General features: G+C 37.0%; 6 protein-coding genes, 1 long non-coding RNA gene and 2 other non-coding genes across 59 annotated transcripts in view; 5 read left to right on the top strand and 4 right to left on the bottom strand.

The window, feature by feature from the left end:
* Window positions 1–6,183: 6,183 nt before the first annotated feature.
* LOC138907119 (uncharacterized) lies at window positions 6,184–10,367 on the bottom strand. The gene is made up of 2 exons (XM_070197320.1): window positions 10,248–10,367; window positions 6,184–6,756 (listed from the first exon to the last, which is right to left on the bottom strand). Exons 1-2 carry the CDS (start codon window positions 10,365–10,367, stop codon window positions 6,184–6,186), a joined length of 693 nt encoding a protein of 230 aa, XP_070053421.1.
* Window positions 10,368–20,564: 10,197 nt separating this feature from the next.
* Window positions 20,565–24,535, top strand: LOC104106130 (RNA polymerase sigma factor sigD, chloroplastic). The gene is made up of 5 exons (XM_009614616.4): window positions 20,565–21,021; window positions 22,364–22,594; window positions 22,688–22,828; window positions 23,204–23,404; window positions 24,158–24,535. The coding sequence occupies exons 1-5, from the start codon at window positions 20,626–20,628 to the stop codon at window positions 24,437–24,439; spliced, it is 1,251 nt and encodes a 416-aa protein (XP_009612911.1). The 5' UTR covers window positions 20,565–20,625; the 3' UTR covers window positions 24,440–24,535.
* Window positions 24,536–24,796: 261 nt separating this feature from the next.
* On the top strand, window positions 24,797–24,868 carry TRNAG-UCC (transfer RNA glycine (anticodon UCC)). Its single transcript has one exon. It is a non-coding gene; the product is annotated as a tRNA-Gly (tRNA).
* A 3,732-nt stretch (window positions 24,869–28,600) lies between these two features.
* Window positions 28,601–40,572, top strand: LOC104106128 (uncharacterized). Of its 50 annotated transcripts, none has more exons than XR_011411438.1 (7): window positions 29,121–29,258; window positions 29,408–29,455; window positions 30,565–30,719; window positions 38,929–38,970; window positions 39,654–39,839; window positions 39,931–40,024; window positions 40,262–40,572. XR_011411438.1 is itself a non-coding variant. In XM_070186957.1 (6 exons), the coding sequence occupies exons 1-6, from the start codon at window positions 29,104–29,106 to the stop codon at window positions 40,302–40,304; spliced, it is 348 nt and encodes a 115-aa protein (XP_070043058.1). In that variant the 5' UTR covers window positions 28,609–29,103; the 3' UTR covers window positions 40,305–40,572. The 50 variants fall into 50 exon arrangements, 1 of the variants encoding a protein (XP_070043058.1); XR_011411436.1 differs by lacking the exon at window positions 39,654–39,839 and adding an exon at window positions 37,538–37,614 and having other exon boundaries at window positions 29,345–29,455; window positions 30,654–30,719; XR_011411435.1 differs by lacking the exon at window positions 39,654–39,839 and adding an exon at window positions 37,538–37,614 and having other exon boundaries at window positions 29,345–29,455; window positions 30,654–30,719; window positions 39,921–40,024.
* Window positions 40,573–41,669: 1,097 nt separating this feature from the next.
* Window positions 41,670–50,498, bottom strand: LOC104106127 (uncharacterized). The gene is made up of 5 exons (XM_009614605.4): window positions 50,092–50,498; window positions 49,622–49,699; window positions 48,675–48,774; window positions 42,535–42,677; window positions 41,670–41,938 (listed from the first exon to the last, which is right to left on the bottom strand). The coding sequence occupies exons 1-5, from the start codon at window positions 50,389–50,391 to the stop codon at window positions 41,732–41,734; spliced, it is 828 nt and encodes a 275-aa protein (XP_009612900.1). The 5' UTR covers window positions 50,392–50,498; the 3' UTR covers window positions 41,670–41,731.
* LOC138900305 (uncharacterized) lies at window positions 46,345–48,668 on the bottom strand. The gene is made up of 2 exons (XR_011411439.1): window positions 48,105–48,668; window positions 46,345–47,709 (listed from the first exon to the last, which is right to left on the bottom strand). It is a non-coding gene; the product is annotated as an uncharacterized lncRNA (long non-coding RNA).
* Window positions 50,499–51,909: 1,411 nt separating the features above from the next.
* TRNAG-UCC (transfer RNA glycine (anticodon UCC)) lies at window positions 51,910–51,981 on the top strand. The gene has a single exon. It is a non-coding gene; the product is annotated as a tRNA-Gly (tRNA).
* Window positions 51,982–52,537: 556 nt separating this feature from the next.
* Window positions 52,538–56,730, bottom strand: LOC104106126 (uncharacterized). 2 transcript variants are annotated; one of them, XM_009614603.4, is made up of 5 exons: window positions 56,198–56,730; window positions 55,658–55,735; window positions 54,557–54,656; window positions 53,661–53,803; window positions 52,538–52,835 (listed from the first exon to the last, which is right to left on the bottom strand). In XM_009614603.4, exons 1-5 carry the CDS (start codon window positions 56,501–56,503, stop codon window positions 52,629–52,631), a joined length of 834 nt encoding a protein of 277 aa, XP_009612898.1. In that variant the 5' UTR covers window positions 56,504–56,730; the 3' UTR covers window positions 52,538–52,628. The 2 variants fall into 2 exon arrangements, with proteins under 2 accessions (XP_009612898.1, XP_009612899.1); XM_009614604.4 differs by having other exon boundaries at window positions 52,816–53,249; window positions 56,198–56,658.
* Window positions 56,731–64,713: 7,983 nt separating this feature from the next.
* The window catches only part of LOC104106125 (U3 small nucleolar RNA-associated protein 21 homolog), a 6,948-nt gene continuing 6,753 nt past the window's right edge, over window positions 64,714–64,908 (top strand). Inside the window, exon 1 of the mRNA XM_009614602.4 lies at window positions 64,714–64,908. This exon is cut by the window's right edge and continues 148 nt beyond it. The gene's annotated coding sequence lies outside the window, so the exon portion shown is untranslated.

Raw genomic sequence — 64,908 nt, 5'->3', positions numbered from 1 at the left:
TCAAAACCTTTCTGAGGATTAAACCAAACAAGATAAAAAGACCACCAATGGTATATTAGAAAATTACGAAGAAAAGAGAAATCAAGAGAGAACAATAAGTATAACACAAAATAGAAACTGAAAATCAGTAAGAAAAATGTTTTTCCTTGTGCGGTTCTCAAGTACAATTGTAGATGTATGTCATCACCCACCACATCATCATGACACATAGGTGTCATTTGACATATATTAATAACATGTAAAAACTTACATATGAAATAGACTAGTACATGTGAAAAGGTTCTAGAGAAATATGGAAATTTTTCATGAAATACCTTAGAACCCTATAAATTGCTAGGAAAGTCCTTAAAATATGCTAGTTATCTAGAATATTCTAGAGAACGGACTTACTTGTAAATAATAAGGGTCTTGTGTAATAATTATTATTTACTCACTGGCCCCTATAAAACTAGTATATAAAAGGGGTTATTTATTTGTAATTCACCAAGTAAACAATTCAAGTTCTCTCTAATACAAAAGGTTCTTTTGGCAAATTTTCTTTGTCTTTCTTATCTAACATTCCCTTAGCGATCTTGAGTGTAATATTTTAGGCTGACTTGGCATAGCAAAATAGTGATCGAATTGTGCAAGATCGTGAGTAAGTTGTCAAGTGTCGCGTATGCGCTTAGTTCAAGACTAAGGATGTGACATGCACACCCTTTAAACTTGCCCAATTTTTTTTATTTAGACACTTGAATTATCCTATGTTCCTGTTGAACACTAAACTCAAGCTTTAATATGCCTATTAGACACGCACTGCTGACATGGCAGTGTGCGTGAACCTCACCTCAAAAAAGAGCGTGAATGGCCAAAGTTTTTATTTTTAATCTTTTTGTCTCTTTTCCTTCATCTTCTCTCTTCCCTTGACAAACATTTCCACCACCAAATCTCCGCCAGTCTGCCATTACCGCATCACGTGATGCAAAAAGGGAAGCATACCATTAAGCAAATCTCCTAATTCAATAGCATAAAAACCAAATATCTAGATTATTTTATTCTCTTCCTCTCTCATTGTTAATTTTGGATATACTTGCTTGTCGCTGATGTAAGTCCGGCAATGTTACTACCATTACAAAAAGGAGTAGTAGTTTGACATTGTTAAATCTGGATAGATTCAATGCTTATTTATATCTACATTGAATTTTTCCTTTTGGAGTTTTAAGGCACAAATTGTTTATCCGTAAAACGGTACAGTTGAATTTATACGTGGTTTCTAGACAAGTGAATTAGTTTGATCATGAAATAATTTTTAAAAAATGCATTATACTTAGTCTTGAAATGAAAATAAAATCACAAAAAACAATGATTCGGGGACAGGGCTTCCCGACACAATAGTGATGAAACCAAGGAACAAGAAAGTAAAATTGTATAAAGCTTTTTATTGATTATAGCGTAAGTTTGCCAGAAAAATCATGTCATTTACAATGATAACAAAGCTCACTATTTGTAGTTGCACCTAAGGAACAAGATTCTAGGATCATGCCTTTCTTTAATGTCCATTAAATGCTACCGGGCGGAGGGTATTTATTGCATCTTTATGAGCGTTATTCTTTCCGGTGACAAACGGGACAATTGCCTTCGGTTTTAGCTATCCCCCGCCTTAGGTTCCATGTGTCCCTCTTTTGGACATCCATGTAGCATAGCATATTTTATCATATACCAATAATCCCTCTGCTATCCGGTGACATAACTTTGTGTTACCGGAAAGTTGGCAGAAGCACTCTTTTTGGCAGGAATTACTATGATTCCTTATAAAAAGCTTCTGACGGTTGATTAGACGCACGCCTCTCCGCATTTAATGTCCCGAACACACGTCATCCCACGATTCAACATAACTTTTATCGGTTATTGAGGTAATCATGGCCACGAATTTAGCCGCATAAACCTTTACTTATACGCATCAATCTCTTTCATTCATACTCCATAACTCTCCAAACTCTCTAAAACTCTTTTTATTCAACTTGCATCATGTTGTTCAACCTTTCTTCAACTCTCTTCAAACGAAAAAGCTTTTTCTTCTTCCATATAATGGCTTCTTCTTCAAAGAATACCAGTTCTTCAAAGAACAAGAACAAAGCCGGGGACTCTACTCCTCCAACAGTGGACACCATCATCCCTAGAAGTCTTATTACAACAAAAGACTTCGAAGAGAAATTTTCCTTTGTTAGCTCTCGTACATGGACTGTTAGTAGGTATCCTTCTTCCATCCGTTCTTCCAGCATTCCTGTTGTGAAGGAAGACTGTTGTACCGGGACCTAGCCATTTTTGCTCCCGACCTGACGGAGCGAGTAACCTTACCCAAGAAGGGATTTATGTACTTCTATACGTATCCCTTCACTTTGGGGACATTTTCTCTAAGTGGAGAGCTTGACTCTGTTATTGAAGAGTTTTGCCTCCGTTATCAAGTGTGTATGGCACAGGTAAGTCCCTCTGTGTGGAGGACGATTGCTTGCCTTTGGTGCCTGCGCCAGGAAATGGGAGAGGAGCTAACTTTAGCTCATGTGATGAACCTTTATTCCCCCAAGATCTTCCGTAGGGGATGATCAACTTCAGGAAGCGGGGCCATCATGCGCTGCTATCTAGCATAGATGATGATAACGATCGTGGGTGGATGGAACGGTTTATTTCAGTTGCCACTAGTGACATCATCCCGGCCTCGGCTTATTCATTCCCAGAACTATAGAACTGGACTCATGAGTATATAGTATGTTTCTTTCCATGTTAAATATCCCTCCATCGTCATTATTAACTCCCTTATATTTCCTACCTCAGCGGCTCGGTAGGTTACCCCTAGGGTTGAGGGCCTGAACCAATGGGTTCATAAGATTTGGACGTTACCACACCCGAAACGCGCTTGTGGAAAGATATATCTCGAAAATACGGGTGAAAGCCCCAAAATCATGGTAAGTTTAACTCGTTATGTCCTTACCTTTTCTTATGAGAAAATTATCTCACTCCTTCCTTCTGTTGAATTTAGGTCCACCCAAGGTTAAGTTATTATCCCCAAGGAGGACATTTTGGCTGACGCTGCTACAAAAAGCCTTTTAACATACATGCATCTTCAGGCCTGCTTTTGTGCAAGTGCTTCTTCTCGGAGTCCCCGGCCAGAGAACAAACAACCAAAAATAAGGCGTTCCTCTACTGCCGGAGGGAAAAATTAGAGAGAAAAGAATGATGCCTCCGAGTCGTCTTCGGAAGTCATAGTGACGAGCCCTCCGCCCGGACCGATCATTAATACTGTGATGATTGACGATGATGGAAAAGCTAGCGAGGAATGAGCTTCTCTACATAGAAGACGATGACCTTCCTCAACTCAACAAACCGCTCAATCTATTGAGCTAGTTACACCAGCTGAGGACGATGTCTCGACGCTCTGGGGAGTATGAAATGGTGGAAAATGCTAACTCCCGCTTCCGTGTCCCAGTCGCTGCGCCCGATATTTTGGGGCTGAGTACCGGGTCCCTTCTGTCCTCGGCTCACGAGCAACCAATAACCAGCATTGCGTTTGTCGCAGCTGCTTCTCACCCTTCAACTCCATCAGCTTCATCTCCATCTTCACCAATACCAGCAACTGCTACATCATTTCCACCTTCATCAACTCTTCCAGCAGCAACTGCTACATCATCTCTACCGGTCGCATCTGCCCGAGAAGAGGGTGTCCTTCTCCCCAATCCCTAGTTCATGAGAATTTGGGGCAAAACTATGCTCCCCCTCAAAAGATCCACAAAGAAGGAGGAGTGTTACTCTTTCGGTCTCCAACGGATGCAATTTGCTATCCTGGCCGGTGGAACTTGCTAACTATCTGAAGACAAAGGCTTCAGAGAAAGATTAGGAAAAGGTACATGCTATATCGGGAGAGTTCTTGTTGAACAATGCCAGGCACAACGCCGCAACGGTACATTCCTTATTTCCTTTGTTATTTCTTTTGCTTTTGCATGAAAATATCCTGAGTTTGCCTTTCTTACTTTGTAGGCCAACTTTCTTGCTTCCGAGGGCCTCCAAAGGTTGAATCGGGAAAAGGAAGAACTTACCTCCGCACGGGATCAACTTTCGGCCGAGCGGGAGCAAACTGTTGCTCGCCTCTCAGAATTGGAAGCCAAAGTTGCTGAGGCCATTGTATTGGAGACTCGTTTGTAGAAAAGCGAGCAAGAAGTGGTAACCCTTAGCCAAGAGATTGGCCTGCTGATGGTTAAATTTGACGAAGCCGGGGCCAAATGGGATGAAGTCCATAATGACGTTCTTGCTGCAACCGACCGCGATGTTGCCTCCGCTGAAAGATTGACCAACTTAGATGCAACCTTGAACTCCAAAACTGAAGAGCTTGCTGCTGCGGGGGGTGAAACAACCCCAGTTGGAGGAGAGTCTTTCTTGGTGGACGAAATCTTCTCTCCTTTTAGAATTCTTTCTCCCACACAACTATCGAGCATAATAGGCTTTTTAGCTCAACTACCCGTGACCTTGATGTTAGCCTCATATCCATTACATCCGCCCGGGAAAACCTTTATGTCGAGGTAACCCAACTCAAAGAACAACTTAAAGGTCGAGCAGCTTACCTCGATATTGAGAAAACTTACGTTATGTGTAGCATGAAGAGAAAAACCTTGGAAGAGGCCAAAGCTGGTATCATTGACTTTGATGTCAAAATTGCTAAGGTCCGTGAGCTTGAGTTAGGTGCTAAAAGTGGTCTCCCGGCAGAGCCTGATGCTTCCGGTTCTTTCGGTTTCGATTTTGAATCTTCGGGAATTGAATAGGAAACGGAAGGCGAAGATGTTGAAGGCCAAACTGATGAGGGACAAAATATTGAGCCGTCGGCGGATCTACCCACTTCCCCTAGGGGCGCAGACACTTTTCTTCCTCTGGGTTCCGGAGATGTAGCAGTTTAGATTTTCTTTTCTTTTTCCAACTTTTGTATCTGTGCCATTTTGGCACGTTATTGTAAACAAAAACAACCTTATGCACAAGTATTGTTTGAGTCTTTCTTTCATTTGAATATTTATGCAAGTTTGAATCTTTGCATTCTCTTCTTTTTGCTTAAGAGTTTTGCGCAAGTTTTACTATTTGCATCTTATTATGTGAAGCCTTGGGTGTATTTTTTCCCAAAAGCATTTTGATTCCGGGTATAAGTTCTACCGAAATAAACCCTTTAACATGAGGGTTTTCATAAGAGAGGGCCCTCTTATGTTTACGGTGCTCTTAAAGAGGACATCTCTTGTTCATTACAACACTAGCATTTGAAGTACTTGTTTAATTTTCAAATGATAAAATCAACTCATCGATCAGACAAGAAACAAGATGAAAAATAAAAGGACTTTAGTTTATTCCTTCCGTTTTCAAAAAGTACATGAGTGTTTGTTATGTCAAAGAGAAATTGTTATTTCTTGTGGCTAATTTGTACAACTTGTTTCTACGGGGCTAACCGCGCCGTCCCCGGTCCCGATGACACAATTATGTTCTCGAATTTCGTGTTACGGTCAACGTGGAAGCCATTGCTGCTGCATTCTCATATCACCCCCCCAGTGTAAAGATGCGAAGAATGTGAATTGGAACACTGGAATCTTGCACCTTCGAGGATCCTACTAATGAATTGCTAGACAATCTTCCACTCGGTAACAAACTTCGCTTCCCCTTAGGAATTTATGCTATCGAGCAAAAGACTATCTAACAATCCTTTAGTGGTTTGCACTTATAAACGGTCGGGTTACCTTTGCTTTATAGCAAACTTATTTTCCATGTAGGAATTGTGCTATAGAGCCAAAGGTTATCTAACCGCCCCGGAGTGGTTCTTTGCTTGTGTGCCTTGCTATTAAATGTTTTATTGTTGCCATTGAAACTTTCTTCGTAGTATGCTTTCAGTTACTACCTCGTTAAAAACCTTGCCAGAAATACCCAATTGCGACAAAAACTAAATGAAGGAAAAAAAAGTGCAGCGCATACTTCCAGTACAAACGATGTTTGTCAGCAATAATATCTCTTGAGGTATGCCACATTCCAATTGCTTGAAAAATTTTCTCCATTCTGATTCTCTAACTCATAGGAAACTTTCCCGGTGACAGCCAAAACCCGGTAGGGGCCTTCCCAAGTTGTGCCTAACTTCCGTGCGTTGAGTTCCCAGGTGTTTTGAGTTACTTTCCTTAAAACCAAATCTCATACTTTAAAGTAACGAATATTGGACCTTCGATTGTAATATCTTTCCATTCTCGTCTTTTGTATCGTCATCCTTATATATGCTAAGTCACTGCGCTCATCGAGTAACTCCAAGTTGACCAGCATCGCTTCATTGTTAGCTTCTTTGCATGCCTGAACATACCTTAAGGTAGGCTCCCCAACTTCCACCGAAATTAAGGCTTCTGCTCCGTACACAAGGGAAAAGGGAGTTTCCCCTTTGCTCGATTCGACCGTCGTTCTAGATGCCCATAAAACTTCGGGCAGTTCCTCAGGCCATTTACCTTTAGTCGCTTCCAACATTTTCTTGAGGTTTTGTATAATCACTTTGTTCATTGACCTCGCTTGACCATTTGTGTTTGGATGATAGGGTGAAGATGTGATCCTCTTTATTTTAAAATCTTCAAGGAACTTTGTGATCTTTGCGCCGATAAATTGAGTCACATTCTCGCATGCTATCTGTTTTGGTATTTCAAACCTGCAGATTATGTTTTCCCACAAGAAATCCACCACTTTGCATTCGCCGATCTTCTGATAAGGACCTGCTTCTACCCACTAATAAAAATAATCAGTTAAAATAAAAAGAAATCTTACCTTACCGGGAGTCGTCGGCAGCGGTCTGACGATGTCCATCCCCCACTTCATGAATGGCCAAGGAGACATGACCGAATGTAGTGGTTCCGCCGGTTGATGTACTAGCGGTGCATATCGTTGGCACTTATCGCATTTTTGTACGAAAACTTTGGTGTCTTGTTCCATGCGAGGCCAATAATATACTGCCCTTACCAGTTTTAACACTAAGGAATTTGCGCCCCAATAGTTTCCGCATATCCCTTCGTGGACCTCTCGCATAACATAATTTAGTCCAGCGGGTATTGGAAAGATTTTGTCACACCCCGAACTCGGGGAGCGCGACCGGCTCTCAACCGAGTGAACCTGGTCAAGCAAGCATGTTAGATAATTTCTACCCAAACTCACTTATGAATAAAGATAATACATATTTTCGTTAATTATACAATAAAGAGATCGTGTATACAATAAAGAGATCGTGTATACAATACCAATTCATTACCATTAGTTACTTCATTTTAAAGTCTCAAATTTCACATACTTTCATAGTTTAAAGAGGAAGATGTAACACACATACAACATTACTATCTTGACTTTTCCATTACTAATACAACCCACACCATGTCTACGAAGCCTCGAATAGATACAAAATAGTACTTTTATAGTGCCGGCAACAAGTCCCAAGCTATACCTCAAACACAATACACAAGGAACAAAAGATATGACCCCGAAATGAAGTGGGGCTCACCAAGTAAGTTGGGAAGAAGGTGTACTACTATCACTAATCAATGTCTCTTGCTGTGGAACCACCTGCATCCATTGAAGATGCAGCGCCCCCGAAAAAAGGGATGTTAGTACATATGGAATAGTACTAGTATGAATGACAAAACACCCTTTCAATATAACGATTAATAATACAAGCAAGAACAATCATAATATTAGTGGAAGCCTTAATCAACATCAAATCTCAAGTCAGGACCAAGACAATGTTCAAATAAATTTCATATTTTAAGTTAGGAGATATTTAGTACCAATATTCCACCGTTCATAATACCAATACCACTATACTTTTAGCACAGAGTCCGATCACGACCCGATCGGCTAGGCCGTCTCATCCGAGACTTCAACCACAATCACGATTTCAATTATAATTTCCAGCACAATCACCACCATGTGTGCGGCATGGCGTCCGATCACGACCCGATCGGCTAGGCCGTCTCACCACAATGATGTGTGGATCGACATCATCATTTTCTAACAATAATCTTGTTTCATACTTCTTTCACATCTTTTCATTTCATTGGCACTATTGGCCACAATTACAAAATCATTCATGGCACATCGACCATATTTAGTATGTCATGCTCACCTTTCTCACTTTCAAACATCATCATCATCATCAACAACAACAACAACAAGGCATTTCAAATCAAGGTTTTTAGTACACATGTGAGCAATTAAGAGTCTTAGGCACATAGAGATCTTTCACAAAATTTGGCATGATAGCCTTCGTTTGGACTTGACTTGAAGTCGAAACATTTTTAATGCACAATCCATACTTTGAACACATTCTCAAATGATAACATAACTTGATAAAAGCATTTGGGATACATATTGAACATATATCTTTCAACACAAGCTTATTTGGAATAGCCAATTTTATAATGAACAACTCGGAACTTGCATAGATTATATGAATACTGTGGGATTCAATTTTAAGAGAGGAGTTTAGCCAACATACCTCGCTATGAGCTGTCCTTAAACTACTACAATGTTTCGGAAATCATAGCAATCCCAATATATTTAGAAACATACAAATTGGATCATAATTAGGAAGATATTCGTGGTTTCAACTCATTTGAGTATTTTATCAAACACTAGGTGCAAATTTGGCTACAAGGTTCTACTACAAGATTTCCTTCATTCCACAACCCAATCTTTATTTATCTGAGCTCAACAATCCTCCCACAAACCTTATTGGTACACGCATGTATACATAATACTTTCACACCCAAGGATCATACTCCCAATCACCCATATTTTACCCCAAATTCAAAATTGAAGAATTGGAAAAATAAATTCTTACCTCTTTGAAGCCCTAGTAAGATCCTTGTGAAATCTTCAAGCCTTGAGCAAGAATTGATGAACAAATGGATAGGTCTTATCTTTCTCTCTCTAAGATACTATGACCTCTCTCTAAAAATATCAGATGAAATCCTTAAAAACGACCCTCAACGCCTTTTTATAAAAATAGGATCGAGTAAAATTTCCAAAATTTAAACTTGCTGAAACGTGTTGCGATCGCAGACCGTGCCGCATAATCGATATGCGGCCCGCATAATGGCCGCAAAAATGATGCCCCAAAACTAGGCTCGTCTGACCCAGTCTGCGATAGTTTTGCGGTCCGCAGACCTGTTTTGCGACCGCAGACTGGACCACATAATCATATTCCAGATTTCCTCATGCCAAGTGTGCGACTGAAATGCGGTCCACGAAGTGCATATGCGATCGCATAATGGACCTTCAAATTCAACAATCTCTCTGCTTCAATTCGTGGCACATCTGCGGTCCGCAAATCAATTATGCGACCGCATAATGAACCGCAGAAATGCCATACACTTCTGAAGATTTTCTTCAACTCCCCAACGCACTGTTCAACCCAACACGTAAGCCTACCTCGGCACCGCGGAATCTTAAATTCCTTTACAAAATTTTACGGGGCCTTATATTCTCCCCCACTTAGGATCATTCGTCCTCGAATGAGGGTCAAAATCCGTCATTAACATTCAATGTGACTTAGCTGTTATAACACACACCAGCAATTCCAAATTTTTGACCAACACCCTAAATTTCCAAAAAATTTGTCAGAGTTCCCCTGTAACTGGGCCTATCCACCTGTAAGAGAATTCCAGAAACCAATCCTAACAACATATACATAATCTGATGATGCAATATAACATAAAAACAACACCAAACGTGGCCTCATAAGCAATATATTACCATAAAAAGAACACCCTTAGCACAAGCTGTACAAATGATACGTAATTCATAGGGAAAAATTTCATAGAATGATTACATAGCTATTCAAACAAATAAGGTTAATTCTTCTTCATTTCTTCCTCGACCTCCCAGTTGGCCTCTTCAACCTGTTGGTTTCGCCATAACACTTTCACGGAGGTAATTTCTTTATTTCTCAACTTTTGAACTTGTCGGTCAATAATAGAAGGTGGAATCTCTTCATAAGTCAATTCCCTATTAACCTCAATAGTCTCAACCAGAACAATGAGTGTCGGGTCTTCAACTACTTTCTTCAACATAGATACATAAAATACCGGGTGCACTAATGACATCTCAGGTGGTGGCTCAAGCTTGTACACCACCTCACTAATCCTTTGAATGATTCTGTACGGTCCGATATACCTTGGACTCAATTTCCCTTTCTTACCAGATCACACTACACCCTTCATGGGGAAAACCTTCAAGAATATCCATTCATCTTCTTTGAACTCCAAATCTTTACGATGAACATCCGAATAGGACTTTTGATGACTCTGAGCAATTTTGAACCGCTCCTTAATGATCTTAGCCTTCTTCATAGTTCGATGCACGAGGTCCGGTCCTATCAACTCTGCTTCCCCAATCTCAAACCACCCAATGGGAGATCTACATCTCCTACCATATAAAACCTCGAACGGTGCCATCTGAAGCCTAGCATTATAACTATTGTTGTAGGCAAATTATATGAGTGTCAAATGATCATCCCAACCACCTTTAAAGTAAAGAACACAAGCGCGCAACATATCCTCAAGCGTATGTATAGTCCGCTCTACCTGTCCGCCGGTCTTTGGATGAAAGATTGTACTAAGATTCACCTGAGTACCCAAACCTTGCTGAAATCTCTTCAAAAAGTTAGCCGCGAACTGTACCCCCCAATCAAAAATGATAGAAACTGGAGTGCCATGCAACCTGATTATTTCTTTGATATACAACTGAGCATACTATTCTGCTGTGTCGGTAGCCTTAACTGACAAAAAGTGTGCTGCTTTTGTGAGCCGACCTACAATCACCCAAATCGAGTCAAACTTATAAGGAGTGCGAGGTAGTCCTACCACAAAGTCTATATTAATTATTTTCCATTTTCACATTGGAATTTCTATGTTTTGTGCCAACCTACCGGGCCTTTGGTGTTCGGCCTTTACTTGCTGACAATTTGGACATCTCGCCACAAAATCCGCTACATTTCTATTCATATCATTCCACCAATAGAATTCCTTAAGATCATGATACATTTTCGTAGACTCCGGGTGCACGGAATCCTCAAACACGTAAGCCTACCTCAGCACCACGAAATCTTAAATTCCTTTACAAAATTTTATGGGGCCTTACAGATTTATCCTGCCCTTACCAAACATCGGGCCAGTGGGCATTGGAAATATTTTATGTACAATTATCTTCCTTTAAAGCTATACCGTGTTGCTATGACACGCAATGCCCAAGATGCCTCAGAATCTTCAGGCAATTTTACGAGCTCGAGATAATCGATGATCTCATTCCTCCAGCCCTAGACCAAATTAGTAGTATTTACCTCGTAATAACTATTTGCATCCGGGACTGAGTGCATAAGTTGTACTACCATCCCAAACTCTGATCCCTTCATTTTCGTCGACGATCCGAGGTTAGCCAGTGCATCCACTTCTGCATTTCTTCCCTCGAGATGTGAGTAATCGACCACTCCCGAAATTGATCTAGTAGAGCCTGGACCTTTACCACGTATTGTTGCATGCGCTCTTCTTTGGTTTCGAAGATCCTGTCTACCTGATTTACCACCAGCTGTGAGTCGCACTTGATTTCTATGACCTCAGAATTTAGTCCTCGGGCCAGTTCGAGTCTTGCAATCAAAGCTTCATACTCTGCTTTATTGTTAGTTAAAGGAATAGTTCTGATGGCTTGACTTAGGGTTTCTCCCGAAGGCATAGTTAATACTATGCCAAGGTCGGGCCCTTTTACGATGGAGGCTCCATCTATAAATAAGGTCCAAACTCCCTATGTTGATTCTGACACCATGATTGTCTCTTTGGTTGCTAGAGACAACAATCCCGGACTTAAATCGGCCACAAAGTCAGTCAAGACTTGTGACTTAATAACAGTCTTTGGTTTATATTTTATGTCGAATTTACTCATTTCGACGACCATTTGGCCAGCCTACCCGAGATTTCGGGTTTGTGAAGGATATTATACAAGGTAAATGTGGTCACCACAACTATTGGGTGACATTTGAAGTAGGGCCTCAGCTTCCGAGCGACGACTACGAGAGCTAAGGCAAGCTTCTCCAAGTGCGGGTAGCGAGTTTCTGCTCCCGTTAAAATTTTACTAATATAATAAATGAGAGATTGCGTACCTTCATCCTCTCGGACCAAAACTGCACTTACCACTACTTCCAAGGCTGCGAGGTATACCAACAATGTTTCGCCTTCCTTTGGTTTCGAAAGTAATGTAGGGCTTAACAAGTACCTTTTCAATGTTCTTAGAGCCTACTGGCATTCCGGGGTCCATTCAAAGTTGTTTTTCCTTTTGAGCAGTGCGAAGAAATGATGACATTTCTCTGATGACCGAGAAATGAATCTGCTCAAAGTGGCCAATCTACTCATGAGCCTTTGGACTTCCTTCACGCTTGACAGCTGGTCCGGGATGTCTTCAATGGCCTTGATCTTATCGAGGTTTACCTCAAACCCCCTTTGTGATACCAGAAATCCCAGGAACTTACCGGAGCTGACCCCGAACGAGCACTTCTCGGGGTTAAGCTTCATGTTATGCTTCCTGTCAAAAGTTTCTTGCAGATGCTTAAGGTGATCACTTGTATTCAAAGATTAAAAAGCATATCGTCTATATAAACTTCCATAGTTTTCCCTATTTGTTTTTCAAACATCTTATTTACGAGCTGCTGATAAGTGGCTCTGACGTTCTTCAACCCGAAGGGCATCACATTATAGTAATATATGCCGAAATTTATTATAAACGGAATCTTTTCCTGATCCTCCGGGTTCATATTAATTTGGTTGTACCCGGGATAAGCATCAAGAAAACTCATTAACTCGTGCCCGTCTATCGCATCAATCATTTGATCGATGTTTAGCAGTGAGAACAAGTCTTTTGGGCACGCCTTATTCAAGTCCTTATAGTTCCACACACACGCAAAATTTATTGTTCTTCTTAGGAACTACTACTATATTAGCTAGCCATTTTAGATACTTTATCTCTCGGATCGAACCGATATCGAGTAAACGAGTTACCTCTTCTTTGACGAATTTATTCTTGGCCTTCGCAATAGGGCATTTCTTTTGTCTTACCGGAGTGTTGTTGGGATCCAAACTCAGCTTGTGTACGGACACCTCCGTTGGGATACCTGTCATGTCTACATGCGACCAAGCAAAAAAATCAACATTAAGTTTAAGAATTTCAATAAAGCCAGACCTAAGCTTGCAGTCTTTTCCCCAAGTGGAATTTTCTTACTAGGAACTCTTCAAACAATGCAACTCGAGCTCTTCCACCGTGGATTTTGTTACATCCGTCTCTTCTGGTACCTGGAAATACCTTGGCACCTGATAAGATTCCGACGCTTCTACCCCCGAGCTAACTTTATTTGATTCGGGAGCGGGCGCCGGTTCCTGTAGTTGCTATGCCGCGTGTTTCTTCCCTTTGCTAATGGAGATCGATATCACATTCATCTCCCTTGCCTCCTGTTGGTCTCCCCTTATCTCTTTAATTCCTTCGGGTGTTGGAAATTTCAGCAACCGATGATACGTTGACGGTATATCTCTCATCTCGTGCAACCATGGTCTTCCCAAAACAATATTATATCCCATGTCACCATCCACCACTTCAAAAAGAGTCATTTTCATCACCACTTAAGCGTTCGTGGGCAACAAAATCTCTTCTCGGGTTGTCATGCTAGCAAGGTTGAATCTGGCGAGGAGTTTTGTGGACAGAATGATAATTCCGGTGAGTTTAGCTTCCTCCAATACTCTCCATTGTATGATGTTGGCTGAGCTTCCTGGATCCACTAGAACACGTTTGATTTTAAAGTCTAGCACATTTGAAGAAATTACCAATGCGTCGTTGTGCGGTAGCAACAATCCGTCTGCATCTTCCGCCATGAAAAGTGATGTCGTCTTCAGCAACTTCCTGGAGTCTCTTGCTATGGGTTATCAATACTTTCATCTTTTTTACTGCCGAGAAGGTGACCCTGTTGATTTCATTCCCCCTCCCCCCCCCCATATCATGTTGATCGTCTGGCACAAAGGATATTCTCCTGCTTTCTAGGGTTCCGCGTTATCCCGGTTATGACCATAGATGTTCTTGGCCCAGTCGCTTAAGAATTCTCTATGGTGTCCATTCTTCAACAATGTCGCCACTTCTTCCCAGAGATGTCAGCAATCCCCAGTCCGGTGGCCATTCATCCCGTGGTATTCACACCACAAGTTGGGATCCCTTTGGTTGGAATCGGATCTCATCGATTTCGGGAACCGTGCTTCTTTGATATTTCTCATAGCTGACACCAACACTACTACACTAACGTTGAAATTGTTTCTGACAACCTGGGGTAGGAAGGATCCTGCGTACCTGATGCTTCTTTATCCTGCAATGATCTATTGTTCTGATCGCGATCAGTCCTTCTATCGGTGGCAAACTTGTCCGCTGACCGAAAGCCTTCAGTCCATTCGTAGGGCAGAAACCGACCCCTTGAAGATCATATGTCCGAGTCGAAATCGTATTTTGATTTTTCTATGTTCTTCTCCCATCCTTTTTTCGACGACGAGAAGCCAACCTGATCATTTTGGATGCTTATCTTCAATTCGTACTGGGTGTGAACATCCGCCCAAGTCGTTGCTTGAAATTCAAGCAAGTTTTCCTTCAGTTTCCGATAAGCATTTGAACTTCTAGGATTCAAAACCTTGGTGAATGCTTCAGCCGCATATTCATCCGGAATAGCTGGGAGCAACATTCTCTCCTTTTGGAATCGGGTAAGGAACTCTCGCAGCAACTCGGATTCTCTTTGTGCAATTCTGAATATGTCGGTCTTTCGGGCATGCACTTTTCTAGCCCCAGCATGAGCCTTAATAAAAGAATCTGCGAGCATCTCAAAGGAATCTATAGAATGCTCGGGCAGCAGCGAATGCCACGTCAAGGCTCCCCTCGTGAGAGTCTCCCCGAATTTCTTCACCAAAACAGATTCGATCTCGTGAGGAGCTAAATCATTCCCCTTCACTGTTATTGTATAGGTGGTAATATGCTCATGAGGGTCTGAAGTTCCGTCATACTTTGGCACGTCAGGTATTTTAAATTGCTTCAGGATTAATTCTGATGTCGCGCTTGGTTTGTACGACAGCTGAGCATACTTCTTTGATTCCGGACCTTTCAGCACCGGTGGTGCATCCGACATTTGGTCCATGCGGGCATTCACTTCCCTCATAAACCGTAAGTGTTCATTCTTGAAGGGATCATTTTCGTTATTGGGGTCGAATCCTCCCCCCCCCCTCCCAATATCTCTATTGGAGCCAACCTCTCCCCTCGGGGTGTTATTGTCAACCCTCTGCGTTGTTTGATTCGCGGGAGCACCAGGAGGAATTGGACCTCGTCTATTCGCATTATTTGAAGCCCCCGTTAGCGCCTGTTTTAAATCCATCATAGACTTATCCTACCGTGTGAGGTGGCCTATAATTATCGCTTGTTGTTATTGTAGGACCCTTACCGCATCAACAATATGCTCCTCTTCAGCATCATCGGAAGTTGCCTCCTGAACATGTCGTGGGTATCGCCTGTCGTGGACCGAAGTGGCATCGTTTCCCTCATTGTGGGTGTCACTGACTGAATCCTTGATATGAGGCTGGTCCCCTTGAATCTTAGGATTGTGTGTGTTGTTAACACCATTATCTGTCATTTTTATGATTTTTTTTCTAAGATAATTAATCAAAACACGTTAGTAAAAAAAATAAGGATCAACTTAATTACACGGTTGTCTAGGCCCTAAAGTGGGCGCCAAACTGTTTACCAGTAAAACGGTACAGTTGAATTTATACGTGATTTCTAAATAAATGAATTAATTTGATCATGAAATAATGGAATAATAAAATAAATGCACAATACTTAGCCTTGAAATGAATATAAAATCACGAAAAATAATGATTTGGGGACAGGGCTAACAGGCACAACAGTGATGAAGTCAAGGAACAAGAAAGTAAAATTGTATAAAGATTTTTATTTCTTATAGTGTAAGTTTGCTAGAAAAATCCGGTCATTTACAATGATAATAAAACTCACTATTTATAGTTTCACCTAGGGAACAAGGTCCTAGGATCATGCCCTTCTTTAATGTCAATTATGAGGGCCATTGAAAAAGGTGTAACAGTAAGAGCAAATGACAAATTCTCTGTAACGGGCAACACACTAAATGCTGTGGAATATTCTTCATTAAATGCTACCGGACGGAGTGTATTTATTGTATTTTTTTGAGCGATATTCTTTCTGGTGACAGACGGGATAATTGCCTACGGTTTTAGCTATCCCCTGCCCTAGATTCCACGTGTCCCTCTTTTGGACGGCCACGTAGCATAGCATATTTTACCCTATACACAAATCTTTTACTTCCATTATAAAAATCTCTGGCAACGCTAAGCTTAATTTACTAGGGATTTTGACTGAGAAAATAGTATTTTCGATGTTATGATTCCTAGTCTGAATGGATTCCTCATCATTAATGGCTGTAGCTATTAATAGAGAGGTTCCTTAGTTTGACTTGCTTTTCCAATGGGGAGAATTCTTGGATTGTCTTAAAGTGAGGGAAGGCAGCAGTTAGTCTAAGATGAGAAAGAGATCACCAGTGAGGTTTTCGATGGTCGGAGGTGGTCTCAGGCGTGGGTAGATAGTGGCGCCAGCAAGGGGGGAGGGGGGGATTCCGGAAAACGTAACTGAAGAAGAAGTTTTTTCTTTAAAAGAGAAATATACGTGTCACCTATTGATTGGTCATTTTTTAAAATTACGAGGCATTTGAGATTCACACACCTTGTTCTTGTAAGAGGTTATTAATTAAGTATTTAATAGACACATTTTAAATAAACATTAGATGTTCAATAGGAATATGGGTTAATTCAAGTGTTTAAATGAAAAAATCGCACAAGTTTAAGGGATTGCATATGTATTTGACCAAAAAATAAATTTAAAAGGTAGTTAATTGTTTTTGGATAATTTAATTCAGAATAATTTTTCACTATGAGATGTTACTTAAAGTTAATAGTAACAATAGTAAAAGATAACAAATTATCACACTACTTTGTTCGAAAGATGTAGTCAAGATTCAAAAATTCGTGAAAATGAGCTAATATTTCTTTTAGGCAAAATACTAGTTACGAAAATGGGGAAAAGGCAAATTATGTTGAAAAAGCAAATAATGTAGGGGGGGGGGGATTAGGGGTGTCAATGGTTCGGTTCGGACGATTATTTTAAAATTTGTACCATACCAATTTTTTGGTTATTCTATTATGTATAACAAAAATTAGATTTTTCAAAATCGTCCCAATCATGTCGGTTTCTCTTCGGTATTGGTACGACTCGGTTAATTTTCGATATTTTTTTTAAATGGCATGTAAAAGTCACTAGTAGAGTAGTAGAATGCAATAACATACATACGTAATTTTATAATAGACATCTTTACTGTTTAAAGGGTGATGAATTAAGAAAACATGAAAATGGCCAGAGTATAGGTCCATCAACTCTTCTATAACAACGTAAAAGAAACTAAATAAATACAGTGAAAATATAAATCACACGAGTGATTTTAACCAAGTTTGGGCTCAAGAATAAAGTCTATAGAAAATTAAATATTCAAAAAGATAAATCTAAATCATACGAAATGAAACATATTCAATAAATTATAGTTTGCTACTCATAATTGCTAGAATACCTTGTGTCTTGGTAGTGAATATGCTAGAAATAACTTAGTTTCAATAGGAGCAACATAATAGGTCTCATAATTAGGATTTTGAGTTTAATTACTTGTTATCTTGTAACCGTTTTCATAATTTCAAGGCCCAAGAAAAAATTGAATGCTTTATTATTTTTAAACTTACTATATAAAATAGTATATTTTTCACACGTAAATTTATTCGGGACGGTTCAATATTTTTTTGGTTTATTTTTATAAAATAAAAAACTTATCCTATTATCGGTACAATTCTACATTTATATAAAAGCCAACGGTTGGTTTATTTAGAAAAACCTGAAAATTGGTTTGGTCAATTTAGTCGATTTTTAAATATCCATTGACACCTCTAGAAAATATAATAATTGATGTAAGACAAAACATTACAAGACAAAAAGTGTAGTTGTACTTTTTTTAAAATAAAAATTTGGCATTTTATTCATCTCCAAGAAAAAAGGAGTATTGCAATTTGAGTTGAGAGGTTGAGCTATTCCCCGAAAGATAGACAAAGATATTCTTAGTACAATCGAAATGAGGTAAATTTGCATTTCATTAACACTAAAAAATATTTAAAACAAGAGATAAAAAAGTTTTATTTCAGAAGCAGATCTAGAATTTCTAATACATCGGTACACTACTAAAAAAAAGGAGGAAAAAAAAGAATTATGTGGGAATTGATACATATCCCTCTTGATAAATAATTTAACTTTCAACCAAGTGTACCATTCAATCTTCTTAGATTATGAATGACAGCAGTTAATATTATACAAATTTTTAAAAATATGTATATGAATTATGAAATATCTAATTTTGCGAATAGATCATGTGCTCACGTGCCATAAAATTTTGCATCTAAACCCGCCACTCCTACTCAATGAGGCTCAAAATATGCTCCTACTCAATGAGGCTCAAAATATGGGTATACTCACAGTTCTATGTCGTATAGTTAGCTTCTTAAAAGTATGGTTTTGTGTTGGACACTTCATTATTACGTCAAACAAAGTTGATAGATAAAGTGCAAAAACTTTACAACTTTATAAAGTAATTAGTTGTAAGCTGTAAAACATATGTTATTACTTTAAGAAGTAATCCATAGCTTATCATAGTCCTTTTGAAAGGTAATTCAATGCAACGTGACTTTTTTATTTACTTTAGGGGCAAATTTGTTCAGACCATACCATTATAGAAAAAGTAATATTAAAACTTCCAGTGATCGGTTAAGCGCTAGGACGGATAGAATATGTCTATTTGTTGGTCATGGCTATAATTAGTCCATGATAAGCACACAATTCATTTGTATTGACATATTATATTTTGAGGAGAAATAGCAAAGATTGACAATGGAATAACAATTTGGTTACTAGATCACATTGACATGTTATTAATTATTAGTTGATGGAGAGATGTGTTAAGTTTTGTATCTATTGATTGTTTTTTCATCAATAAATAATGTAAAACTACTATAATTATGCAAAAACTCATATATAAAACGTTTTCTCCTTTAATTGGCCCATATGCAATATGAATTGAGCAAATTTCATTTGTAGCCCGTTGGTGAAAACAATTATCATTCGCTAGCCATGAATTAAGTCATACAATTTATAGTCCCAAATAAATTATAATGGCTAGCCTAAATTTGCTCAAATACGGTAGATTTTGTTGCCATCGAGCAGTTCCAATCTTCCACCAATCATATGCAAAATTAGGAGTTTTTGGCGTGTTTTAATTTGGGTTTTGGTTTGTTTAGGTTTTTGTTGTTGCCGTCGCTGAGTGTCCATGTGTCTGGTATAACGGAGCAGAAGAATATGTTGGGGTTTGGTTTGGGTTTTTTGGTGGGTTTGCGAGATGGGTTTTTTAGTGGAGTTGAGCAGAGAAACGAAGATTGTAACTCTTCCATTTAGCAATTTGGAAGTCTTTGAGAGAGTTGAAGAAGTAGTGGAAAGAAGATAGCATAGATAATGGCGACTCAGCTCAAATTAGCTTCAAAGAATCTAGAGATGAATGAGTGTGTGTTTGTATATGGAGATAAAAAAGAAAAATCTGAATATCACTGAATATTCATTATGCATAACCTTGAAATATATACAAAAATAGACTGTCATATACAAAAAAATATACTAAATAGATTATCACTATACAAAATATATACAAAATAGACTGTCTCTATATAAAAATATACTAAATAGACTGTCACTATACAATTTATATACAATAGACTGTCACTATACAAAATTTATACTAAATAGACTGTCACTATACAAAAAATATACAAAATGGGTTGTCACTATACAAAATAGACTGTCACTGTATTACAAATATACAAAATAAACTGTCACTATACAAAAAATATAGAAAATAGATATTTCGAGCTATTAGATGTAATATGTTTGGGCCGGAGGACCATTTTGTGTCAATGGATAAAAACATGGGCTATTAAAAAATTGAGGGGGCTATATAGAGCAGTTTTCTCATATGAATTCTTGTGGATTCCATACACGAATGTTTAATTTTTTTCTAAAGAAAACTAAACAAAAATAAAAGAAAAATTTAAGCCCCGTTTGTCCATTTAAAAAAAAAAAAAAATCAAAAATGTGTTTGTACCCGAATTTTTGTAAGTTTTTGAAAATTTTTCGAAAAATAAGTTTTTCAAAACTTCAAAAATTTCAAAAAAATAATTTTAAATTCTAAATACTATTTTTCAACTTAACTCCGAATATTATCTTTTTTTTCAAAAATTAGTGTTTTTATATCCAAACGCCTACTTAGTCTCCAATAATAATGTTAAAGAAAGAAAATCGAACTAGAAAATATCTAGTAGCCTCAAAATATATGTACAGCGCAACCTCAAAAAAAAAAAAATCTTTTAACTTGAGATTTCTATGGCCATGGCTGCGTGGTCATGTTCAAACCAATCTCCAGCTTCACTCTTTCCTTATCCTTCAAAATTCTCTACTAAACCCCTCATCCATTATCACCCTCTAGCAATTCTCTATTGCCCCAAAAATGGTTCTTTTTTGGACCCAAGTCATGCATTGGCAATTGAAGCAAAATCTTTGTTTTTTGAAACCGATATTGAGGAGGAGAGTAGCAGTAAGATTGAGATTATTAATGAGAAGATTGAGTTAGCATTGAGAAGAAAGAAAAGGAGGAAAAGAAGGTGTTATTCAGAATTTTTGGACATGGAGAAAGAGGATAAGATTTCCATTTCTAAACCTGTAAAGACAGGTCTCTACTTGACCCTTAAGGAAGAGTCAGAGTATTCTTGGTATCTCAAGGTGCGACTCTGAAAATCAACAATTACACTAATTCCTGCTTCATAGAACTATACAATTGAATTACTTCGTATATGTAAAAAGTTGTCTTTTTGTGTAATATGGCCAAATTTTATAATATCCATTACATAATATCCATTATAACAAATTTGTGGTTCATGATATTTGCCATGATATAATATACGTTATAACAAATTTGTGGATAATGACATTTGCCATGATATAATATCCATTATTAGGCTAAGGATTTCTTGTTATAAATAGAGGAGTTTCTCCTCATTTGTAGATACACCAACAAGACTTGTCTTCAATTCTTGTTTCTTCCTTTCTTCCTTTATTAAGAGTGTTTTGTACGAGAGTTAGTGTTGTGAAATACTTATGTGAACCCTTTCTTTGGAGTGATTTTGTGAGGTTATTCTCTTAGGGTATTTGGGATTAATTAGAGTGTTTACTCTAATTTTGTAGTCTTTTTTGTACTCTTATTGTTATAGTAAATTGTTCCTCTCCGCTTGTGGACGTAGGTCACTTTGACCGAACCACGTTAAATTTGTGTCTTCTTTATCTACTTTAATTGTCGTTGTTATCAACTTCCATTGTCGTTGTTATTGCCATTATACCGTTATTTGGCTATATTACGCACTACCCGGGTTCCCGATCCTAACATTTTGTAGTATTATTTTATTTTCTAATAGCTTAGAAATCAACATTGTAATAGAGCAGGAAGAAGTTCTTGGTTCAAATCTCACCACCACCACCACAAAAAAAGCAAAATAATTTCCACGTGTTCGATCAATGAAAAAGAATCGGAGTCATATGTGATAGGCTGTTGAGACATAAATTGCTCTTTCTAATAGTTTAATTTTTTTAGAAGAAGTCATCACACTTCAACAATAATGTTTGTTTAATTTAAACAAAGGCGGATGTATGATTTTTATAATATGGGTGCACCACTAAATAAAGGAGAAAAAAAATATATTAAGTGGGAATTGATCCTTGCTCCTTTAGGTAAAACTCTTAACATTTAATCAAGTGCACTATTTAACCTCTTTGGAGCATGGGTGCCCAACAGATAATATTAGATCAATTTAAGAAAGTATATACTACATCAAATATCTAGTTTTGCGGAGAGACTGTGGGTTCACGTGCCTCATATATTGTGCTATTTAAATGGAATATATTGATGATAATTTGTATTTTTGGAGCAATTTGATTGGCCATTTGAAAATAAATATTATGTATATAGTCTACATGTCCTATCCTTAGAACACGTTTAAATATGGGCTTATTGTTACTATTCTTTTCTGGCTTTTTAATTCAATTTTTTCCCCCTTAAATCTTGTTCTAGGAAGAAGCAAGAATCGAGACATTGAGAAAGAGGGTTGAGGAAACAAGTGAGATTGAACTAAATCCAAATCAATTAGCTAAGGCTGCAGGAATGAGCAGAAGAAGGCTAGATAAGCTCTTGGTTAATGCTAAGATATCACAAAAGAAGATAATTAAATGCTATAGAGGGCTTGTTGTATCGGTTGCAGCTTCATATCAAGGCAAAGGATTAAGCTTACAAGATCTAATTCAGGTCCAACTTTCATCACTGTAATTGGTTTCATTGGCATTGAAGTTCTGTTATTCTTGGACCATAACCAGCCCCTTTCTTCACTGCCAATTACAGGAAGGAAGCATAGGTCTACTTCATGGTGCTAAGAAGTTTAATCCTAAGAAGGGTTATAAGCTCTCTACTTATGCTTATTGGTGGATTAGGCAAGCTATTACTAGAGCCATAGCAAACAAGTCTAGAGTTATAAGATTACCGGTAAGCTAATGCATTATTAAGGTCTTCCGTTACTCTTTATATTCACCATTGTGCAAGTTTTGCTTGTGACATTGTGATGAGTGTCAAATTTTGTGATGGTTCTTGGCAGTGACCATCAAGTTCTGCAGGGTCTTGTTTTACATGGACTTCCTAAGCATAAGTCATGCAATGAAATGCTGTTAATTTAGCAATATTTGCCCGCAAAAATCATAATAATCTCTCATTTAGTTTATTTAATGATATGCACATTAGGCCAATCATGAACTTTTCCGGTTAAGTAGATATATGTAACTGCCTTTCTCCCTTCTTTAAGTACATGACTGTACGATAAAACTTGTAATTAGTGAAATGCATTGGTTAGTCTGTTATATGCAGGGGAGTATATCTGAGCTTGTGCCAAAGATTTGCAACGCGAACACTGAGTTAAGCAGAAAGCTTCGGCGAATGCCTTCCTACGATGAAATTGCAGAAGCTCTTGATATGGATGTTTCAACTGTTAGACTAGTTATCGAGAGAAACCGAGCACCAATTTCCATTGATCAAATAGTAACTAGCAAAGGCTACATGTCATTGCAGGTTTGCCCCAAGCCTTTGTTGTTTCGACAATTGTTTTTCTTAGATTAGCGTCGCCTAATGAGAATTTGTTGCTTATAAGCTGCTGGAAATTGGATAAGTCTTGCCTACATGGATTAACTTGTCTGCAGTTCATACTTGTAGTACTTGGTGAATTGCAATGAAAAGAAATGAACTACTAGTAAGTGAAATATAATGGAAAAGAAAAGGTAGCATTTTTTCCTCAAAAAGGAAAATAATCATTATGATAGAAATTTCCTTTTAACTACCGGATTAGAGAGGAATGAAGGCAATATATTTGAGGAGAACACATAAACATGCTACTAGACACCTTTCATTTATCTTATCATTCCGTATCCTTCCATTATTTCATATTTCGTCTTTCCACCTATTTCCTTTCCTTCATGTTTTAATCAGTTGGCTTAATCCAAATAGATGAAGGGGAGCCTTGGAGCGGTAAAGTTGTCTCCGTGTGACCTATAGGTCACGGGTTCGAGCCATGGAAGCAGCCACTAATGCTTGCATTAGTGCCGGCTGTCTACATCACGCCCCTTGGGGTGCGGTCCTTTCCCGGACCCCGCACGAATGCGTGATGCCTTGTGCACCGGACTGCCCTGACTTAATCCAAATAGATCTAGTTATTGAGCTAATGTTGATCATGCTCGACCGATAATTACACACGAAAAAACAGGGACGTGCCTGATTAAGGATAAGAAAAAACTCATGCTTTTCCTTCAAATTTTGATTATCTTGTAGGATATCATATCAGGGCCTGAAGATATAATACCAGAAGAAATTGTGAAAAGACAAATGATGAAACAAGACCTGGAGAAGCTTCTGCACAATGTGTTATGTGATAGAGAAGCAAAGATTCTGAAATTGCACTTTGGCCTCAATGGAGATACCCCTCAATCTTTTGAGGAGATTGGAAAAGTACTTAAGCTTTCGAGAGAAAGGATCAGACAGATTAATTGCACTGCCTTGTCAAAATTAAGAGAAAGTACTATGTTAGACAGCTTTAAAATGTACATAACATGAATATATTCTGTAAAGGCAAGACATATTTTTAGCATTATCACACGCAAAATTGAATTGATATATAATATAAAAGATCGACAAAGAGTTAATCAATCATATGCAGAACCTTTTCCTTTGAGGTTTAATGATTTATTTAATTACATTGGAGCTAACTTAACAAAAAGGAGAAAAGGGAACTTTCTACTCCAGTAAAACTATGAAAAATCTACTAAGCTGAACGTAAAATCTTTATTATGAAATGAATCAATGTCTAAATCTATTCTTAAGATAGTATATTTTTTTTCCGTTTTGGTAAACCAAAAGGTGAAAGAAGTTTTCTCGATAGATTACAAGTATAAAATGTATAAACAACAACAAGCGTTTGTAGTCCAACGGTTAGGATAATTGCCTTCCAAGCAATAGACCCGGGTTCGACTCCCGGCAGACGCAGTTCATTCTTTTGATAAGTTTTGCAATTGTTCCTTTTTGCTTTCCAGTCATTTAGTAGAACTCATCCATGGGAAAAATAAGCTGCACATTCTGTAACTCGCGTCCATATGGTATGTAGTTACATACAAATTTTTAAGCATGAATTGTTTGGCCAAATCAAGAAAAGGGTGTGTAATTGGAAAATGTTACTCAAAACAATATGGCCATTACAAGTTATCTAATGCAGACGGGCGGTTTTTCCTATCTTGGAGGGTGAACAACGAATTATAATTTCATTTGTTTGAGTAAATGACGTACAAATTTTTGATTGTCATATACAATTTATGGTTCTCAGTGTAAAAGTAAGGCAAAATTGTTATAGACGTCTTCAGAAATTAAAGTACAGTGCCATTATCTATTGGCATCCACTCAATGTAAAATTTCCTTCTTAACTTCGCCAACAAATTTTCGTGATAGCCATTCAAAACATTGGTTAATCAAAAGGTGCCTGTATTTGAATAATATGGAGTACCTCGTTGACACAGTAGAGGAAAGTGTCTCAATAATACCAGTGGCTATAGTAACCGTTGGACTACAAACGCATTATTAGAGATGAAATGCAGGAGAACGAGCACGCTAGGACTTCAGAAATGGATTAGGATAACCGACTTCCCTAGATATTGTGTTTTCTTTCAATTAAAGTCTATGGTAACTGATCAAGAATTACAATAGATTATGTTGCGGAATATCGTGGGTTAACTAGCACAGAATCATACACAAAGCAAATAGACAAGAAAAAATCAACACAAGGATTTAACAAGGTTCGGCTAAGCCTAATCCTCGGGGCAGAAGCTGAAAGAGTTTTTTGCTATGAACGATAAGAAAAACACAATACAATCTATAGAATCCCTAAGTACAACCCCTACATATAGATCCCAAATAGTCTCAAACCTACAAGAAAAATATTTCCCAATTTGACAAGGACAATATGTTTTCCTTCCCCAAATTTATTAGGACAATGAGTTTTTCTAAACCTATAGGGATTATGGGTTTCCTAAAAAATACAAGAAAATAATTCAAGCTAAAAAATAACAAATCTTCCCCTTGGCTTGAATTCTCTTCATCAACGGGAACGTCTTTCTACCTTGCCCTTAGCCCTCATGAGGGCTCTACCCATTTCCGCACACATCAACTAAGTCTATGCAACACTTAAACTGGTTAAGAGACTTAGGCCTCATTTGTTTGCACTTAATAGAGGTCTGAATCTTAATCATTCAGATCTCAGATATTAAGTACGTTTGTTTTCAAAGTATGAATCGTAATTATTCAGATCTTAATCATTAAGGTTTTTTTTTTTTTTTTTACTTCACAACCACTTAGTGAGTCTGAATAGGTATGTATCATTAAGATCTATAACAGAGACTTAATTTCATTAAGATGCTATCATCCATATTCATTATTAACTGCCGCCACCGCCTACCATTGTCAACTACCACCATGCCACCCACCACCACTATCATCCTCAATCATAGCCGCCACCATTGTCGACTACCACCACCCACCATCCCCACCACTCCCACCATCCCCACCACTCCCACCACCATCATTAACGACAACCAACACTCGTCCACCTCAACTACCACAGCTAACCACCCCATCACCATCAACAACTATAGCTAGCACTGCCCATCATTATAAACTACCACCACCCATCACCATCTTCCTCAATCACAACTACCACAACCAACACTCGCCATTATTAAATATCACCACCCACCACCACCATCTTCAATCATAATAGCTACCACTACCAATCACCACTAGCTACTATCCTAAACTACCACCAACCACCGCTTTTAGTAGGCATTCACAAGCACTGCCGTTAGCCATCACCACCAACAACTATTATTTTTTTGAAAAGCTATATATTTTAGTGATGTAATATTAGATTAATTAGTATTTTATTTGAATTTTATGTTTATTAATTTTCAAATAAACGTAAATTTTATACATTCATATGTTAAAAATCAAACAATCTTAATTATTTAGTATTCAGATCTTAATACACATCTTGACATTAAGATGTGTATTCATATTCGGATGACTTAATCTTAATACACATTTTGATATTCAGACGTATATAAAGATTCAGACGTCTTAATCTTAAAAAAAATAAATGAGGCCTTAATCTCTTTAGCCATAGCACTAAATCGTCGATTTGGTTCTGTATTCGGAATATCTTATGGATAACTATAACACTCAAGCAGATCAACGGTTTCTGCAACTGCTAAAGAAAATCACATAGGATTCGTATATCCAAGAAGATTCCCAGCAACTACGTTTGCAAACCTTTGCGGTTGGTTGATCACTCTCTTCTCTCTGCCTGTTGTAATACTATATGGTTGTTGTTGTTGCGCATGTGCATCAACATTATCATCTTGATCAATATTTTTTACCTCCTCCACTTCCTCAACTTTAGAATTACTTGGCTGAGCTAGTGGCGATTCAGTTTCTAGCTCTATGCGGTCACTGACACTACGATTTTGTTTATGCTATTGCCTTCTCCCTTTGACTGTCCAGTGAGGCAGATTCGTTGAATGTTACATCCCTACTGATAATTAGCTCTGGAGTCTTTTGATATGTGCACCACCACAACCTATAACCTTCACTCCAGTTACATACCCAAGAAAAATACACTTCTTTGCCCTCGCCTAAAGTTTTCCATCCCTCACATGAACACAAGCATGATAACCAAATATCCTTAAATTTAAATAATTAGCAGGCGAACCGGACCATACCTCCAAAGGAGTGTTGCACTAAATAGTTGTGGATGGAGATCTTTTGACCAAATAACAAGCTGTATTGATTCTTTCAGCCCAAAATTCCTTGCTAACACATGAGTGTGAAAGCATGCTTCGTGCCCTATCACAAAGCATCTTGTTCATATGTTCTGCAATACCATTTTGTTGTGGTGTTCCGACACAAGTGTGGTGTCTCACTATGCCCTATCTGCTGCAGAAATTATCGAACTCAGAATTGCAAAATTCCAACCCATTGTCAATTTGAAGACGCTTAACTTTTCTTTCCATTTGCCTCTCAGCCATCGTCTTCCATTTAACAAATGTCGGAAATGCCTAATCTTTTGTTATCAGAAAATACACCCACACCATCCTTGAGTAATCATCAATCAAAGTCATAAAATATCTGGCACCACTCTTTGAGGAAACTCTGTTTGGCCCCCACAAGTCTGAATGTATATAATCTAATTTATCTCTGGTATTGTGTGTTTACCAAACACACAATGCTCACAAAAATTCAAAAGTTGATTTTTGTACCAATTCAACAGATTTTGCTTACTCAACAAAGACAATCCCTTATCACTCATATAACCAAGTCACAAGTGTCACAACTGAGACTGATTCATATCACTTTTTTCAGAAGCTACAACAACTTCCCCTTCAATTACACTAGCTTGGAGATGATACAATTTAGAATGCAATTTACCTTTCATGAGTACCATGAAACCTTTACACACTTTAAATATTCCATTCTCGGAGCGAAACTTATACCCTAGATCATTCCCTAGATTGGTTAATCAAAAGGTGCCCCTATGCTTGAATAATAGCACCTCGTTGACACAGTAGAGGAAAGTGTCCCAATAATACTGTTTTGTACAGGCTTGCTTCTTGTTGGACGTAGGGAAATGATTTTTGTGTTGTTTCTTTAATCTATGGTTAATGGTAGATGCTGGAATTTCAGTTTTAGTACTGCCGAGCCATATGAGAGAAAGATAAGTATTCTGCCCTCCACAACTCTAGAGAAACAAACCACCTCGTTTTTTTTTTCTTTCTAAAAACACCTCGGATTGAAATTCCATTTTCTTTCATAAAAGAGACTATTCATACCGAATGAATCATGCAAGGTTTTTCGGGAAAAAAATTAAGGGAAATTGATCAAATATACCCCTTTACTTTTAAATATTATTTATATTTAACCTCCGTTATACTTTGCGTGCAATTATACCCTACCTTTAACAAACTTATCACAAATAGCCCTAACCCTAACGGAACCTCTTTCATCACCATCTGCCCCCCCTCCAATCTTCTTCTCCATAAACCAATAACTTCCTTCATATTTCTCCTATCTAATAAGAGGTTGGTTGCTATTAAAGGGTATTTTGGTCATTTAATACTACTCCTAATTTAACGTGAAAACTAACGCGTGTCCATCAATTTGACAGCTGCTGCAAATAGCATATGACAAATAGGTCACTCTCTGTCTCTGCCAATTCATCTTCTTTGTTTTTCTCTGTCTGCGTTTTGGTTCATTCTCTGGTTTCTGCTTTGTTTCAACTTCCAAGTCACTGATGAATTTGTTATTGCTGTAACCTCTTAGTTTGTTCAGAATTATTGTAAGCTCTTTCTTCTTTTGATAGCAATTTGGTCTCTACTTTAGATTTTAAAAACCCATTTATGTTTTGTTTGCCCGTATTTGTAGTGCTTTGTATGTTCCATTGTTCAGTACCGTTGAAGTAAGGAAAAACTCATGTCCAAAATTCAGGTTGAAATCAGCTGCCGCTCGGTTCTTTACTGCTACACCCGTCTACTGGTCAGTTTACATTTTCTACAATTTTTTTTCTTTCTTCCATTTATAATTTTGCCTTAGTAATTCTGCATAAGGGTCTTATTTTGTACTCCAATTTGTCTTCTCTGAAATTTCTTCGTCTGTGTTTTTTCCCCTTTTTTGGGTGGAGCTTTGGTGTTGTTTCTTACCACTGTGATTCTAGGGCGGAGAAAAATATCAACACTTCTCATGAGAATCTTTGTGAGTTGTTCTTATCTTAGGGGTTTTGACATTTTCGTACGATAAGATTCAACAGTATAAAAGGACTTGCAAACAAGAGAGAATGATTTTTTGTGCATTGGGTTGTCATTAGAAAAGTAAGAATTGAAAAGACAATTTCTTTAAAGGGAAGATCAAAGTGCTTGTTGAAATTGGATTCTGAAATTGGTTTTTGCTTCTTCATTCCACCTTCACTTTTGTAAATCCATTTTGGGGTACTGGGTGCTGGGAATTTTGGGTATTTTATCACGTTATTTTGGTAGTACACGCAGCGCGACGACATGTCTGCTTACTACTAAATGGTCAGTTGGAGATTTTTGTGTTGCTCTTAACAATTGTGAAAGAAACGATGCTACTGATGTATTTGGGCCAACGTTAAGGAATAGTCGAAACGTGGGCGAACTGCATCATTAATCACTTTTAAGCCCACCGCAATGTCTTTAAAGATAGAGAAAATTATGCTATATACCTATTCTACTCAAAATAATTACCCGCTTTTACCTATTCTAGAAATAATTACAATATATACCTATGCAACTAAAAGTAATTCCCCGTTAATCCTTCTTCCTATTTTATTTAATACCTCTTATCTTATCTTATCTTGCAAAGTTAGCATCACTCGAATGAAAAGATCTTGTGACCATTCTTACTTCTGTAGAAGGTAAAATGAGACTTAGCTTTTGGTAGCATCCTGTTGAAAAGACATGTTCCCCGTTATTTTTATATCTGTGAGTCCTCCAGCAATAATCAGATGTGCAATCGATTATAAAGATCTACATGATGTCCACTTTTAAGTTTTCTCTTTTGTGATTTACTAGTACTTGTGGCATGCTAAACTAACACCATAAGTTAAACTTAAATATTCATTCTGCTAGCTTGATACAGAAAATCAGTCATAATAATAACAAAGATGCTGCTGATAGAAGAGTTGATAGAAACAACTTCTTAAAATTTGAGATCTCAGAATTGCAGGAGGTGAGCAATGATTGAAGCTTTTCTTTTTGGATACTCTTACAGACAGTAAAAAAAGGTACTGTAGTGTATTTTTTTACTTTTTGATTCTTGTAGTATCTCTTATTTTTTACAAGCTGGATATGTCATTCATCCAGGTTATTTGTGCAGCCTTTTCACAGCTTTTGACTTAACACGATATTTTTCTTTTATTAATTTTCTAAAAAAATACTTACTTGGTAGTAATTTATTGTACAACATGTTACACTTCTCTATTTGTAGTAAAGTCATTTTAAGTGTTGAACGAATTATCTTGCTTGGCTACATCATTTTTTTTTTTGAGAAGGTAACATGTTATATGTATTAAACACAAAACAGTACATGGGTTGTACTGAAACCATATATACAAGTGAGCAAAAAGAGTAAACCAGTCTACATGTCTAACAGGAACCTAATGTGTCTAAGATAGAAATAGTATCCTCTGGGTAGATCTTGTTGCACCAAAAACAAAAAAGCTTAATACAGTTAAGTTTGATCTCTTGCAATGTGTTGTTGTTGTTCTCGAAACATCTAGAGTTCCTTTCTTTCCAAACTGTCCACCAAATACTAGCAGGGACTATTATCCATCTGTTTTTGTTGTTTGCCCCAGCTCCAGCTGCTTCCTAACTAAAGAGAGCTTCATTAATCTTTCCGGGCATTGTCCAAGCTATGCCTTTGAGATTAATGAAGATCTTCGATAACTGATCAGTTATCCTACAGTGCAAAAATAGGTGACCAACTGTTTCCACTTCATTTTCACAAAGAAAACATCTTGAGCATAGAGTCCACTTCCTCTTGTTTAAGTTTTCATGTGTGAGCACAACTTACTTTGTCAGTAGCCATGAGAAACATGGTATTTTGGTATTTCAAATATGTTTCCAGGTCCAGCTGGTGACTTGAGGTATTGGTTGGTTTATCGTTTTGTAGGCTGCATTGACACTGAATTTTCCACTGCTACCTGCCATCTCAATGTGTCATCTCCATTCTGAATTCCTGTGAAGTTGTCCAATTGTTTGTAGAACTCAATCATTTTATTTATCTCCCAATCATTCAAGTCTCTTCTGAGTATTAGTTTCCAACCTTGAGGTGACCACATTTCCGCTATAGATCTCTGTTGGTGATGAGCTAGAGCATATATGTCACAGCATAAATCCTTCAGAGCTCCATTTCCCATCCAATTGTCATTCCAGAATGATGTCCTGCTACCATTTAGCACTTTAATAGAGATTTGGCTTTTTAGAGCTGGCCATAATACCCTTATGGATCTCCAAAGACTAAATCCATAAGATGTGCTAACTGGTTTAGTCATCCAGTTGTCTTCTACTTCATATTTGGCTTTGATTACCTTGCTCCATAAACTTTGAGGGTCTTGAGAGTACATCCATAGCCATTTTAGTTTAAGGGCTTTGCTGTGATTCTTCAAGTTTCTAATTCCCAATCCACCTTGCGCTTTGCTGAGAGTTACCTCTTTCCACTTGACTAGGTGATAGGCCTTTTTTTTTCCTTTTTGCCTTGCCACAAAAAATTCCTTCTTATGTTGTCCAGCCTTTGAATGACTCCCGCAGGAATGGGAAAAAGGGACATCATATAGGTTGGCAGTGAGTCTAATACCGAGTTAATCAGAGTGAGCCTTCCTCCCATTGACAAATATTGACATTTCCATTTTGACAACTTTTTCTCACATTTCTCCAGTACATTGTTCCATATTACAGTAGATTTTGACTTGGCCCCCAATGGCATACCTAGATAAGTGGTAGGGATAGTCCATACTTCTCCCTCCAGGATCAATGCCAAATCCTCCATGTTTGTTACTTTATTGATCGGGAAAAGATGACTCTTTCTCCAATTAATGTGTAGCCCAGAAATTCCTTCGAAAAGAACCAGTATAATCCTCAAAACTCTTAGTTGTTCCACTTCTGCATCACATAAGATCAAGGTGTCATCAACATATTGAAGATGTGTAATCTCCTGGTTGTTATGTCCATTCATGGCTACCTCAAAGCCTTTAATCCACCCGTTGAGTTTGGCTTTTTTGATCATGTTGTTCAAACCTTCCATGGCTATTATGAAAAGAAAAGGTGACAAGGGATCACCCTGCCTGAGACCTCTCTCAGTAAGAAAGAATCCTTCTGGAGAACCATTAATAGTGACTGAGAATTTGACAGTAGATATACAAAATTTCATCCATTTAATCCATTGCACTCCAAATCCCATTTGTTGTAGCATATTTAGTAAGAAATTCCAATTCACATGGTCAAATGCTTTCTCAATATCTAGCTTGCAAAGGATACCAGGCTTCTTCTGTTTGTCTTGAGTCTATTGCTTCATTGGCTATTAGTATGGCATCCATTATTTGCCTTCCTTTTATGAATGCCATTTGCTGAGAATCTATCAATTTTTCCATCACCTTTTTCAGCCTCTCAGTCAGGACTTTTGCAATAATCTTGTAAATGCTCCCTATTAGGCTTATAGGCTTGAAGTCCCTCAATTCATTTGCACCATTCTTCTTGGGGATCAAGGCAATGTAGGTTGCATTGAAACTCTTTTCAAATAAACCATGGGAGTGAAAATTGTGAAACACCCCCATGATGTCCTGTTTAAGCACGTCCCAACATTTAATAAAGAATCCCATTGTAAAGCCATCAGGTCCTGGTGCCTTGTCCATAGCACACAATTTCAAACACCCAAAAACTTCTTGTTCATCGAATCTGCTTTCTAGTAAATTTTTATCTTGCTCAGTTATTGTTGGACAACTCCTAAAATTGATTGCAGGTCTCCATTCTTCGGTCTCAACGTAGAGTATTTTGTAGAAACTTACTATCTCATTTTTGATTCTTTGTGGATCTGTGATTGATTCACCTTGGATTGTTAAGTGGTCAATGTTGTTGCATCTTTTGTGAGTATTTGCAGTCTTATGGAAGAACTTTGTATTCCTATCTCCTTCTTTGAGCCAAATGGCCCTGGACCTTTGCTTCCATGCCACTTCTTCATTCTTCAGAAGTTCTTCATACTTTAACAGTAGTGATGTCTTCTCCACCATTTCCCCCTCAGTTAGGCTTCTGATTTCTAGTACTCTATCCAGTGCATCCAGTTGATTAAGAAGGTCTGATTTTTGGGCCTTCAAGTTGCCTTGGTAGCTTTTGCTCCATTCCCTTAGTTTACCTTTCAAGGCTTTCAATTTACAAGCTAGAATATAATCAGGTTTTCCTGCGAAGTCAAATGATGTCCACCAACTCCTGATTCTGTCAACAAAGCCATCTGAGTTCAACCACCAATTGTCAAATTTGAAATATGACTTTGGTTGGTCCCAGTTTCCACATTGTAAAACAATAGGAACATGATCAGATGTCACTCTCTGAAGAGCGAATTGTTTGATGTTGCTAAAACAGTCATCCCACTCTTCAGAGATCAAGATTCTGTCAATTCTTGATGCAGTGGTGTGAGTGTCCCCTTTGTACCAAGTATAAATGCCTCCTTCTAGCTGAAGATCAATAAGACTCATGTCCTCTATGAAGTTTGAGAATTCCACCATAGCTGTGGACCTTCTCCTGCAGTTTCTTTTCTCAGTAGGGAATCTAACAATGTTGAAATCCCCACAAATTGCCCATGGACCCTCCATCAGACCCCTCACAACACTAATTTCTCCCCAAACCTCTTTTCTTTCAATGTCACAATTAGGGGCATACACCCCTGTAATATGACATTCAAAGTGCTGTAACATGCCTTTAAATCTGTAAGTCAAAGTGTATAACCCAATTTGCAGAATCTCCCCTTTCCATACCCTTCTATCCCATATCATCATGATTCCACCTCTAGTACCACTGGCTTCTAGACAATCATAGCTTGCCCATCTTCCTCCCCAAATATAATCAACAATATCTTCTACATCCCCTTCAAGCTTTGTTTCTTGCAAACATATAATGTCTGCTCCCCAATCGATGAAAGAATTCTTCACCAACCTCCTCTTATCTATTTTATTTAATCCCCTCACATTCCATGTGACTAATTTGAGCTTCATTGATCAATTAAGAATAAAGCCCTTCCCCTGCTCCTATTTCCGTTGCTTTTGAATTTAAGATCAAAAGATGCCAACCCTTTTAGTTCTTGTGACCCCTTGAACCTGCTCTTCTTGATATTAACCTCTGCTTCCATCTTCCTTGCCTTTCTGCTACTATCAATCAGCATGAGAAGTTCAAGAGCTTCTTCTTCATGGCCCTGGAAATCAACCCCAAACATTTTCCCCAGTTTTATCAAATTTTGATGAACCCAAAGTGTTGCATCCATCTCCTTATCAAGAAGAAGATTTTGTTGTTGTAAGGGTTCAACATCCTCCACTACCCATTCATCAATATCTGGACCTTCTTGGTGAGTGGTCATGGCCTGGTTCTTCTCAATTGCACTGTAATTGCTACAAGTATCTTCCCTGATCTTGATTATTGCCATGGAGTTTAGGTTTTTCTCTGCTTGCATCTCTTCCTTTTCACCATCAGTTTCAATCGGCTGCTTCCCAGGTTCTGAAGTAGTTGTATTTTCTGTTTCTTCCTTTTCTGATTCTGATGTTAATGAATCAGAGTGATTCATTGTGTATCTTTGTTGTTTCGGTTCAGATGTGGCTTTTAAGTCTATAAAGAAAGGATCAAGTATTCCTTCTTTATTGGGCTTATTGTATAAGTCATTAAATATGACTTGGGCTGCAAAATCTAGCCCATAAGTTGTGTTCACAGAATCTGAAGCATTGGGCCCAGTAGAGTGGCCCATACTTGTGTATAAATCTTCTGAAACCCTAATCTCCTTTTCTCTTGCCTCCCCCTTATTTTGTAAAATTGTGACAGCTGGCTCTTCACTTGAGGATCCCATGTGCACTTTGCCTCTATCACGTGAAACTGTAGGGCTGAGTTGACCCATCTCTTTCACGTAGGTTGTTTTTGTCCATCGGCCCTTTGACATCTTCGGACCTCTGGATTCTTCGGCAATCTCCTTCAGCTCCGACGATCTCAGTTCAAATCGGGTTTTCCTCTCCACCCAAATTGGAATAAAAAACTTGATGCCATCTCTCTCAATAACAACTTCGCTAGGGCAGCATCGACCATCTCCTGCTATCTGGATCCTAGCCCACTTGAGGTGGTTCTTTAGGCCTGTCTCTTCCTCTGTAGAAATCCATCCACCGCATAAGTTTCCAACTTCACTGAATATCTTCTGCGACCATAGATGTACTTCACTGAATATCTTCTGCGACCATAGATGTAGTGGGATCCCCAAAGCTCTAAACCAAGTGGTTTCCACAGAATGGGAATTAGAGATGCAGCCTGCAAAAGGGTTCCACCAATCGAGATTCATCTTAAAGTTCTTCCATCTCCATTCTTTTTGAAGAATCTGTTCTGCCATATTCCTATTTGGAAATTCAAATAGAAACATGTTTCCGGTCATCTCGTGCATGTTCACTCCAAAAGCAGCTTTCCAGGTAGCAGAAGTCCATTTCCTGATGTCTGACAAGGATGGTTTCTCTGCTACTTCTTCCCCAAAATACCCTGTTATGCATCTTTTGAGTAAACCAGTATCCTTCATTCCAGCTGGCTCCGTGACAATGATATCTCCTTTGCAAGCAGTGATAGCAGCTTCTCGAAGGGTATTAGATTGCCATTTATTTTCTCGTACTGCTTTGGCAAAAGGATAGTCCTCTTTAAAGGTTCTGGAAGGTTCTGTATTGCTCAGTTTAGTGGAGCACATAATGAACCTTTCTATCTTTAAAGCTATATCTTTCCACCCCGCATTCAATGCTAGCTCAGGAATTATAATAACCGATCTATCATTGCCCAACAGTGAGAGAATACTCATGTATCTTCCATAATTATTGAATTTTCTGGTGCAGAAATATTCTGTTAGCTGCTCCTTGGTTTTCCATCTCCTAACTGAATTCCTTTGATCTTTCGAGGCCTCTTTGAGAGTACTGCAGATCCATTGCATAGTCTTTTTACTCATTGTTGACCTTCTCATCATGTGACGACTTCTTTCCACCCAATCATACCATATATCTGTGCCGGAAGTCCATCTGGTGATGTCAAAGGATTTGAAACCTGCATTGAAATAATTTCTGTTTTCCTCCATGAGAATGGGAATGCAGATAAGATCTTGAACAATAATAATAATAATAATAATAATAATAATATTAATATTAATATTAATACTATAAAATCACAGTGGGTGAAAACTGAGCTCCAAAACACTAAAAGAATTCCGATGGAAGGACACCGGAAGTGGTTGCTCTACAGTCCTAGGAAGTAGGAAAGAGAGAAACCTCGGGGAAAGTGCCTGAGAGCATTTCTTTCTTTTCCTAATCCAAGTGGGCTAGGATCCCTAAATGACAGGTTCTGATATATTCGTCAGAGAGTTAGAACAAAAGAAGCTAGTGATATCATAACTAGGTAACGTGATCAATCTTCAGAAATAGCTAGGTAGTTGTAGTGCAGATACCATCAAGCTTAATTTTGTATTTTCTTTACATATGGCTTTAAGTAGCCATGATTTACTGGGTTTTATTATGTGTTTGTCACCTAATGCTTTAAGTAGATATAGTTTACTAGGTATAAGAAATATGATTGTTTTGTCAAATTCACTAATTTGTGTATGGGCAGCTAGCATGAAGGTTTTGCTGAAATGGTGTCCTAGATTCCAACTAAACAAAAAGTACTTAAGATGCCTGCTAATATCTAAATGTATTGTAACCGCAAAATCAGAGTATTTTCATTCGATTTGTGCCCTCATTTTAGATTATCGCTTACGTGGTCCTTCAATGCTGCGTATAGTGGTTAACTTCCATTTTTACATGATATAGTTTACCTTTAATTTTACATCTTTTAGGGTGGAGCTATTCCCTTCTAAAACACCTCCCCCTTCGCATTGTGCTTTTCCTGTGCTTGTGTATGACAACTTCAGAGGTAATCCTAATGCTGTAGACTAACTTTACTAGACAGAATACTCTAATACTGCTCTTGTAAAAATATATCAATCTCAAGGGGAACTAATGTTGAAGGAAAGTGTTCTTCCTTTAATAAACAAATGTGGATTTTGGTTAGAACTATAGTGCTACTTATAATTTAGTTGTGGGCTGCGGATTCATCTTCTTGCCTTCTCTTTTGGTGCTCCTTCGGTAAATAAGAAATGTAAATGTAGAGAGATACATCGTCAATGAAACTAATGCAACAAGAATACCAAGATCCAATTAGTACTAGATAAAATAGGAGTTTCAACAAGATCTGGTTTCAACATTTGTATTAAATCCTTTAGGGTTAATTATCTAAACACAGTTATCCCTCTGGTGGAAGTACCACCTATGCTAAACCTGCAACTGGAAGTGAGCTCATTGTCCTCTTTAGATATTTAGAATATGTTGAATGTGAAAATCTGAGACGTATAAACAAGCCATGGTTCTGCCACTATTATTACCCACTTGAGGCAGGAAATACAGATCCACTAATTGATGTTTTACTTCTTCCTGTCTATATTTTGTGTATGTTATGACCATCCAGCTTTCGTTTGATTTCTTTCCATCCATTCTATTCTTTGTCTTGGTATATGAAGTTATTTCCCATTATATTGGCTCCCTGGAGCTTCAGACCTAAGGCTGCTCAAACTCCTAAGACAATATTCAGTAATTTTCATATAATTTTCTATACTTCCTCGATAACGTTCATTATACTTACAAATATTTTATTAATTATATTTTTATTTTCAGCTAAAGAACAGTTCACTTTTTTAAGACACGAGATACGAAATATGCGCAGTCAGTTTTGCTATCAAGAATGTATAGAAGATTTTATTCCACACGGAGTATAGAACATTAGTTCATTAACTCTTGGAAAAGGGACAAGGAGCAGCAGTACAAGTATTGATATGTGAATGGGTTGATTTCACATAGATAGATTGATTTCATGACAGGGACGCCCCTAGGAAGCTCGAGTATTCCCCTTTTATCTTTTTTTTTGTCAATCAGTTAAGTAGCAATGTACATAAAGGAAGCTTCTTTCTCTGTAACTTTTTCCAATGGGGGTAGGAAATGATATCTCCTCCTACATCTACCACGAATACTCCATGATGATCCCTAAATACAATACTATCCAACTATGATGTGATTTTTATCTATGGGAAATATACCTCTCTCAAAGTAGTACTAAATTACATTTCTTCCTTCAACCTAACTTCATATCCAAATTGTACGTTAATCAAATTTTCAATGGTTGCTCTGTTTGCAGAGATCTTTTGTGGAACAGAAGAAGTTAAAAAGAAGAGCTATTGTAAGTAGATTCTTTCATGTTTTAACAACAAAACTTTCTGATATTGTTATCTTGGTTTTGGAATTCGAAGATATATTATCATGCCTAAAAGCTTCTAGGAGTATTCTCCTAGAGTTGAGACCACTCAAGCATGCCAAACTTTCTTTTTACTTCTTGGCGTAATGCGTATTTTTTATCATTTTAATTTTGTAGCCAGGGCCTTTAATCCCCACGTTAATAGACACAGATCGACCTTTTAAGTAAATTGAATTAAATTTTTTTTGGATTGTCTTTTCAGAGTATAGAATTATTCTATTTCAAAGGTGCTGTGTTTTCTACTAATAAATAGATTGGCAGATGTGGAATCTCTCTCTCTTCGTTCACCTAATGTAGCTTAACAAATATGAAATATGTTCCCTATGGAGTCCATTGGGTGATGCCTGGAAGAGTGGAAGTATGGAGCAAGTTTGAAATTGTTGGCATGGACAGAAAATAGAAAAAAGACGGACATAAGTGTATGGAAAACAATTCAGATATGCATTTATGGATTATTTTATTAGAAAAGAATAATAGGATCTTTGAGGGAACTATGGAATGTATTCCTCATGTAAGATTTATTTGCATTGAGAATTTGGACTGTTGGAGCAAAATAAATGTATCATTTGATATTTGTAGATATCCTGGAATTTATGGACTCCTTGCAGGTGTAGAGTGAGTATATCATGTACACGAGGATCTTTTCTACAGTTTAGTACCTTTTCATGGAAGATGAAGAACGTATTTCTTTGCAACACGCAATGTTCTAAATGTAGATATTTGATTATTAATTTAAGATAAAAATTAATTACATCAGCGGAGCTAACTGGTATATTTTTGGACAGATTCAAAAGGTACGGTGAATGCTTTCCTTCATGTAATCTACTTTGTTTGTTATTGAGTAATTTGATTCTCAAAATGATGTGTAATTCCAGAGCTTCACAGGTATGGTCCTGCCCTTGAATGCATTATCACAATTAGTGAAGAATTATCATAGCAAAAGAGGTCGCTCAACTGCTTTCAAAAGGCAAATATTTGGGTAACATTCCTCCTTCCTTTCTCCCCCTTGGCCCTTTTCCTTTCTTGTATACCCTTCCTGCTATTAGCATTTTACCTACTCTTAACATCCTCCATTGTTCCACTTCTCACTTTATTCTAAGAAATGGATCCTGCTGTTTTTTTTTTATCTTAATTAGAAAAACTTCAATATACAATTAGCTTTCTCTGAATTTGCTCAAAGGGATTAGATACATTTATTTGATTCTTTTCTTTATAGGTCCTCTTCATGGGATTCTGTAGAGACCACATCCAGATATTGAAGCTTGGGTTTATAAGAGGTATTGACAATTAATGAATGTAGAGACCGCATCCAGAAGCAACCCTGTATTTATATAACTACAAGGAAAATTCAACATTCATGTATCTCTTATCTAACTACGTCCTTTTCTATGTAGTATTGATACCTTTAGTACAAATTTACCTAACTACTTGTATTGTTTTCTTCCGTCACTTGCATTAAAGGGTAAACCAGCTAGACAAAATATTACACTTGCAGTGTATATATTTAATTTATTCTTTAATCTTGAATTAACTTCTTTTAAATCTATTTACACAAGCTAATCGTATAATCTGGTACATACCAATTGTGTTACCTAAAAATATTGTAGAGATTATCACTGTCTGCATAGCCAACATGGAGGATTCAAATGCAAAAACAATAGTATTAATAACAACCCTAAATAGTTGTTGGGCCTCACTAGTATTTAGCTAGAAAATACTGATTATCAATTCAGTCCAAATGAGAAGCTAAACTCTTATAAAGTTATAAATTTTCAAAACTTTTTAAACCCAAAATGAAAAGATCAGTGCAGACCACCAAATTCGCAAAACACCCATAAAAAAATTATGCAAGATAAGCAAAATGGAACATTAATGAACATCAAAGAATGTTAATTTTTTCTCATATTCAAGATAGAAATGAGATTGAAGGAATTTATAGGGAGTATGATATTGTTCACTGCTTGTTTCTAATTCTCCCAATATTTCTAGTGCTACAAAATTGTACAATTTAATTGCTCCAAAGTATCAAAATCAGCGGAAATTTGATTTGCGTTGGAATCAAATTCAGTGTTTAGTTAATAGCGTACAACATAGAGGATATTTTGAATTTGAGAAGACCCTCCAAAGGAAGGTTGTTGGCAGTGTTCTCGACTACGGATCTCGAAATTTATGAAGAGGGTGGTCGAGTTTCTCTCTTGTGGGTTGAAGCTGAAGGTCTAACTGTGTTTACATTAGGCAGTGCAGGGCGGAATAGTAGTGGTGGACCTGGTGGTTATGGTGAAAAGGAAGCAGTGATTTTTACCCTTTTTTTTGAAGAATGTTTGAGGTTAAATGCTTGAGGTGAGACTAACAATCTAAAATGATGGAGGCCTGGAGGTGAAGATAATGGTGGTTCATCATTTTAGGTGGTCAGACGGTGGAGATATTAGTGGTGAACGGATGAGGGAATGGAGAATAAGATTGGAATGGTGGCAGTTGGTGATGATGGAGGTTTCTTTAGGGTTAGGGGTATCTTTGATAAGTTTATTAACGGCAGGGGTATATTTATACTCAAAGTATAACGGATGTTAAAATATAGACAATTTTCGATAGTATATTTGAACCTTTTCCCAAAATTTAAATACTAGCTTCAAAAGTTTGATTACTTGGCTATACATACATACATGAGTATGGTACATGTCAACTATTACTCCTTGTGCAGATTATGGAGAATATACAAGGAAGCAGAAGATAAGAAGATACACACTGAGTAGCTCAATAGATCAGTACCAGTGGCTATAGTGACCATCTTGCTCCTCTCGAACATCTTGACAAGAAGGATCATGACAATTACATGTCCCACTTTGGTTTTTAATTCATCAAGCGAACTGATCTTCATCCATTTTGGCCTCTCCTACATGGCACCAACAAGTGATTTAAACAAGAGAATGAAATGGAAAACTCTATATCTAGAGACATACATGTTTCATGATTGATGTATACAAGATGCATTCGTCGCATCACAAGCTTACATGTTACAGCACCAATTTCTGGTCATTTGCAAACTAGACTAGAATTTCAAATCTCTAATGCTAGTATAGAGGGTCATAAGAGTAGCAGGACAAAAGAAAGAGTGTTACTAGCTTTCATGAAACTTATGCTTCTTCTGACTATAACAATTTTCAGCAGTTCAATTAATTCTTTAATACTTCTTATGTTAGTCTTTTAGGGATATTCAGAGAAACCATGTTTCTTAATACATTATGATTGAAAAGTGAACCATATTAGAATGTAACATGACAGCAATTCCAGCTTAAACAATTCTCTTCTAATCCATTTTGAAAGAGAACCATAATTTTTGCCATCTCCAGTTATCAAACAGGAATGAATAAACTGAAGTTTATGAAGAAAGCAACAATATATAGTGGAAGTATAAGACCGTTAAAATTGGCAAAAGAAATCGAGAGAGAAATAGGATACATAAGTGATGAAGATCCAGAGTGCAACTACCTTCAGAGCAAACATCCCAAACAAGGAAGACTGCTTGAGGGCACGATCGCGACTTGGATGAACATCAGGAGAGACATTAGTGATGAACAATCCATACAAGCCCATCCCAAATATTAACATCACGGTCCCAGCAAGATAAACATCTGCATTACAAGGATAGTAAACTCAGGAACACAAAAAGAAGATATTACACGTTTAGATGTAACCAGTGTTATCAAAGGCGCGCTTAAGCCCTAAAGCGAGGCGAAGTGCTCAACATAGCCTCGCTTAGCGGGTGCTTCAGTGTTGTCATCGAGGCTCTAAGCCATACTTTTCCTTGCCAATGAGCGTAATCCTGAAGAGGCGACACTAAGCAATTGATATTTTACTTTATCGTAAATTTTCTTCAATTTCTCTATCCTTATATTTGGCATTCATGCTTATTGATATTAGTTTTGGACTACACATACATATTTGAAGTTTTTCTCCATTTGAGCCTTTCTTCATTAAAGTCCACACTTTATTTGCGCTTAAAGCCCTAATAGACCTTAGAACTTTTTTGCGTTTTTCGCCTTTGATAACGTTAGTTTACAAATATGTATAGTGTAGTCTTGTCCCACATTGGAATAGAAGTAATATCTCCTTGTAGTGTATAGTTATAAATATGGACCTCTTGTATTGTATTTATTATCCAATATTAATAACATATTTTCTCCCGTGCTTTCTCACATGGTATCAGAGCTTTAGTGAGAAACCCGTCGCTGTGCATCATTCCAGCGACTTCCGGGAAGAAAGACCTCTTCGCCGTGCAATTTTCCGGCGACTTAGAAGGCTGTCCGTAAGCAAATCACTTTCTGTTGGTGTTGTGCAAAAACCAACACCACCACAAGACTCCTCAGGCTTCGGCGACCAAACCCCAATCAACTCCACAGGAAAACACACGTTCACGCGCCCTCACGAGAAAATAAAAATTCCGGCGAGATCTGACCCACGCGCCGGCGCGTGAGCACTGGTCCGGCCAGATTTTGAAAAAGTTCCAGTTGAACAGTAGGATTGCCTAGTAATTCCGATTCTACCCTCACTGGTTTTGTTTCATTCCGACCACTTTGAGTTTTTCCGTCAGCAACCGTAGATTCCTGCGAGTTACAGTGTTTTTAGCGTGAACAGTGTTTCCGGCGCAGAACAATGTTCTGGTCCTGCTGTAAACAGTATTTTTCAAGCTATTTCTTCAGTTTTCTCACAGGAGTTACTTATTTCTACTATTTCAAGTTAACCCTACTACTACAAATTGTAGCGACATGGGAACTGATACTTTGAATAGTCGGATGGTTTCTTTAGCAGATTATATTGAGTTCCTTCAGTACAAAACATGTAAGCAGACATCTCGTAGCGACATGGGAACCGATGTTTTGAATAGTCAGATGGTTTCTTTAGCAGATTATATTGAGTTCCTTCAGTACAAAGCATGTAAGCAGACATCTCGTAGCGACATGGAAACCAATGTTTTAAATAGTCGGATGGTTTCTTTAGCAGATTATATTGAGTTCCTTCAGTACAAAGCATGTAAGCAGACATCTTCTGAGATAGCTTCTGTTGTTCAAACAGGTAATAGCGTGACTTGTTTCTCCCAATCTTCATCCTCTGAGTCTTGGGTCATTGATTCAGGTGCATCAGATCATATTTCTGGTAACAAATCTCTTTTCACTACTATTTCGTATTCTCAATCTCTTCCAAAAGTCACAATGGCCAATGGGTCTCAAACCATGGTAACTACAATAGGTCAAGCAAGTCCACTTCCTTCCTTACCTTTAGATTCTGTCCTTTATGTTCCCAATAGTCCTTTTAATTTCATAGATGTTAGTCGCTTAGCCAAATCACTTAAATGCGCTGTTTTATTTCTTGATGACCATGTTTTTATACAAGAGCGCAGTACGGGGCGGATCATTGGTACCAGGCGTGAATCAAACAGACTTTATTACCTTATCCTTGCTAAATCACATGGACTCACATCCTGTCTTCCTTCTATAACTTGTCCTGTTACTGATTCACCAGATTTATTACATAAACGGTTGAGACATTCCAGTTTGTCAAAACTTCAGAAAATGGTATCTAGTTTATTTCACTTGTCAGCTCTAGAGTGTGAGTCATGTCAGCTCGGTAAGCATACTCGCTCCCATTTCCCTCGACGTCTTGATAATCGAGCAGAGTCACCTTTTACTTTAGTCCATTCAGATGTTTGGGGTCCTAGTCGGGTCAGTTCCACCTTGGGATTCCGCTACTTTATCAGTTTCATTGATGATTATTTCAGGTGCACTTGGATATTTTTGATAAAAAATCGATCTGAGCTGTTTTCTATTTTCCAGACCTTCCACGCTGAAATTCAAAATCAATTTGGGGTTTCTATTCGCACATTTCGTAGTGATAATGCCCGAAAGTATTTGTCTTCCCAATTTCAGCAGTTTATGAAATCTCATGGGATTATTCATCAAACATCTTGTCCGTACACATCTCAACAAAATAGGGTAGCTGAAAGAAAGAATAGACATCTTATTGAAACTGCTCGTACCCTACTCATACAATCTCATGCTCCGTTGCGTTTTGGGGATGCAGTTCTTACATCTTGCTATCTTATTAATGGTATGGCATCTTCAGCTATCCAGAACCAAGTTCCATTCTCTGTCATGTTTCCCCACTTACCTTTGTTCTCTCTTCCACCCCGTATCTTTGGAAGCACTTGTTTTGTCCATAACCTTACTCCAGGAACAGATAAGTTAGCTCCTCGTGCTCTTAAGTGCGTATTTCTGGGTTTCTCAAGAACACAAAAGGGGTATCGATGCTACTCTCCTGGCCTCCAGCGGTACTTTATGTCCGCTGATGTTACCTTCTTTGAAACCCAATCATACTTCACAGGTTCACGCCCAGGTGATTCGTCCACATCCAGCATTAGGCCTAGGTGATTCACGCCCCGTATCAGATTCTGCACATACTGCAGACTTGTCTCCTCTTAGTCAACCAATTACACTCAGCAAAGGTGTACAATCCACACTTAATCCTAATCCCCACTATGTCGGTTTAAGTTATCATCGCATGTTTTCACCTCATTATGCTTTTATATCTTCTTTGTCCACTGTTTCTATCCCTAAGTCTACAAGTGAGGCACTATCTCATCCAGGATGGCAACATGCTATGATTGACGAGATGTCTGCTTTACATGCGAGTGACACTTGGGAGCTTGTTCCTCTTCCTGCAGGTAAGTCTGTTGTTGGTTGTCGTTGGGTTTATGCAGTCCAAGTCGGCCCGGATGGCCAGGTTGATCTGCTTAAGGCTCATCTTGTTGCAAAAAGGATATACTCGAATTTTTGGGCTTGATTATAGTGATACTTTCTCTCCCGTGGCTAAAGTAGCATATGTTCGTCTCTTTTTGTCCATGGCTGCTATACGTCATTGGCCTCTTTATCAGTAAGACATTAAGAATGCGTTTCTCCACGGTGATCTTGAGAAAGAAGTTTATATGGAGCAACCACCTGGTTTTGTTGCTCAGGGGGAGTTTAATGGTTGTGTTTGCAGATTGCGCAGGTCACCATATGGTTTGAAACAGTCCCCTCGAGCTTGGTTTGGTAAGTTCAGCACAATTATTCAGGAGTTCGGCATGACTCGTAGTGAGGCTGATCACTCTGTGTTTTATCGGCATTTTGCTCCTAATCTATGTATTTATCTAGTGGTTTATGTTGATGATATTGTTATTACTTGCAATGATCAGGATGGAATTACTAATCTGAAGCAACATCTCTTTCAGCACTTCCAGACTAAGGATCTGGGCAGATTGAAGTATTTTCTAGGTATTGAGGTCGCTCAGTCTAGCTCAGGTATTGTTATTTCACAACGGAAGTATGCCTTAGACATTCTTGAGGAGACTGGAATGATAGGTTGCAAACCTATTGACTCTCTTATGGATCCGAATGCTAAGCTTCTGCCTGGACAAGGGGAGCCTCTTAGAGACCCTACGAGATATAGGAGGTTGGTTGGCAAATTGAATTACCTCACAGTGACTAGACCTGACATTTCTTTTCCGGTGAATGTTGTAAGTCAGTTTATGAATTCTCCGTGTGATAGTCACTGGGATGCAGTTGTTCGCATTCTTCGGTATATAAAGTCAGCTACAGGCAAAAGATTACTATTCGAGGATCGAGGTCACGAGCAGATTGTTGGGTACACAGATGCTGATTGGGCAGGATCACCTTTTGATAAACGTTCTACGTCTGGATATTGTATTCTAGTAGGAGGTAACTTGGTCTCGTGAAAGAGCAAGAAACAGAATGTAGTTGCTCGATCTAGCGCCGAAGCCGAATATCGGGCCATGGCTATGGCGACATGTGAGTTAGTTTAGGTCAAGCAGTTGCTCAAGGAGTTAAAGTTCGGAGAAATCAGCAAGATGGAACTAGTGTGGGATAACCAAGTTGCTCTTCATATTGCGTCAAATCCGGTGTTCCATGAGAGGACTAAACACATTGAGATCGACTGTCACTTTGTCAGAGAAAAAATACTTTCAGGAGATATTGTTATAAAGTTTGTAAAGTCGAATGATCAACTAGCAGATATTTTCACTAAGTCTCTTACTGATTCTCGTATTAGCTATATGTGTAACAAGCTCGGTACATATGATGTGTATGCACCGGCTTGAGGGGGAGTGTTAGTTTACAGATATGTATAGTGTAGTTTTGTCCCACATTGGAAAATGAGTAATATCTCCTTGTAGTGTATAGCTATAAAAGGGACCTCTTGTATTGTATTTATAATCCAATATCAATAACATATTTTCTCCCGTGCTTTCTCACAGATAACACTGGAGGTAAACAATGAGGTACTATACACCTGATAAAGTGACATTTTTGTTGGAAGTTCTGCAACTTTTATGCAAGCGACAACTGAATATTCTTTCACAACCACAATTTTTACATAACTAGGCCGTGACTTCAAGAGCAGTGCATCGAAACCATTGGAAAAGATACTTCGTGAATAATTTACAGGACAACCAGAGGAAGTTACAATAAAAGTGCAAGTGTTCACCAACAAAGCCTGGAATAAAAGAAAGAGTAACAGGTCGTATACTGAAGCGCCATAGATGACTCACTTTAAGGGAGATAAGAAAAGGATTTTCTATCCATCGTCTGAGAGATATTGAAGCACCATAGATGACTCACATCAGGAAGATGAGAAAAAGAATTTCTATCCATCTTCTAGGGGATATTTCGGATGAATATCAGATTCCGGGGTAACTATCAGAATATCCCATACAGTTCTAAAGTGTGATAAGCTTTCTTGTCGTCTGATAAATTTTGCATATAATCTTCCACTATAAAGTGACACTAAACTAGAAGACCGAGAGTAATCGAGATGATATAGAAGCAACTAACTCTAATGCCGTGAATACAAGAGCACTGCATTCAAACCAAGGTAGAGTTACTCCACCGATAATTTACAAGACAACTAGAGGAGTTTCAATTAAATAGAGATAAATGTCCAAGTATATACCAACAAATCTTGGAACATTAGAAAGAATACATGTTGTATTCTGAAGCATCAAAGATGACTCACTTTAGGGAGATGAGAAAAAGAATTTATATCCATCATCTGAGAGATATTCAGATGAATATCAGATTCAAACAACAACAACAACAAAAACAAAGCTAGTGAAATCCCACTAGTGGGGTCTGGGGAGGGTAAAGTGTACGCAGACCTTACCCCTACCTTATGATGGTAGAGAGGCCGTTTCAGATGAATATCGGATTCTGGTGTAAATATCAGGATATCCCATACAGTTCTAAAGTGTTGATAAGCTTTATTCTCGACTGGTAAATTTTGTATATAATCTTCCATTAGAAAGTGACACTAAGCTTGAATAGTGAGAGTAATATAGATAAAATAGCAGCAAATAACTCTAATGAAAAGGAAAACTGTTAAGGCAGGTTAGAATGGGATAGCATATGTACTGGGATTTTGCACAAATAATTTCAAAGGACAAGTGGTCATAAAAAGAGAGGTGACTAAGGATCTATTGAAATGCAATCATCGAATGTCTCCCCTCACTGAGGTGCTCTTCTACTATTTTCTGATTACAAGCATCATGATCTTTTAAAAATCAAGATCATTCAGAAACTCACCTATAGCTTCAACCAATCGCAGAACCATTTGTCCTGTGTGAATTCCTTTGACACAGCTGCTCCAATAAACTTTGTAAGCGTCAACGATGTAGACACAACCCTACAAAAGGGAATTTAACTGTATAAACAACTCATACAACGGGTAAAAATGGCATTATCTCCTTTCCTAATGATGATATGTATTAGAAGGAAGAATAAGATTCAGATTAGCATTAAGCGTATGAACCAAAACCAATGTTTTATGCCTTAAAAAACTAGAGAAAGGCTTTTAAGAACGAAAGTACCTAAATAAATAATTGGCCGAGGATAACTATATTGCACTTAAGTCAACTATAGTCAGAGAATTAACTGATTGTAGAGGTTAAGATAGAGTTGCCCAACAGATGAAGGATAAACAGTATATTACATCTGCAACTTCATTATTTGATATATTGGTGCTATAAGCTAGTGAAAGACTACAAATTTTTGAAATGCAACAGAAATGAGCATGACTAGGACTTCGGAAATGGATTAGGAATAACCGACTCCGGTAGATACTATGTTTTCTATTGATGCAAGTGTATGATAACTGATCAAGAGTTACAAGTATTAATGTTAGTCTGATTCTGGACAAGCCATTTTCATCATATACTAAATCCAAGAAAGAACTCCTGAAGTTTTTCAAAGCAAGAAGTTTCACATTCCCAATCACCCTTTAGCATGTAAAGATCAAATAAAATCTATGAACCAACATCTTGTCAGTTTATGGATTATATATTTTCTGGAAACAACAAGTGCACTAAAGTATACAAGTTCATGCCTTAGTTACAGCCTTAAAAAGAAGTCTTGCCGTCATAAATTTAACCAGGAAACACAAAGATATAAACATTCACCACCTATAGCATATGATATCCATATATTTCGCACTTAACATTGAAAAAAATAAGGGATGCTTAAAAAAGGATTACATTGAGGAAGCAGAGCAGAGAACCAGCCAATGAACCTCCAATAGCAAGGAGTGCCAGAAAACGAAAGTCAAATATCGCCTGCTCAAATATAAATAAGCAGTGAGCAATAGATAATATGAAGCATCAATTTTCCACTCATATTAAACAGATATCAATATTAAAACTCGGCTCATTATCAATTTTTGATACCACCCCAAAGGATAGAACAACACAAACCATATCACTCTCCACCCCAAACCTCAAGAATTAGCTTCTGGTTAACGCACTAATATGTTTTGTAAGCCCGGTCACCAATTCAAGCAATCTAGTATAGTGATTCTGTCTTTGAGAGAACAGACTTAAAACCTCATAATAATACTATAGCTCTGTATTAATTCTTCAGACCACCCAAAAAGAATTAAAAACCACAGCATCCTCTAATCCTCAAGAATTAAACAGCAAATAAACAAACAAATATTAGTACTAAGTACCCTTTCAATAGTTGATTCAGTGTGCTGAACAAATCTAACAACTGGGTTTCCATTAGGATTTGCCAAAGCATAGTTGAACCCGTCATCCGGGGTTTTAGAAGACTCAACAAAGGGCACTTTTGGTGGAGAATTAGTTGAGGATAATACATTCCCACTTTGTGTGGATGAAGATGATTCGTGAGAAGGCGTAGCTGATGATGAAGCTAGTAAAATAGGCAAGCGTCTGTAATTTCTTGGAACTTGAAGGTTAGAGATGGAAAATGATACGTGCGCTACTGAAACTGAACTTAATAAAGCCATTGAAGTTGATCACAGAGATAATTAAACTGAGCTACTTTTGTGAAGAAGAGTTTGAACCGCGTTTCTCAATCAGGCTTTGGCGCGTAGTAGTAAGTAGTAAGAGTAAGAGCCACTTGGTTCCTTGTCCCGTTTTCTTTGTTGGACCCGTTTCCTTTGGCCAAGTCGCCAAAAAGATGTATTTTTGTTAAAAAGTGTTTTTTTAAAAAAATTCTTTTATAATTCGTCATTATTTTATGTTTGACCAATCTTTTAAAAAATATTTTTAACTATCAAATTACGAAAAAGACAATAAAGGTTCAATTTGTGATTAATACTATTAAGAAAAAAAAAATAAATTTAAACATTTATTATAAAAGAACTCAATTAAAATATAAAATGTAAAATAAAAATATAAATTAAAAATTTCAATCAATATAAAATATAATTATTCCAAAGCAATAACATTGAGTGTTTAGTATTACTTATTGTTTACATGATAATTTAAATATACCAAAATATATTATTTAATATAAGTTTAAAATCTACTCGTAGGAATAGGAGAAAGAGAATAAAAATATGATTAAAAAAAAAGAAAAAAGAATTGTATAGTAGAAATAAAAAGAAAGAGGAAAAGGAAAAGAAAAATGTTAAATTAATGAAGGATAATTTGAAAAATATAATTATTTTGTAAAGTTATTTTTGTTTTGGACAAATTAATTTTCTGCTTCTGCTTCTTGGAAGAAGCCAAAATTTGTAGCTTCTCCCCAAAAGCAGAAAAATTAATTCTGCTTCTATTCAAAAGTACTTTTTCATTTTGGCCAAACACCTTAAATTTTCCAAAAAATATTTTTTTTGACAAAAAAATAATTTTAGCCTCCCAAAAGCTTAGCCAAACAGGCTCTTAATCAGCCTTTGGCGCTTATATCTCTCAAAAAAAGACAATATTAACACATTTCTTATTAGGTATATATAATATACCATGTGAATACCGTTCCTAGTTGTTTCTCTTTATCCCCCTTTTTTAGTGCTACATTTACTCATTTAGAATTCCTAAACATAGACACCTATGTCTAATACAATACCTTCTTGTTGTGAAATCAACGCCTAACCAACGTGCATACATCATTCAATCATATGATATTTTTCTGAATTTTTAAGGCAACTGGACCTACATTTTGACTTCACACCACTCTTTCATTTCTCTTGGTGTCGGGTTTTATCTATCGGTTATTATTTTGCTTTTCATCTATTTTCTGGTTCTTATGATGTTGTTATTTTTTTTCTATGGTTTTTATTGATGGTACTGATATATTATCTCTTTTCGTCATCTTTTCATCTTCTTGAGCCGAGAGTCTATCGGAAACAGCCTCTCTATCCCTTTGGGGTAGAGGTAAGGTCTGCGTACACACTAACCTCCCCACACTCCACTAGTGGGATTTCACTGGGTCGTTGTTGTTGTTGTTGAACCTACATTCTGAATTTGTGGACAGCTCTTTTCTGCTTCTTAACAAAACAGCAAAATGCCTTTTACAAAAACAAGCGTTTGTAGTCCAACGGTTAGGATAATTGCCTTCCAAGCAATAGACCCGGGTTCGACTCCCGGCAGACGCAATTAAAATTTTTAATATTTTTGGCAGTTTTTCCTTTTTGCTTCCCAGATAAGCTGTAAATTTGTAACTCACGTCCATGTTGAATGTAGTTGCATACAAATTTGTAACCGTGAATTCTTTGGCCAAATGAAGAAAATGGTGTCTAATTGAAAAATGTTACCCAAAAAGATATGTTAGTTACAGGTTATTAACTTTATATGGGCGATTTTCCCTGTCTTGGGAGGGTGGACAGTGAATTACAATATCACTTGTGTAAATTTTCCTTCTTATTCTTTGCCAACTAATTTTCGCGATAGGCTATTCAGCACACTGGTTAATGAAAAGGTCCCTGTATTTGAATATCAATACCTCGTTGACACAGTAGAGGAAAGTGTCGCAACAATACTGTATTATACAGGCTTGCTTCTTGTTGGATGTAGGAAGCTCATTATTTTGTTTCTTTTTTTATCTATGGTAAATGTTAGATGCTGGAATAACTTTTAGTGAACACTGTTGAACTATATGAGAGGAAGAGAGAAGCATTCTTTCCTCCACAAGTCCATAGCAATAAACCAAGGTTTTGACTTTTGAGGAAATTTTTTTTAATGCTAGCTTAAAAAATTTGATTACTTGGCTATACATGCTCATCAGTTCGGTACATGTCAAGTGCTACTCCTTGTGCAGATTATGGAGAATATACAAGGAAGCAGAAGATAAAAAGATACACACTGAGTAGCTCAATAGATCAGTACCAGTGGCTATAGTGACCATTTTGCTCCTCTCGAACATCTTGACAAGAAGAATCATGACAATTACATGTCCCACTTTGGTTTTCAGTTCATCAAGTGAACTGATCTTCATCCATTTTGGCCTCTCCTACATGGCACCATCAACTGATTCAAACAAGAGAACAAAACAGAAAACTCTATACCCACAATTGCACATGTTTCATGGTTGATGTATGCAAGATGCAGTCATCTTCACAAGTTTACATGTTACAGCAACATTTTTCCTTCAATCACAAACTGGACTAGACTTTCAAATCTCTAATGCACATTTAAAGGGTCAAAACAGTAATTAGGTACAAGAGAAAGAATATTACTCGCTTCGTGAAACTTATGCTTTTTATGATTACTACAATCTTCAGCAATCTAATTAAATCTTCAATACCTCTTATATTAGTCTTCTGGGGGATATTCAGAATTTATTGTAGTCGTGAGAGTACCACAATCTTCAGCAGACTGCTAGCAGGAATAGATGATACAATGAACCTTTAGGAGTTTCATTTGGCTGTACCATAAGAGCTTATATAAGTTCAAAAATGATCTCAGAGATTCATTGGCATCTATCCCATCAGAACTCTGGGATTCATTGATACATGAAGCTACAATTAGACTAAAACCTATTTTGTAAAACCTTGTTTCTTAATACATTATGGTTGAGAAGTGCACCATATTAGATCATGTGACATGAATGCAATTCGAGCTTAAACAACTCTCTTCCAAATAAAGTAATTTTCCTTTTGAAAGATCACCATCATTTTTGCCATCTACAATTTCCATTCTCAAGTAATCAAACAGGATTGAATAGTTGAATCCACTTAAGTTTACGAAGAAAGCAACAATGTATAGTGGAAGTATATGAACAGTTAAGATTGGCAAACAGAAATATGTAAGTCAAGAAGATCCAGAGTGCGACTACCTTCAGAGCAAACATCCCAAACAAGGAAGAGTGCTTGAGGGCACGGTCGGCAGTTGGATCCACATTAGCAGAGACATTAGTGATAAACAATCCGTATAAGCCCATCCCAAATATGAACATCACGGTCCCAGCAAGATAAACATCTGCATTACAAGGATAGTAAAATCAGGAACATAAAAAGAAGATATTATGCGTTTAGATGTAAACAATGAGGTATTATATCACTCAAATTGACATTTTAGATAGAAATTCTGCAACTCCCATACAAGCGACAACTAAGTATTCTTTCACAATAGGCACAACCTTTATATGACTAGGCTATGACTTCAAGAGCAGTTCACTGAAAGGGAGCAACTTCACTAATGATTTACAAGACCACCAGAGGAAATTACAGTGCAACAGAGCGAAGTAAGTCCAAGTGTACACCAACAAAGCTTGGAACAAAGAATAGAATAACAAGTTGTATATTGAAGCACCAAAGATGGCTCACTTTAAAGAGAAAAGGATTTTCTACTCAGCTTCTAGGTGATGTTTCAGATGAATATCTTATACAGTTCTACAGTGTTGATCAGCTTATCTTGACTGATAAATTTTGCATATAATCTTCCACTAGAAATTGAAACTAAGCTAGAAGACTGAGAGTAATCCAGATAAAATGGCAGCAACTCTAATGTTAAGGAAATCTACCAAGGCAGATTAGAATGTGATAACACATTTACTGCGAACTGCGATGCAAAAATAATTCCAAAGGGCCAGCGGTTATCAAAAGATGGTTGATTAAAAGATATGTTGAAATGCAATCATTGAATGTGTCGCCTACACTGAGGTGCTCTTCTACAATTTTTTGATTACAAGCATGATGATCTTGAAAAAATCAAGATCATGCAGAAACTCACCTATAGCTTCAACCAAACGCAGAACCATTTGTCCTGTGTGAATTCCCTTGACACAGCTCGTCCAATAAACCTTGTAAGCGTCAATAATGTAGACACAACCCTACAAAAGAGAATTTAACTGCTAAAACAACTGATAGAACCCGTAAAAATGGTATTACCTCTTATGTGATGTCATGATTATATGTATTAAAAGGATTAAGCGCATGAACCAAAATCAATGTTTTGTGCCTTAAAGCACTAGAGAAAGACTTTGACTAAAATAATGTACCTAAACAAATAATTAGCTGAGGATAACTATATTGCACCTAGTAAACTATAGACAAAGAATTAACTGATAGCGTAGAGGTTAAGATAGAGTTGCACACCAGATGAAGGATAAACAGTTTATTGAATCTGCAACTTCGTTATTTGACGAATTGGTATTATAAGCTAGTGATAGACTAAAATTTGAAATGCAAGAGAATGAGCACGTATAGGACTTCGGCAGGAATAACTGACTCCCGTAGATACTATGTTTTCTATCAATGCAAGTGTATGATAACTGATCAAGAATTACAATGGATTAATGTTAGTCTGATTCTCAACAGGCCATTTTCATCATACACTAAATTAAAAAGAATTCCTGGAGTTGATCAAAGCAATAAGTTTCACATACCCAATCACCCTAAAGCATGTCAAATCATATAAGATCTATGAACCAACATCTTGTCGGTCTAAGCCATTATATATGGTCTAAAAAACAATAAATGCACTAAAACAATCGAAGTTTGTGTGTTAATTACAGCCTTCAACACAAGTCTTTCTGTCATAAATTTCCCCAGGAAGTACTAAGATATAAAATTTAACCACCTATAAAAAAAAAGGGCAGCCCGGTGCACTAAGCTCCCGCTATGCGCGGGGTCCGGGGAAGGGCCGGACCATAAGAGTCTATTGTATGCAGCCTTACCCTACATTTCTGCAAGAGGCTGTTTCCACGGCTCGAACCCGTGACCTACTGGTCACATGGCAGCAATTTTACCAGTTAAACACCTATAGTATATGGTTTTTATATATTTTCATACTTCACATTGAAAAATAAGGGATGGTTGGAAAAGGAATTACATTGAGGAAGCAGAGCAGCGAACCAGCCAATGAGCCTCCGATAGCAAGGAATGCTAGAAAACGAAAGTCAAATATTGCCTGCTCAAATATAAATAAGCAGTGAGCATTAGATATATGCAGCATATACCAATTCCTACTCATATTGAACAGATATCAATATTAGAACTCAGTGTCAATTCTTGATAGCACCCAAAAGAATAGAATAAATCATATCATTTTCCAATCCTCAAGATTTATTTCTGGTTGAACACACCAACATGCTTGGAAGCCCGGCACCATTTTAAGTCATCTTGTAGTTATTCTATCTTTGAGCATATAGACTTCTTCTTTTTATATGAAGAAAAATAATTTTATTAATGAATCTTTGTGGTTACAATCCTATTGATGAGCATATAGACTTAGAAACCCCATATTAATACACCCAAAAAGAGTTAAAAATCACAGCACCCTCTAATCCTCAAGAATTAGATAGCAAATAAACAAACAGATATTAATAATAGTAAGTACTATCAAGAAAGAGCAAAAAGATCAAATTTGTACCCTTTCAATTGTTGATTCTGTGTGCTGAACAAATCTAACAACTGGGTTTCCATTAGGATTTGCCAAAGCATAGTTGAATCCATTATCCGGGGTTTTAGAGGACTCAACAAAGGGCACTTTTGGTGGAGAATTAGTTGAGGATAATACACTCCCACTTTGTGTGGATGAAGATGATTCGTGGGAAGGTGTAGTTGATGCTGATGCTGATGCAAATAAAGTAGGCAAACGTCTGTAACTTCTTGGGATTTGAGGGTTAGATATGGAAAATGATACGTGCGCTACTGAAACTGAACTTAATGCAGCCATTGAAGCTTGATCAGAGAGATACTATAAATTTGAGATATTTTTTGTGAAGCAGAGCGGGGAACTAGTAATAAGAGCAAGAGCCACTTGGTTTGCAAGCCCGTTTTCTTCTTTGTTGGACCACGTCTCTCAATCAGTTTTTTGGCGCTAGCCGTATGAAGACAAGAATACTACTAGCATTTTTTTTCATTTCTTCGTTAGATATATATCATGTGAATCCCGTTCCTAGTTGTTTCTCTTTTTCCTGTTTTATTTGTTTTAGTTTTATTTGGCTTTAATAAAACCAGTAGCTTTTAAGAAAGATGATATCTAGTTACGTTGTCAGGAGTTTCAAACTGTGCACCCCTCGAGATTTATCCTTTATCAACAAATTTTTAAAAATAAGAAAAATTTAATATTCTGGATCGAACAAATTTTTCAACAAATTGAACACCCATGTATCTGAGTTTACATTGAAAATGAAGCCAATGAAAAAAATGGGGAAAAAACTTCCACTGACTCGGAGGAAGTTAGATACAGTACGGGTGATTCTGAATAGGTTGACCAAGTCGGCTCATTTCATTACTTATTCTTCAAAGCAGCTGGCTCAAGTTTATATTCGCGAGATTGTCCGACTTCATGGTGTGCCGATATCCATCATCTCTAACTGGGGTACGCAGTTTACATCACGATTCTGGAGGACCGTACAACGTGAGTTAGGCACGCAGGTTGAGTTGAGTATAGCATTTCACCCTCAGACGGACAGTCCGACCTCACTATTCAGATATTAGAGAATATGCTTCGTGCATGTGTCGTGGAGTTCAGGGGCCCTTGGGATCAGTTCTTGCCGCTTGCGAAGTTTGCCTACAACAACAGCTACGAGTCGAGCATTCAGATGGCCCCGTAAGAGGCCTTGTATGGGAAGCGGTATCGGTCTCCAGTGGGTTGGTTTGAGCTGGGTGAGGCTAGGCTATTAGGTACAGACTTAGTTCAGGATTCTTTGAAAAAGGTTAAATTGATTCAGGATCGGCTTCGCACAACCCAATCTAGACAGAAGAGTTATGCAGATCGGAAGGTTTGTGATGTTGTATTCGTGGTTGGGGAGCGGGTCTTGCTTCGGGTTTCGCCCATGAAGGGTGTTATGAGGTTCGGGAAGAAGGGCAAGTTGAGCCCTAGGTATATCGGACCTTTTGAGATTCTTAAGATGATTGGAGAGGTGGCCTACAAGCTTGCACTGCCATCTAGCCTAGCTGCAGTTCATCCAGTATTCCATGTTTCTATGCTCCGGAAGTACCACGGTGATTCGTCTCATGTGTTGGATTTTAGCTCAGTCTAGTTGGACAATGATTTGTCTTATGTTGAGGTGTCGGTGGCCATTTTGGACAGGTAGGTACGAAAACTGAGGTCGAACAACATTGCTTCAGTGAAGGTTCAATGGAGGGGTCAACCAGTCGATGAGGCGACTTGGGAGACCGAACATGATATGTGTAGCCGTTACCCTCATCTTTTCACTACTTCAGGTATATCTCTATACTCGTTAGAGGACGAACGTTTGTTTTAAGAGGGGGAGGATATAACGATCCGGCCAGTCGTTTTGAATATTATAGCCCCGATCCCCTATTTATTGCCTCCCATGTGTTATATTGTGGTTATGTGATTCGGGGTATTTGGTTTTGATTTCGGGTGAGTTTCGGAGTGAAATGGCACACGTAGTCCCTAAGTTGGAGGTTTAAGTTGAAGGAGTTGACCGTAGTTTGACTTATGTGTAGACGACTCCGTAATTGAGTTTTGACGGTTCGAATAGCTCCGTATAGTGATTTTAGACTTAGGAGCGAGCCCGGATTGACTTTTTGAGTTGATTTTTTGTTTCTTTGTAAAGATCGTCACTTTGTTGTTCGAAATAGTTTTCTATAGTTTATATTTATGGTGTGAAGTTGTTTTGGCTAGATTCGAGCCGTTCGGAATTGGATAATCGAGGGAATGGCCTATTAGTAGATTGAGTTAGTGTGTTTTGAGGTAAATGTCTTGCCTAATTTTGTGTGGGAGAATTACTCCTTAGGATTAGTGTTATTTTGTGATAATTGTGATGTGTGAAAGCCGTGTACGCAAGGTGACGAGTGTTGGAAAGTGATTTTGGTGTACAGTCTATGTAGAGAAGGGCAAGGCTGAACCTATTCCTAATTCTAATTGGATTCTTATTTAGAAGTTACCCTTTTCAAATTAAAAAATATCAAATTTTTAAATGGCTGAGTTTTGTTTTTAGTCATAAAAGATTACTGATTTGCAAAAAATGATACACTGGGCACCAAGGGTGGCTGATGTTACATGATTAGCTACTACTGAACTATGATCCATAGTTGGATCAGTACTAAAACTACTTACTACTGCAAAACTAGGATTCATAGATCAGGATCATGACAAAAACCATCTGTAGTACTATATGAAGGAGTGACAGAGATCCTGTTTCAGGATGAATTTACAACTGGGGGATTAGGGGGTGTATCAAAAACGCAAGAGTTGACAAGTCTTCGTCTCTCCACTCCTGCTTTGTCCGACTGGAAGTCATTGTAGACAAAAGACGGTGTTGTATCAAAAAGTTGTAGACTGTTGTTACATGATAACTTTGTACCATATTTCGCTAGGCCAGGAGTTTTTAATGAATCAATATAGACTATATTTTAGGTTTCTATCCTGTTATATAAACTAGTCTACGTGCACTTCAATGATGATTAAGTACAAAATTTGTATCTCAAACGATAACATTTTAAGTTTTTATCTTATAAAAATTATTAGTAAAGATACAAAGTGTGTTTTGGAATGTTTGTCGTTTTAATGTGAAATTGGAAAATTTAAATAAAAACTAATAACTTTGAAAAGAGATTTATTTGCTTTTATTATGTCAATATACAAGAAAATAAAAAATAATCGAAAAGTTATCACATTCCTAATTTCGCAATACAAGAAAAAATAGGTTCTTTAAATAATTAAAAAATATCAAATTAAACAATGAATAACAGAAAATAATGAAAATTTTAAGAACAATTATAATTTTAATTTTATCCTACATAAAATATACTTTTAAATAATAAAAATGTCGACCAATATTTCACTTAAAACTTTGTGCTATTATGATAGAAAAGATAGATAAATAGATTTAAGTCACATATAAGTATATCCTCCCAAAATTAAAATCACTGCTAAGTGCTAACTTATATCCTCCCAAAATTAAAATCATTGCTAACTTTTTCGGGGAACGATAGATAGATGATAAGAACAAATATCATTAAAAATCATGAAAAAACTTATGTGGGGATGGATTTAAATTTCTTCGAGACATTTGCATCTTGCAATACCTATTCTCCTGAGAGATGGTGGAGCTTTAGGACTTGGAATACCTTGTTGAAAGAGTTTCTAATGCTAAGTATTACAAGATGAAACATCCAGCTGTTACAAAATAATGGTCCTGTGGACAACCCCGTACCTGGAAAAGACTTATGGATATCAAAGACGATGGCGCTGAGAATTGCATTCTGTGGAAGATTGAAACGGGTGATGCATCCTTTTGGTCGAATAGTTGGTTTGGTAGAGGTCCTCTTGCCAAGGTGATATATCCAATTTACGAGAGCTTCCAGGTAGGGGCGTACGCAGAAATTTTTGCAAGCAATGTCAAAATATATACAAGTACAAAAATAATAACTTCAATTATTATACTTCTAGACAAGAAATATTCTCTTTCAAATATTTGCAGAAAAATGTGCTAGTTAAGGTTTGAATCTCTGACTTATTAGAGCAAAATAAAGCATATACCAATGCACCGAGAGACAATTTATATCAAGTGGTGTCATTGTTTCTTACTTATCTAGTTTCTCACAGTATTAATATATATATTTAGTAAAAAAATTCGACGAAGCGGTGTCGCGTGACACCGCTTCACTAAGAGTGCATCCGCCCCTGCCAGGCACACTAAAATTCATGAATTTCTGGTGGAGGGACATTGGAATACTGTTAAACTTTTCAATGTCTTTCTATGAACAGTGGTCCACACCATATAGGATATTGATATATATGTTGACATTGATGACTATCAGGTTGGCAAAAACCGAGGAAGCAAAGAAACAATTCCTTTGCAACTAAAATGACATGGGAAAAAAATTGTCCTTCAAGCTTTCTTTTTTGCATGTTAAGGGTGTTGTATGTCAGGATTTCCACAAATGACTTAATATAGAAATTTTGTGTTTAGAATATTCTGTAATGTACATAAAGAAGAAACCATCTTGCATCTATTCTGCCAAAAGCCAAATTGCAAAACAAATCTGGTCTTATTTTGGAAATTAGCATTGTGGGATTATAGTGAAACAATGGGACATTAGGCAAATGGTTATGAGCTTGTGGTTGTATAAACCAAAGAATATGATTCATGTTTCTCTTCTTCAGTGCCTACCAATAATGATCTCGTGGGAGATATATAGAAGAATAGGTATGGAGATATTGTTCATATGTTTGCCACGTTTATCATCCAACAAGTATGTAAATATTTAATTATCTTGCTAAATAGTCAATTTCACAAGGTGCAACTTCCTCACTCTTAGGATTGAGATGAGTATAGCTATGGAGAAAGTACAAGTTATCTCTAGCCAAATCTGTGAGGTGGAATAAACCTCAAGAAGATTATAAGGGTAACCTCGGGTTTTAGAGGTGGTAACGTTATTAGGGACAGTAAAGGTTATTTTATTTTAGCTTTTGCTGAACAATATGGCCTTTGTAGTAACAATGCAGCTGAGGCCAAAGCCACATTAAGTGGCATCATGGCTTGCAACAACTTATTAGCGAGGGCACCCACTACAAAAAATCGGGATTATTGCGGCGGTTAAATAACGACGGTTGGAAGGAACCGATTTTTTTTTATTTGCTAGGGTTCATGCATGTTTGGGAGTGTAGTGATTTTTATCAATTTCTACTAATGTTTTTATCTCTTCTTTCTATTAGTTTTTAGTCTATTTAATTTTTTGTTATTTTTCAGTTCAATTGGTTTGATATTTAGATTGTAGTCAAATACGTGCACTTAATTTTGATATTTTTAGTTGTTGTTCAGTCTAATACTAACCTAAATTATTATATATGCGTTTGATAGGTAGCTGAAGTTATTGGGATTGACGTCGACAGTGAATAATTTGATAGGCATAGCTCTTATCGGTGTAAATTAACAAGGTTATATGAATTTTTTTGCACCACAATATTAATAGTTTTTTGTTTTCCTAGTTGATTTTATTTTCATTGTTGTCACTGCCTGATATTACTATTTTGCAGATTCTTCAAGCTATGAACAAACCTCTTATTCCTTCTATTTTACTTCCCTTGATTCAATTCCTCATCTTTTCACCCAATCGAATGCAGTAGTACATATCTTGAAATTGTGTTAATGGAATTAAGATCATACCTTGCAAGATTCTTAATTAAAAAGATTGAGAAACTTAGAAAGACTATGTAGCATTCAGTTCTTAATCTGAAGCAATGAACTTTGAAATCCATAGAGTTAGACAACAAATTATAATGAGTTCAATATTAAACTTGAAAGTTGAACCCATAGAGTTTGACAACAAAACTAAGAAAATATTAAATCCATTGCAGTATAATTCTATGCTCACAATACAACTTCATGTTCAGTGACTTTTTACTTAGGCCATCTACTGTAGTACATATTATGTATCAGCTACCTATATAAAGTACATTCTGACTGCTTCTATGAATTTGCCGTAGAAACCCTTATTATTAGCAGTAACTATCTTTTTCTGCATCATGATATTAACGTGATTCTTGAGCCATTCATGTCGAGCAAAGAAGTCGCCGGTGTCGGGACGTGTTTCTTCAATTACCGTATTGTTAACACCATGAATAAATGAAGGCTGCTGTTGACCATCAATTGTTCCAATAATAGTTGCAAGACTACTGGAGAATATGGAATTACCATATTGTTTGTACAACGACTTAAACGTACATCCTTTGGAAGCGTGAGCACCAACACAAAATAAAGAGAGAATTGCGAGAACAAAGAAGAAGTCTACTTTTGTTGCTGCAGCCATGTGTGTAATTAGAACGTACAAGTGATGGAATAAGGTGTTTTGGGAAGTGATTTTGGTGTACAGTATTTATAGAGAAGGGCAGGGGCTGAACCTATTCCTAATTCTAATTGGATTCTTATTTAGAAGTTAGTTACCCTTTTCAAATCTTTTCTCGAAATTTTCTAAATGACTGAGATTTTAATGAATTAATACAGACTATATTTTAGGTTTCTATCCTGTTATATAAACTAATGAATTAATACAGACTATATTAACGTAAATTTGTACCTCAAACGATAATATTTTAAGTTTTTATCTTATAAAAATTACTAGTAAAAATAGAAAGTGTGTTTTGGAATGTTTGTCGTTTTAATGTGAAATTGGAAAGTTTTAATAAAAAGCTGATAATTTTAAAAAAATGATTTATTTGCTTTTATTATGTCAATATACAAGAAAAACAAAAAAAAAAAAATTGAAAAGTTATCGCATTCCTAATTTCACAATACAAGAAAAAAAATAGGTTTAAGTAATTATAAATGTCAAATTAAACAACGAGTAACAGGAAATAATTCAAATTTTAAATTTATCCAACATAAAATACATTTTAGATGATAATAAAATTGTCAACCAATATTTCACTTGAAAACATGACTATGTAGGTGCAATGTAGTGTAGTGTGCTGTTTTTGTAAGCAAATATTTCCTTATAATAGTATTGATAGATAAATAGATTTAAGTCACAATTGTAACTAACCGAGTCAGTAAAATCTTTCTTGCCATAATCATATTTGATCCTTTTTATAATGGTAGAATACTCAACTAACTCCTAAACTTGACGCGATTTATTCAGTGTATTTTTTGTAATTAGCCTTTACTTCTTAGATGTTGATGTGACAAATAGAGTGAATGCACTTCTTATTTATCATGTGAAAGTGTAAAAGAATTGAAAATTTAACTTTCATATATGGTATTTCCCAACGTTAATTTGCCACATCATTATATACTACTACAACTTATTTATTTTAAATTGTGTATTTATTTTTTTTCCACCCAAGTATGTAAATACTCGACTGTAACTCCATTATTTTTAGCTAAATAAAAAAACGTTGAGTCGAGTGAAGTTCAAATTGTATTTTTTAGATGCAATAACCTATTTATTTCAACGATGTATCTTATTGTCATTCAAATATGTAAAAAATAAGAACAATTACACTGTATATCACGCGACCCAATCCTATAACCAAAACGAGCCCATATTTTAGAATTTACCTGTTGGGACGCATATTATACAAAATTATAATAAGTGTATAATATCGTATAATATTGTATATTAGGTGTGTAAATAGTATTATACAACGTTACTCTTTCTATACGCGATTTCTGTTCGACTTTGGTGTAGTGGTCTTTCTTTTGAAGTAAATTCCTCTTTCACATTTGCAATTAGAGGTAATTTTGCTTTTTTGTGTTGGTGAAATACTGGAGTACATTATTATACATTCCATATACATATTTATACAAAGTTATACGTTTTTATACATGTACAATATATGTGAACTTAAAACTGAAATTTTTTCTCACTTTTTCTTGAACAATCAATGTATAAAGTCAATTTTTTGTTGATTTTTTTTCCAAATTGCGAACTTGCAGTAATTTTTTTTCATTTTTTTTTTGGTTTCTACTAGTTAAAACTTGGGGAAGAAGAAAATTTAATTTTTTTTGAGTTGCATTATAGTTGGTTTGTATTGCTGTAGTTGCAATAGGAATGTATATGATCGATTTAAGCTGGTTGTGTGCAAAGAATAAAAGAGTACATATAAATATGTAAAGTTATATCCCGGCGATGATGTCATATTATGAGGGTTTCATGGGCTACGCGGATGAAAACTTAAAATGATGGCCATGAGGATGAAGAGCACCTACGTGGACTGTACTTTTCTGCAATTATCTCTAAAAAAATATGTCTGTAAATCTATAATTTTTAACCGAATAATTTACTTTAACAAAAATAATGGAGTTCTAACTATTTAAATTAGACCAAAACAGTACACTTAATTTAATTGAAGTTCAAATGTGTTCAGTTAAATAATAGGAGGACTGAAACTGTAATAATGTGATAACTCAGAGATCAAAACTACTATTTTTCGAACAAATAAAACGAAAGAAAGAAAGAAGGAAGCAAGAAAAATAAAGGAAAAAAGAAAAAGAAAAAAGAAAAGGGAACACTCCCTAGGGTTTAGAGGTTCTCACTTCCAAAACCCTAAGCTTTAGAAGGGCTTCAATTTCCTGGACGCAAAAAACCTTCTTTCTGGTGTAGTGAAAAGAAGAAGAAATAATAAAGCTTTAGCAGTGATTCAATAAAAGAGCTTCTTTC

The sequence above is a fragment of the Nicotiana tomentosiformis genome, chromosome 1 (assembly GCF_000390325.3).
Source record: "Nicotiana tomentosiformis chromosome 1, ASM39032v3, whole genome shotgun sequence".
In the NCBI taxonomy this organism is placed as follows: domain Eukaryota; kingdom Viridiplantae; phylum Streptophyta; class Magnoliopsida; order Solanales; family Solanaceae; genus Nicotiana; species Nicotiana tomentosiformis.
The sequence above is the reverse complement of the archived record's forward strand: the minus strand, read 5'-3'. Positions and strand labels throughout refer to the sequence as shown.

What these genes read in the sequence shown, in the direction of transcription:
- LOC138907119 (XM_070197320.1), bottom strand. Translation starts at nt 10,367, where the DNA reads ATGAAGAAGGCTAAGATCATTAAGGAGCGGTTCAAAATTGCTCAGAGT. An exon ending in ATGAATGGATATTCTTGAAG is followed by an intron (nt 6,757 to 10,247) that starts GTTTTCCCCATG and finishes TATTTTTATTAG; the next exon opens with TGGGTAGAAGCAGGTCCTTA.
- LOC104106130 (XM_009614616.4), top strand. Translation starts at nt 20,626, where the DNA reads ATGGCCATGGCTGCGTGGTCATGTTCAAACCAATCTCCAGCTTCACTC. An exon ending in AGTATTCTTGGTATCTCAAG is followed by an intron (nt 21,022 to 22,363) that starts GTGCGACTCTGA and finishes ATCTTGTTCTAG; the next exon opens with GAAGAAGCAAGAATCGAGAC. An exon ending in GCTTACAAGATCTAATTCAG is followed by an intron (nt 22,595 to 22,687) that starts GTCCAACTTTCA and finishes TGCCAATTACAG; the next exon opens with GAAGGAAGCATAGGTCTACT.
- LOC104106128 (XM_070186957.1), top strand. An exon ending in AGTTAAAAAGAAGAGCTATT is followed by an intron (nt 38,971 to 39,920) that starts GTAAGTAGATTC and finishes GTGTAATTCCAG; the next exon opens with AGCTTCACAGGTATGGTCCT. An exon ending in TTCAAAAGGCAAATATTTGG is followed by an intron (nt 40,025 to 40,261) that starts GTAACATTCCTC and finishes TTTTCTTTATAG; the next exon opens with GTCCTCTTCATGGGATTCTG.
- LOC104106127 (XM_009614605.4), bottom strand. Translation starts at nt 50,391, where the DNA reads ATGGCTTTATTAAGTTCAGTTTCAGTAGCGCACGTATCATTTTCCATC. An exon ending in GCGATTGGTTGAAGCTATAG is followed by an intron (nt 42,678 to 48,674) that starts GTGAGTTTCTGA and finishes CTTGTAATGCAG; the next exon opens with ATGTTTATCTTGCTGGGACC. An exon ending in TTGGGATGTTTGCTCTGAAG is followed by an intron (nt 41,939 to 42,534) that starts GTAGTTGCACTC and finishes GGTGCCATGTAG; the next exon opens with GAGAGGCCAAAATGGATGAA.
- LOC104106126 (XM_009614603.4), bottom strand. Translation starts at nt 56,503, where the DNA reads ATGGCTGCATTAAGTTCAGTTTCAGTAGCGCACGTATCATTTTCCATA. An exon ending in CAGAATCAACAATTGAAAGG is followed by an intron (nt 55,736 to 56,197) that starts GTACAAATTTGA and finishes ATATTTGAGCAG; the next exon opens with GCAATATTTGACTTTCGTTT. An exon ending in GCGTTTGGTTGAAGCTATAG is followed by an intron (nt 53,804 to 54,556) that starts GTGAGTTTCTGC and finishes CTTGTAATGCAG; the next exon opens with ATGTTTATCTTGCTGGGACC.